At 44.1% G+C, this 70,976-nt stretch overlaps 3 protein-coding genes across 7 annotated transcripts in view; 1 reads left to right on the forward strand and 2 right to left on the reverse strand.

Moving 5' to 3' along the window:
- The window catches only part of Dzip1 (DAZ interacting zinc finger protein 1), a 53,321-nt gene extending 51,311 nt beyond the window's left edge, over window positions 1-2,010 (reverse strand). For 2 of the 5 annotated variants that reach the window (XM_055609817.1, XM_055609813.1), the window contains exons 1-3: window positions 1,710-2,009; window positions 1,001-1,094; window positions 480-678 (exon numbers count right to left, since the gene is read on the reverse strand). The gene's annotated coding sequence lies outside the window, so the exon portion shown is untranslated. Of the gene's footprint in view, window positions 1-479; window positions 679-1,000; window positions 1,095-1,709 lie in introns of all 5 variants that reach the window. The other 3 variants (XM_055609816.1, XM_055609814.1, XM_055609815.1) reach the window with 3 other exon arrangements.
- A 10,446-nt stretch (window positions 2,011-12,456) lies between these two features.
- On the forward strand, window positions 12,457-52,547 carry Dnajc3 (DnaJ heat shock protein family (Hsp40) member C3). The gene is made up of 12 exons (XM_055609651.1): window positions 12,457-12,651; window positions 24,859-24,969; window positions 27,170-27,294; window positions 29,913-29,987; window positions 40,963-41,115; window positions 43,107-43,288; window positions 43,679-43,798; window positions 45,099-45,204; window positions 45,411-45,531; window positions 49,049-49,181; window positions 51,023-51,171; window positions 52,372-52,547. The coding sequence occupies exons 1-12, from the start codon at window positions 12,570-12,572 to the stop codon at window positions 52,527-52,529; spliced, it is 1,515 nt and encodes a 504-aa protein (XP_055465626.1). The 5' UTR covers window positions 12,457-12,569; the 3' UTR covers window positions 52,530-52,547.
- Window positions 52,548-61,614: 9,067 nt separating this feature from the next.
- The window catches only part of Uggt2 (UDP-glucose glycoprotein glucosyltransferase 2), an 87,135-nt gene continuing 77,773 nt past the window's right edge, over window positions 61,615-70,976 (reverse strand). Inside the window, exons 35-39 of the mRNA XM_055609925.1 lie at window positions 70,961-70,976; window positions 69,742-69,856; window positions 66,778-66,894; window positions 64,737-64,863; window positions 61,615-62,235 (exon numbers count right to left, since the gene is read on the reverse strand). The exon at window positions 70,961-70,976 is cut by the window's right edge and continues 145 nt beyond it. Coding sequence (XP_055465900.1) covers window positions 62,213-62,235; window positions 64,737-64,863; window positions 66,778-66,894; window positions 69,742-69,856; window positions 70,961-70,976 — 398 coding nt within the window. The 3' untranslated portion in view covers window positions 61,615-62,212. The remainder of the gene's footprint in view (window positions 62,236-64,736; window positions 64,864-66,777; window positions 66,895-69,741; window positions 69,857-70,960) is intronic.

Raw genomic sequence — 70,976 nt, forward strand, 5'->3', positions numbered from 1 at the left:
CGGTTAGGTTCGGGGATTGGAAATACAGGTTCGTCTTTTCACTCTTTCCCACACTTTTGGGAAATGTGTACCTACAGAAGTTAATTGAGGGCATAAAGGCGGGAGATTTGAAAATCTGGGCTGGGAGTGCTGCATGTTGATTGTGGAATTAATTATACAGATAAATACATTTGCCAAATTTAACGGAATTGTTCTTTTAAAATTAAGGGTGTGTTTTGTATATTACACCACAGTAAGGCTAAACCTGTTACTTAGCCCTTCTAAATGTCTTACTTTTAACATACTTTCAAACGGGATTGTTCTTTCCCTGGGCGCTGGCAGCTTGACTTTGAATCTTGTTAAATGCAAACCATACAACTCGCCTGATATAAACAACAGTTTGTCACTCCAAAGGCATTTCTCAAAACGTTGAAGAAAAAAACAGATGGGAACTTCCACGTCCAGCTTTCTAAGAAGTTTCACCAACCTACAATATTTACCTTACAGATTTCTGTCGGCGCTGCATTCTTTAAAAAATTCTAGCAGCGACTTGCAGACCCCAGGCCTCTCATTGCAGGGGTCCTCTGGAGGCTGCCCGTGGTCACCTCCAAGATCAAGGAGCTGAGGAAAAGCCAGGCATTCCTCAATCCACCAGGGAGGCCCTGCTTGGACCAACCATCAGGAATTTTTTTTTCTTTCCTAACAACCAAATACGTGGACAGAAGAAAGAAAAATACAATTCACAGTAATTATCTGGAAGTAAAGCGCACCAGCTATTTCGAGCACTTTCCATGTAATGTAAACAAATCCACGAAAGTGTCCGGGAACTAAGACATGCACTTCCTGCTTCCCCGGGATGGCAGGAAGACAAACACCTTTTACTGCAGCCTCGCATAGAAGCCCTCAGGACATAAACGACTGTAAAGGCCGACTCTTCCGTGTGCCTGGTGCCTGACCTAGAACACATCTGTTGGACCCTGACCCTCGGCTTCCCCATCTGCTGAGGGGCTGGGATACCGACCTGGCAGGTTTGTGGGTTCTGGGCTCCATCCACCGGGCTGGCAGGTTCAGCGGGAACAGGAGGGGTGTGTAGCTCACCGCTGTATTTCCAGCACCTAGGGCAGCACCAGAAAGGAAGGAGCGTTCAGAGTGCACAGGAACTGAAAAATGCGGCTGAGTTATTGTTCCATTAAGCTAATGAATGACCCCAGGCCCGTAGCCCTCCTATTTTCTTTGCCTTTGGCCTGTTAAAGGAACGAACCCTTGATCTGTTCCAAAGGCCCGCTAGCTGAGTTGCACACCCAGCAAAGACGCGCACGGGTCCAAGGTATGGCCTTGGCCGTCGCCACAGGCGCCGAGGGCATCTGCCGTTAGCCATCCTTAACCCCTGGTCGAATCCCAGCCACAAGATGGCCGGAACAGGAAGGCAGGGGGCATACTTTCCTGTTCCCCTGTTCCCATCCCAGACTGTGTTCCCATCCCTGGGCAGCCTACTGTTCTGGGCACACCGCACTGTGCTGCAGGCCTGAGGAGCCCGAAAAGACAAAGGCTCCAGGAGCCGGGTCCTAGGAGGCAAAAGATGGTTGAAGGCAGCGGCGGATTCTGCAGCTTTGCGGATCTCTTAGCAAACAGGGAAGAAGGCCCGACTTGGCCTCGCCAACAGAGATGCGAGATGCTCTGTGCTGCTGAATCCCCGGGGGACGCCTGGAGCATCCTAGACCTCGGCTCACCCCAGCCGCGCGCTCCTGGGCGAAAGCCGGGCGCTGCAAGCCACGGGGCGACGCGGGGGACCCGGATCCCGGGATTGCTGCTGGCGCAGAGGCGGGGCTCGCGGAGGCCGAGGAGCGACCGAGCACGGAAAGGCAGGCCGGCTCCTTCTTCCAGGGTGCAAGATAAAGCGTGTCCCGTCTGGGCAAGTTGTGACGAGGCGGGTAGCCTGGCCTCGCTCCTCGTCCTCCCAGGCTCCAGGCCGTGGGTGGCTAAGGCTGCCCCACCCCCCTCCCGCCCCCTCCCCGTTACGATCTTCTGGTGGCCTCTTCTCCCCGCTACCCGGCTCCTCTGGCAGCTGGGCGGGACCACCCGCGCCTAGACCGCAGCACTAAAATGCGCTCCTCCAATCCGCAGCTGCTGCAGACACGTGATGCTACGCTGAGCTCTGTTGCTGGCTCCCCGTGCTAGCCCCGGGAAGACTTTTCAACAAGAATCCAGATTCCCTTCTACCGATAGTTTCCCTCTCTCTCAGCTCGCTGATTCCCCTGAAGGGCCGGTGTGAATTTTCTTCTTAGGAGAGATACAGTTTAGCTGCAGATATCTGCAGATGAAAGAGAGCTTCAAGAGGCTAAACATGGTTGTGCTCTAGAGCGGAGAAGCACAGTGCCCCATAAGAACACCATATCTAAGGGGATGGTATTCATTTGTGATGAGCATGTGTTACGAAACTGACAAGATTACAGAGTTGAGTGACAGCAGGAACTACGTTTTTAACACACTGGATTGAAGATCAAATTATGCCTGAAATCGGTCTTACACTTGGACTTTCAGTTAATTCATATACAATAAACAATTTTAGTCCAACTTGAGGAATTAAAAGCATTACAAATGTGGAAGATACTAGCACAAAATAACATGCTGGTTAACCACAGTCACTTGGGAATGTGGCAGCTCAGTTGAAAGGATTGCCCTTCAGATCCTCAGATCTCTGAGGTCTCTGCTTCTTTTCGGCCTCTTGGCATCTCTTCCTGTTGGATTGTGTTTGGACGTGTAAGCCATGTTGCTTTGGGCCACAGCAATTATCTCAGCAACAAGAACGTAACGTGAACGTAACTACACGTGGACGTATTAGTTTCGTCTGAGAATGAAACACTCCAGGTGGCAGGGAAGCTCTGTAAGCAGGAAGGTAAACCACCCAAAACTGCTCCAGGAAGTTCCTGAACCTGACCAGATCCACTAGGCTCCTCCCCATCACAGTAAGCAATGAAAGCTGAGCTACCTCCCAGACTAAGGGAAGCTGAGCTGCAAACTAGACAGAGACCAGACCAGCTGCCTGGGGGAAGCAGGAACCAGCAGCGCTTCCTGGAAGAAGTTTAGAGCAGAGTCGCTTGGAAGGACACTCTCCAACCTGAGTTAGTTCCGGGCAAGCTGTGCAGTGGGCTCCAGGTCCCCAGCTTTTGTGAGCTTCCACCCGTGCTGGGGTGGGCCTTGCTCCTACACGTAACCCCGCTAAAACTCATTGGTTCACAAAGTTGGATTCTGTGGCATCTACTCTTTGGTCCTGTTAGGGGATTCTGCTCTGTGTGAGCAGACAGGTATCTTGTCAGGGAAGGTTTTGTCACACAACACCAGGACAAATATCAATGATCATTTTTAAATGAAATGCCTAAATAAATTTATTAAAAGAGCACTTCAAAGGGATAACATATATAAAAGAAATATCCATAATGTTATTTATGAGAAACCTACTCTAGCTAGGCATGGTGGTTCACACCTTTAATCCCAGCACTCAGGATACTGAGGGCACAAGAGGATCTCTGTGAGTTAGAGGACTGCCTAGTCTACATAGTGAGTTCCAGGACAGCCAGGGCAGCATAGTGGGACTGTGTCTCAAAGAAAAACTCTGATTTAAATAAAAGATTACATACAGATTGACTGTCGCAGTGCTGCCACTCATCCTGGGTTAAGATGTATAAGAGATTCAGTGCTGCGTCTGGACCCCCAAGACCAAGTTCCCAGAACAAAAGAGATTTGCCCCAGATGGACAAAGGACAGGAAATAAGAGACAAAGAGAGAAGATAGCTGACTAAGGGGAAGGGGGAATGAACAAGGGAGAGGGTCAGGGACATTTGTCCCAGTGGCGTCGAAGGGCTGACTGGATAGAGAGCAGACAGTGTGGCCCATAGGCAAGTGGCAGTTTACAAAGGTAAAGGGGACCCCACCCCCGTATTAGGATGAGGTGTTTAATTTTAACTGAGCATGTTAATTAGGTGAGCCAGAGGGGCCTTTGATAGCTGGACCTTGGTAGTCAGCCTCAGGAAGAAGTGGCCAAATAAAGGACTAGACCTTGAGGGCCAGCTTTAGGAAGGTGATCCAACAGCTTTCAGCAAGGTGGAGGGGACAGGAAGAAGGATGGGGCCTGCCAGAGCCAGGTTTATCATGCTGCAGCTGGCTAGAGTCCCTTCAAGGTGTGGGGTTGCTTGGTTTTGAAAGGGAGTCCAGGCTGCACTCCAGGCTGACCTCAAACTCACTGGCAAGTGCCACCATCCAGGTTATGTGGTGCTGGGTGAACCAAGGCCTTGTGAACACTAGGCATGCACTGCACCAACTGAGCCATTTCCTGTGTTCTCGGAAGAAATCACAGGGAGGAAAGGGGGGGTGACACAACTGTTTTCCCCCTCTGGAGATTATGCTCCAGTGCAATGCATGCTGCTCACCACTCCCATGCCAGCAGACAACTGTCTGTGTTTGACAGTGCTAGACACTAGTGTTGGGCACTAGGGCCTGGTTTCTGTAGTAGCTGCCAGGAGGGTGTTGAGTATAACTGAACCCCGGAAAGGTTAAACAACCGACACCTTTGGCTGCTTTGCTCATGTGGGTTTTCAGGAAAGTCTCTCACGAATTAGAAGGACGCTGGTGGTTATCTAGTGACTGTAACCTTCTAAAGTAGTGACGTCAGGGAAGACAACGCTGTGGCACATCCGGACTTCCCTACTCCTGTCAAGTGGGGCTTAACTTATGGGGGACAGTGTTTCAAACTTTCATTTAAGAATCATTTAGTTTGTATCTTTGTGTGTGCATGGGTGTGTGTACACTCTCTGTGTGTGCATGCATGTTTGTATGCTTGTGTACATATGTGCATATTTGCATATGTGCGCATGCATGTGTGTGCATGTTTGTGTGTATGTGTATGTGATGTGCTTGTGTGTGTGTTAGTGCGTGTGTGGGCAAGTATGTGCCACAGCTGGTACACAGAGCTGATGGAGTCTGCCAGCAAACCAAAACAAGCTGAAAGGATCTGAAGTGGCCACAGGCGTGTGGACGTTATCCTCAGCCCTTTGGCGGCAGAGGAAAGTCTGCCGACTTTGCAATTGGGAACTAGTAATTCTCCTCTCAACCCCTAAGCCCAAGTGTTGCTATGACAACCAGAATACAAATCTAGCTTGGACAGGTAGAGTATTTGTAGTGGAAGTTTTAGATTCTTTAAAACCTCAGTTATGTTACGATGGTATGTTTTTGTTTTAATCCCAAGTGTAGGATATTGGGCCTTAGTTTTCCCACAGCTTATAGTTGCCTCCTGCGGCTCAGAGAGGGCTGTGGTCTTTGCCAGCTGGACACAGTTTAATTCTGAGGACTTGGAGAGGGTGTAAATACAAGAGTCCAGACAGAGAAGGTGAGGGCTGTGAGGAGATGGACGGAGGAGGAAGGAGCCTGCTGGTTCTTCCTGCTGCTGTTTGCCGTTTGCTGTTGCTGCACTGTTAGATATCCTGACGACCAACATTGTCCCAAAGAAGCCGACAATCCTAACCAGCCAGAACTAAGTCTAAAGAGACCTTCATCCCTTTCCCTTCTAACTCTAAGGACAGTGCTATTCTCAGAAGACAGGTTGTTAAAGGAAAACCTCAGTACAAAGCCTGGCTTACCTCCCTCCCAGTCACTGGTCAAGGCGGCCTAAGAGTCCTGTAAAACAATGCAGCTGCTGCCTTTGCTCCTGGCTGGCTCCCTTAACTAGGTGGTAAGACATTATGGCTGCAGACACCACATACATTCCTTTCGGGACGTGACAGATCAGTCTGGAACTGCCCAGGAACCGGTCTCCCCATGGCTACCTGTCACGGTGCTGGAAGGTGGTGTCCTGGCTGCTGGGGGAGAAAAGACCTCCATGGTCTAACCCAGATCTGGACCCAGAAAGTTCTACCACTGATCTGTCAGGACAGATGTGCCCACTGGCTGAAACTTGGGCAAGACTGTTTATTGGAGTGTCACGGCTAGATTCAGCTGGGGAGAGGGACCCTCAGCAGAAGCATCCCTGGATCAGATTGGCCTGAGGCCATGTCTGTGGTGTATTTTTCTTTTCTTGTCAAGACAGGATCTTGCTATGTAGCTCTGGCTATCCTGGATTCAACATAAGCAGGCTGGCCTCTAGGTCATAGAGATCTGCTGTGTGCCACTGTGCCTGTGAGGTATTTCCTAATTGCTGACTGGCGAGGTTGGCCCTCATGGCGTGTGCAGTGCCGTCCCTAGGGAGGCAGACTTAGGCTGCTTGTGAAGGTGCCTCAACCGGGTGGGGCAGCCTTTAACCCCAGCAGCACTTGGGAGGCAGATCTCTGGGAGGTTAAGGCCAGCCACGTCTTTCTTACACAGACAAACCCTGTCTTGAAGACAGCAAAACATACACACAAAAAAGAAAGATGGCTGAGAAAAGCAGTAAGCAACATTCCTCTGTGGGTTCTGCTTCAAGCTCTTGCTGAGTTTCTGCCTTGGTCTCCCTGATGATGGCTTAATCCCTGTAAGCCAGAGTGACCCCTTTCTTTCCCAAGTTGCTTTAGGTCAGATTTTTTTTTTTTTTTTTTTTTTTTTTTTTTTTTTTTTTTTTTTTTTTGAGACAGGGTTTTTCTGTGTGGCCTTGGCTGTCCTGGACTTGTTTCATAGACCAGGTTGGCCCTGAACTCACAGATCCTCCTACCTCTGCCTCCCCAAGTGTGGGGATCACAGGTGTGTGCCACTGTGCCCGGCTTTGGGTCAGAATGTTTTATCACAGCAATAGAAATGAAATTAGAGCATGGAGCAACTGATTATTCTCTTAACTGGATTTAAGGCCATTTTCCCAGGAAGGAATCCATGCCTGGTCCTTCTAACACAGGCCTAGGGAAGTCACAGGCCTCAGGAGAGAACCTATTGGTGTGTTTTACTAAATGGTCACTCCATGAAACTGACTTATAAATATTTATAATATATAACAAAAACATTACTTATAGATGTGTTGTTTTTTTTCACCTTGGTCAGAGAAGCTTATTTCAGGTGGTGGTGTTTGGTCAAAGATGCTGGCAATAAGGGACTGTGAATGCTGTACCAAGGACATCTATAACACGCATGCACGCACGCGGAGCAGGGAACACTGTGGAAGAAGGAGCAGAATGACTGTAAGAGCTGGAAGCCAGGAGGCTATGAAATGCTTTGGATGTGGCCTGGCTCTCACACACATGAACTTACAGCAGCTGTGAGGGGCTTGGCAGTGATGACTGGGGAGGTGAGAGCTAGTTTTCTTTGGGGTGGCCCAGCGATCACACAATGTCCACCCACATATGGGCAGTGTTAATTGGACTATGTGAGTTATGAAAAAAAAAAAGGCAGGAAGTTATGATGAAATTGTTGTGGGAACCCAGGCACAGGGGGTATTGGAGGGAGTCAGCGGACATGAGCAAGATACAGGGTTTCTCTGTGTAGCTCTGGCTATCCTGAGACTCTGTAGACCAGGCTGGCTTCAATCCACAGAAGACCCTGCTGGATTGAAAGGTATGCTCCACTACTGCCCGGTGGCAAAATTTTCAACAATTAAAATTAAAAAAAGTTTGGCTTAATCAAAAGGCAGAATTGGCCTCCAGTGACCTCTTGTGGCTACTGGCATGTAATTTTTGCTTCCCTTTACCCTCTTTCCCTTTTAAACATGTGATAAATGTTGACTTAGACTGAAAAAAGTGGTCAATACAGAGGTTGAATCATTGCTCTGGTTAGGATTATATAAATATCCCAAGGTCATTGAATATATATATGTATCTTCCTGAATATAGCTCTAGAGTTTCACCTTCCACAAAGATATGCATCTTCGACTTCTCAAGGATCCACTTAAAGTATTTTCACAATTAGACACACAGCCCTTTGATCACACCCACCCAGTTATCCTCTCTTATCCCTCTTCCACTCCTAATGAACCCTTTCTGCTTCCCATGTCTCCTTACTGCTTTCAGCCTGTTTGTGCCTAAGCCTCTGTGGGGGTGTGAGCAGTGGTAATTTACCCGTGGCTGCCCCACTGAGGAACATGGCCTCTCCTCCCTCGCAGTCATTAGCTTCCCTCGCCATGAGCCCCTCCGAGGATCAACTCCTAAAAAAGTTATATTTGTTCTCTGCCCCTAGGAACTCCTATTAGATAGATCATAGCCAGTGTCAAATGTACTATGAAGTCTACCGCAGAGATTTGTTCCTTTAACTCCCACCTCTCTCAGGATAACCTCATGGCTGTTTGGCACTTGAAGCGGTCCTCTCTAAGCAACAGTTTTACTGTGGGAAATGTCAACTTGCCACCATTGTGCCAATGTTAAGTGTAATTCTTCCAAGCGGCCTGCTTGCCCATTCACCCTGACACTTCTGCTCTGTGCCCTTCCATTCTCCCTGTTATTGTTTGCAGCCCTTGGTGAGAGGCTCCTTGTCGGTCACCAATCCCTGGTCTCCCTTTTCCCTCCTCCCCTCCTCCGCTCTACATTGTACTCATATTTGTGGGGCCATACTCTCCTTGGTTTTCCTTCTCCATCTGGATCAGTCTTGCCATTGCCAGCTGCCCTGATGTCCTGGGTGCCGCCCCCATTTCTGTCTGGTTCCCTTCATACTTTGTCTTTAGGTGGTGTCGCGCACTTACATGGACCCTCATTTTAAAACCCCTCTTCTCCACTCTCTTTCTCAATTCCAAATATAGAATCCAACCACACGCTTACTTTACATTTCTACTTGATGTTTACGAAGCATTTAAAATATAAGGTGGCTGTAAGTTAACTCTAATTTTGTCTTCCCTTACTGAAACCAGATGTTAGTAAATGATAATATGCAGCTGTCTGAACTACTGCAGGCATCATCCCTGATTTCCTTCAATGCTCTGATCCCATCTAAACTATTTGTTACCATCTTGTTCCAGGTACATTCTGCAGTTTAGCTTGCTTCTGTCACTCTCTGATGTTACATCCATCTTCTGTTCAGCTTAGTGCCATGACCTCCCCAATACATTGTTTAACCTCTACAATTTGTTTGTTGATAACAGTACAATAAAGTAAGTTCTTTGCTTAAAACTCTTTGGTGGCTTGTTTTCCATATAACAAGATTAAAACTACTCTAACAGCCTGAAAGGTCACTGACAAGATAGTCCCTGATTTAAGACGGTTTGGTTGAACTTTTTTTTTTTTTTATGGTGGTGGAAAATAGCACATCCCAAGTTTTGACTTTCTGCTTCAGTGTTACTTAGGCATATGATATTCTGTGACACTGGGCAACTTTCATTTGGCCTCATCAACATCTCATCCTCCTCAGCATACCGCCTTGCTGAGTTGTAGTGTTCAGTAGGTTTCATGTATTGATTGCATCATCCATTTCCAGTACTTTGAACTTACTATGGGCTTAACAGGATGTGACATCATCCTAGGTAGTGGCACATTTTTTGTACCTCACCGTCATGTTAGATCACTGTAGCTCAAGTTTATTATACTGAAACCCACTGACTGAAACATACTAAGACTTTCTCCATTCTAAAGCCTTTGTACTTTCTGTTTCCTCTGTCTGGCTCCTAAGGGGACTGTACGTACTTCTAAAGTCATGCTAACATTATGGTTTGAAAATGAAATGTCACCCACTGTGCTAGTAGTGCCATTTCGTGTTGGAGTGCCTCAGGTGCATAGGGCCTACCTGGCTAATGAAGGCTTTTGGGGCTGGGCCTCCAAAGGTACGGCCCAGCCTTGCTCCTGGACCTAACTCAACAAGCTCATTGCAGACAGTACTTCATAGGGTCCCAGTGGTGCAGGTGCCAAGCTTTTGCTGTTACCAAACACTGATACTCTGCACAACTGTGAACTAACCAACCCTTCCTTGTCAGGTCACAGCCACAACAGACATTTTTTTTTAAACATCATTTTTGTCAAAGGATACTTTGTGTATTGTAGCTCTGATGCTTCAGGATTGTTAGGTGGTTGCTTAAGAAATGTTTAGAGTCACTCAGCATTAAAGACCCTTGCTATTCTTAGCCTGTAACACGAGTATGTTTTAAAAATAACCTCTCTCGAGACTTAGGATTTTTGCAGTTCTTTTCCTTAAGGCCAGAATCACAGCAGTATCTAGGGGTAGGACACACTTTGTTTTCTCTTTCAAAATACTTCAACACTTTGTTGGATCCTTTGACCAAAGGGGCCTCACTTGTGTGTTGTCTTGAGGACACGGAATCACCTCCCACCTTTTCACTTTACCTTGTGAGGTATGTATGTCTGTGTGTATCTCAAAGAAATGTCCACAAAATCCTAAAGCTTCTTCATTATTTTGCTCCTGTTAGAAGAAAGAACACAATCTGTAGGACTCTACAGTTTACAGGAACTTCAGTTTACCTGCTTCATAAAACCTCAGACTGCAAGTTTCGGGATCATACTCAATTTACAAATGTGGATAATTTACATAGTAGCTCTGTTTCCTTGACTCTAAACATGTGCTGTTCACCACTGCCTTCCCCAAGGCTTACACAGGGCTCATCTCTTCCATCAACCATTTCCTTTACATTCTAGTTCTTTGGAATAGAAACTTTTTTTTTTTTTTTACTTTTCTTCGTTGTTTACATCTTTAGGAAATCACAAATTTGTTAGCTCTCAAATTTGGGACAAACGACTGAACTATTTAACATATCAAATTCAACCTACCCACTAGGTTCTCCCAGCATCCCACTCCCTTACCTAGTAGGAGCTATGGCTGTCCATAGCCATCTCTCTACCCAGAACCCTCCAGCCCAGGGGCTGGGCTGCCCTTCCTTTCCCCAGAGGCTCTTCTCTATATAATCCAGGGTTGGTTACCCTGCCCTCCTTTTTTTTTTAAGCTTTGCCCTCTTGGCTGCTGCACCTGGCTCCCCTCTCTGGAGTCTCCTCACATGGCTCAGGGTCATGCCCACTCTCCCAGACATCTCTGCCTCCACCTCTGTGCTCTCCCTTTTTTCTACATTAAACTTTCTCCTCCACCATGTGTAGGAGCAATCATTTCCTTCCTTCTTTTCTCATTCAAAATTCACCTTGTGAGTTATTCTAAAGCACGAAGTAACACTAAGGTATCAAAAGTACTGAACTGCAAAGCCACATTATTTAACTATGTGTGAAGCATTACATGTGTAGAAAGTGTTCAAAACAACATTTGTGATCAAAGCCTAACAACAATTTGAAGTCAATCTTGTTCAAGTTCTTATATCTTTGAATGAAACAGCCACTACGTGGGTAAAAAAAGGGAAAAGTTTATTCCAAACTGCCAAGCAGAGAGCAAAAACTGAAGACCGAGCAAGAAAACGGCTGTGGCTCTGTGTAGGGTGAGCTAAAGGCACTGGAGGCATTTCATGAACACAGCAATGTGTAACTGAACTAGGTCAGGTACGTACTAGCCCTGAAACTTGAAATTCTTCCGCAGCTAGCCATCGTATCACTAGCCATCGTATCACCAGCCCTCGCCCCAAACACCAGCAAAGATTCTTACCATTTCTTTGGAGAGACTAGGAAAGGACTTTAAGAATGCTGCCCCATCAGCCCTGAGACTTGGGAGAATGGCTCCTACATCCCTAACCAACCAGAGGTCCCCCAATTAGTTCCTTTTCCAAGGTCGGGCACCAGGCAAAAAGCCAGCATTCCCTCAGGGGCCTGAAGAGATTCCTACTTGGTAAGGAGTCATTCCCCTGTCCCTGGGAAAAGGGACACGTGGCTCTGCCATTAACTTAGGGCTGTGGTGTCTAATCTATTGGCATGTCAAGGTCCCTCCTCACAAGCCCCTAAGCCAGCTCACAGCCTCCCTTCCTCCCACGTACCCGTTTCCATACAACCCAGGAGACACCCGGCCCCCTGCCAATCCCTCCCCTCCCCCACACCCCTCCCCCAAACCCTGCCCCCACCAGCCAGTCCAGCGCACGCGCCTCTCTGCTTTCCCGAGAGCGGCCTTGGCAGTTTGGAATACACCTTTCACCCACGGGGCAGCTACGTGGGTTTCTTTACTTCGCCCATTTCATTCAAGAAGTCAATTTCAGACGTCTCCAACATCCCTGGAGACTTGGAGACCGGGTCTGGCCTTCCCAGCCCGGACGGCGGCCGCGCCTTAGGCTCCCAACAAACAGTACCGGGAAGAGCCGGGCTCGCGCCCAGGCGCGCTGGTGCCGGCCCAGCCCGCGAGGACGGCCCGCCAGGGTCCGGAGCCCGCGCATGCGGACTCGGCGCCGCGGCCCGGCCTCCCCAGCCGCTTCCTCCCGGGCCTCGGCGGCGGTTTGGAGCCCGCTGACAGCTCCACGACCTGCGGACGCAGCCTCGTCTTGAGCTTCCACGTTACCCTATCAGCGCCGGGGCGGGGCGTCCGCCTCCACAGCCAATCAGCGCCAACCACGACCCAGGCGAGCCGCGCCGCTCCGCGGCCAGGAGGGAGGCGATTGGGCGGCCGCGCTGGGGGCGTGGCGTCCCCCGGCCCCGCCCACAGCTGTTTTCCGCCGCCGGGCGCCCGCCGCCGCCGAGGCCAGAGTGACGGACTGAGCGGACGGAGGGCGCTTGGCTGCGGGCTGTGCGCCGCGCGGGCTGCTGGGCCGCGCACCTTCCTGCTGCTCGGCCTCGGCGCCCTCGGACATGGTGGCCCCCGGCTCGGTGGGCAGCCGGCTGGGCGCGGTGTTCCCGTTCCTGCTGGTCCTGGTGGACCTGCAGTACGAAGGTGAGTCCCGCCCTGCGCCCGGGCCGGGCTTCGGGCCGGGTCCCAGCCGGGAACGGCGCTCCGGGGCGCGAGGCTGGGCCCGAGCCGGGTCCGGCTGTGGGCGGCGGGGAGGCACGGCGCCGGGGGACACGGGCTCGCTGGTGCCGGAGGAGGCGGTAACGGCGGCCCGCACGGGACGGGTCCCGGCGGCCGGAGCGGGGTGCGGGCGGCCGGGGAAGCCGGGGCCGCTGAGGGCGGGTCCACAAGTCGGTCCGGATTTAGGCTGGTGCCGGAGAAGCCCTGCTGGGCTCCGAGTCCCAGCCCCTGAGTTCTGGGCTCTGGGTCTGTGGTTTTACCGTTCCCAGCATGGCGTCATTCAACTTTTCTTTCCTCTCGGGCTACTTTCTCTAGTCATCGGAAAAAAGGTCTCCGCAGAAAGATCGGGAGCGCTTACACTTCACCCTGGCCTCCAGACTGGAATGTTGGTTACTCTTAACAGAATAGCAAAAATAGAGGCCTGTCCCATCTTGGGTGTCAGAGCCGGGAGGAGTTAAAACATTGACGCCCCAGATGCCATTGAATAATGCTTACCAACTTGGTTACTGTGCTGAAGTGACATCTGTCGTGGGCACTGATGTGCTCATTTCCGTAAGTGGGGGGATAGTTGTCAAGGAAAAGAGTAAACAATTGGATATTCCATTGGGGGGATTGAGGAACTGAAATTGGGAATAGTTTATGGTGAAATCCCACCAAAGTGTATGTGGGTTTCTTGCTTTTTTAAAAGTCGTGCTCTTAGGTTCTTACATCTCCATTAAAGGTAGAACTTTTGTTTGTTCTGGCTTCCGGATGGCCAAAGGTTCTTTGAGCCTCAGATCAGAATTCGTGCTGTGATAATAACCTGGCGTTGAAGCCAGCCTCAAAGTGGGGGTTGGCATTTGAAGGCCTAGATTACTTTAATATGGGTTATACATTCTAATTCTCTCGCATTTTCTAATTCTTCCCATCTGGACTAATCATGCCTAGTGACCATTGAGTACTTATTTTGGGTTATAAGTTGTTTAGTTGGTATGTTCATTTTTCAGAAATAGAAGTGCTTATTTTTTGTTTGCTTTACCTTTTCCAGTAGCTTGTAGATCAGGCACATTCGAATTTCTGTTTTTTGTAGGATTCCTGAGACTTTTAGCACTCCTCTTCTTTCTCTGTTTCTGTGAGAAAACTTGAAGTTTTTCTGTCTGAAAAGCACTAATGGCACCCCTCAGGGGAAAGCCAGTGTTGCTCTTTTCCAGAGCATTGACTGTGTAAAATAGCAGGTGACGGAGAAGAAAAGAGCCTTTCTGTGAGCCATTTCTTATTCCACAGAGACACGAGATAGTGTCTGATTTACACATGGGAGGGGACTGGTGTTCCAGAGCTTAATGAAAAGTTATCTTGGGGCTGGAGAGATGGTTGGTGTGCTTGCCGGTCTTGCATTTCCAGTACCAGGTCAGGCTACTCACAGTTAGCTGGTATTCCAACCCTGGGAGTCCTCTTCTAGTTCCCCAAGCGCCGGGAATGTGGAGCCCAGTTCCACACTATAGGGAATGCAATGAAGAAGGCCTAACTTTCTTTCTGATTTAAACTAGGCTTTCCTGTTGTAATCCAGAGAAGGAAAACATGAACTGGAAGACTTACTCTCAACATTAACCCTTCTCAAAGGCCTTTATAAGAAATCTAGACATGAGAAATAGATTTTTTGAGTAGAAAGACAGTTTTAGGGACTGGAGAGATGGCTCAGAAGTTGAGTGGCTGGCTGCTTTCAGAGAGGACATGCCTTCAGCTCCCAGCTCCCAGAGAGCACATGCTCTCTCTCACACATAGAGCCACAGATAAAATGCAAACAAGTAAAAAGAGAACTTTAGTATTCACGTTAGCATTCTCAAATTGCAAATACGATCACTTCATTCTCCCTCTACTGGCTTATTTAGTGACCTGAGTATGAGTACAGAATGAAAAACATTTTGTGTTGTCATAGGTCTCTCTTTTTTTCTTGACATATATCACATCCCTGCTCTCACATAACTCTCCTGTGTCTTCTCGCTCCAAACCTTAAGTGTAGTGGCCTGCGTGCCTCCCTCAGCTGAGGTTTATGAACCCAGATCTAACTGTCCACAACCGGCCCACCCCCAGGGTCTCACTGTGGAGCCCTGGCTATCCAGAAACTCGCTCTGTAGACCAGGCTGGCCTCTGACTCAGAGATCCACCTGCCTCCGCTTTCCCGAGTGCTGGGATTAAACACCATGCTTGGCTAGGAACCCAATTTTTAAATTCCACCGACTTAAGCTCATTATACCATATGTTTGGGCCATCATGTGAAAAGACTTGAAAATCAGTGCAAACAAAAGTGTGATACATTTTATTTAAACTGGCAAGTTAAAAGTATATTTTACTGTGTTTAGTATTTTTTTTTGGTATTAGTTAAATATGAAGAGAAAATTTTTAATGAATGATTTTTAGGTAGTTTATATAAACAGATGTTCAGATAGCTTCCTAAAATCATTTTGAATTATTTAGCAAAGTAGATTATAAAGTTAGCAGTAGTGTCAAGGTTTCATTTTCCCATGTGAAGTTAACTGGTTAAGTTTAGTTCTTATTATCACAATCTTTTAACAGATTGGTTGGTTGATTGTGTGTGTGTGTGGGGGGGGGGTTGTTTGGAGACAGAGTTGCACTCTTTAGCCCAGGCTGGTCTGGATGAACTCTGGAATTGGGTATGTAGAGCAGGATGGGCTGGAAGCTCAGCTCTGCCTTCTGAGTGTGGGGTTAAGGGCTTGCCCACTGCACCTGCCACCTTTTGATTAGGAGGATTTAACTGTGCTTAGGTAGAGATAGCTCTTGGAGGTCATCACCTTTCAGAACTCAGTCATTTCTCAATCATTTAGTTTCATTCAACCTTAAATTTATTTTGCTTTCCGTATCTTTAGAGAATGGCTCTTTTAAAAATAGATAAATATGACGGTAAGTTTGTTGGTTGGAGTTTTGGAATATAAAAAAGATTTCTGTGTCAGCAAAGGTCATGCTCTATGGTGCTGTGGTAAGGGATATATGTGGTGAGGTGTAAAATTAATGAGCTCCCTAAGAGACCAGAACAGAGAACATAAGACGTGCGTAAGAACATAAGAACTATCCATTTTTTTAAATTATTTTCTTCAAGCTTAATAGGCCATCACCGCTGCTGCGTTAATCCAAATAAACATTCTTACATTTTTCTGCTCTGTATTCTTTGGCTTTCCCTACCTGGCAGATCCCCAAGTCCGTTAAATTCAGGCTTGGCCATCTTGTTTGTTGTACCTAAGAGAGAAACACAGGTGGAGGAGAACAACTCTTGTAACACAGTCTCTTGGGCTCACGCTCACCTGCACTGTTCTGCTAGTTCTTATGATTCTTCCGTAGGCTCTACTTGAAAAATCAGTTATTTAAAACCCTTTCTCTTATAGATGCAGTTTAAATTCTTCTTCTCTTACTCCCTTAACTTCCTCTCTTTTTTTTGTTTTTTGAGATCTGATTTGAGACATTAGCCTTGGCTGTCCTGGAATTTACTCTGTAGACCAGGCTGCCTCGAACTCATGGCCCTGGAAGTGCTGGGATTAAAGTCAGGGGCCACCACATAGATTGGTGACTGCCTCCTCCTTTTTCCTAACAGCAACAACAAACAGCAACAGAATGAGGGGAGGTGTTAAGGGGGGAGTTGGGCCTGTGCTAGCACAGATGTGGAGGCCAGAGGAAACTCTCAGGAGCTTGTTCTTTTCCTCTGACATGTGATATGGGCTCCAGGGATGGAGTTAGGTCCAGCAGGCGTGGTAGCAAAGTGCTTTACCCGCAGAGCCAGCCCGAAGGCCTCCTGTAACCTCACTCTTTACATGGTGTCTTTGTTGAGACTGAGCGCACCGCAGGGCCTCTTTCTAGTCTTTCTAGCTTGTCTGCTGCATCTCTGCCCATATTTCTACCCACTCTGAGTAGTTTTGCTTGATGAATAGTTTTGATTTTGAGAAGTGCTAGGTCACTTGGATAACCTGGTGTTGGTCTTTAAAAATAAAAGTTGTTCAGTCTGGTTATGAACTTGCTTTGTTTCCCAGGCAGGCTTCAAACTGTCCTGTCTTAGCATCTGTGCTGTTGCGATTGTAGGCACGTGAAAGGGTTTTCTTGTCCCTCACACTGAAGAAGGGCTGAGTGCTCTAGCTTCACGTGGCAAAAGGAGCAGTTTGCTCCCGCAGCTCTTTCATAAGGCACTAATACATCTCTGAAGGCACAGACTGATGACTAGTTACTTCGCAAATTCTGTAACACCAGGACAATGGACTAAGTGTTCACAAATGAATTTTGGGGATATTCAGAGCAAGTTGTTTGTCTCCTTTGTCATCACTTCCTTCCCCTCTAATGGATCACTCCCATCAGCACTCCAGCATACCTTTTGTACCTTCAGCTGTTTTCTGATGTTAATCCTTTGTCTGGGAAGCTACTGAGTTGTATTGTAGTACAGTCTCGTGGTAATAAAATTAAAAAAAAAATTATTTAAAAGATTTTATTTTCAGAGGCTGGAGAGATGGCTCAGCAGTTAAGAGCACTGGCTGCTCTTCCAAACTACCCAGGTTCAATTCCCAGCAGCCACATGGCAGCTTGCAACTATCTGTAACACCAATTCCAAGAGATCTGACACCTTCACAATAATGCACATAAAATAAAAATTAAATAAAAGATTTTATTTTATGTGTATGGATGTTTTGCCTACATATATGTCTTTGCCCCGTGTGCATGTCCTGTACCCAAAGAGGTCAGAAGAGGAGTTGGAGGCCCTGGAGCTGGCGTTAGTGATGGTTGTAAATCACAATGTGGGTGCTGGGAACCAAACCTCGGTCTTCTGCCAGAGCAACAAGTGATCAAGAGCCAGTGCGCTTCTCCCCTGAGCCATTTCTCTAGCTCTAGCTACATAGTTTTAAGGAGTGATGGGTAGCTTTAGTTCTATTATTTGTCTTACGTATTGTTTAAATGTTTATGTAGTGGACTCTTACTTGCTTTCACCATTTTGTTTCACTCCAGTCTTCCCTCCTGAGGTGTGTATTAGCTTCTTCACCTCTAAATGTTGGATTTGGTTTTTCTTATGCCATAATCTTCAGTGAATGACATGATTGATCTATCTTTTTTCCTACTCTTCCTGTTTTCATTGTTGACCCATGATTGATAGGTGTCTAGGAGAAAGCTGTTTAGTGCTGATTTGGAAATTGCATGATATTTGGTTCAAGCCTTATCTCTTAGAAAATAACAGTCACACAGTGTGTAGCCGTGCAGTAAAAATTGTGGCTCAAAACAGCGTTTAGATGTTGCCCGACAGCCAGCAATGTACAAGTTCCCCTCTTCTTAGACACTAGTGCCCTTATGAATCATTTATGAGCAGTATGACTTGATAATTGTATGTGTTCTGACTTTGTTCTTTTGAAGACTAATAATATATTCAAGGAGGAAGGCAAATAATGAAATTCATGTAATAAATATTGAGTGCTCAGCATAGGCAATATACCGAACTATGTGAAGTAAGGGGAAAACCATGATAGTTTCGCCCTCAGACTTGCTTTTCTGGGGTGCTGGGCTAAGGGCGGGATCCTCTGTGAAAAGCAGCATGTTGGGATAGTGCTCCCACAAGCAAGTGTGCACTTTGAGAGTGGGGATGCACAGTAGGGCAGCAGTTAGAGGGCTCCCCGCTCTCTCCAGTAGGTAGCAGAGGTGCCCACAGGAAGGAGCAGCATCTGTGGGCAGGTCTGTTCTGTCTGTTTGCTTGTTTCTTTTTACCCTGTGGTATTGAGAACCTCTCACTGTTCCCCCCAAGCTACATCCCTAGAAGGACAGAATCTTGATGAGAGTAAGATTTTTCTAGGTGGGCAGCTGGGAAAGGCTGTCATATGACACAGTGGATGTAGAAGCGTGAGGCTGGTTACATGGTTCATCCAGGGAAGCACAACCAATTCCTTTTGCTGTAAGAGTAAAAAGTAGATAGTGGAGGAGGTATGGATGGTTATGATGAGCCTGGATCAACATCAGGGAACACCGTTCTGAAGTGTGCCATTTGCTTTAAACTTGGAAGAATTTGGAGTGATTATCCAGCAATATGCAAATATTGCAGGAGTTTTGGAAAGGAGGTGTTTGAAAAAGATTGTTTTGGATGCAGCATGCGTTCAGGATTAGGGAGAAGGTAAGATAGGAGTTGGGAACAAACCTCTGCTGAGTAAAAGAGATCTCCACTTCCCAACTTTTAGACTGTGGCATGCTCTGTTACAGAAATGTGATCGAGTACACACATCCTCTCAGAGGATGGGTCATGGGAATTTTTATGGAGAGAGCATATTAAATTACATAACCAAATAGACATTTGATTGGATAAAATTACAATGACCAAAGCTTAATTCTGAAGGGATGGAGAAATGCAAAATGTCTCTTTCACATAAGACTAGACCTGTTCAGGGTGGTATGGGCCATAAACTAAATGCTGCTTTCAATCCAGAAAGCAAGAGAAATTTAACTTGAAGAATATCTTGATATTTAGGGAGAATGTGTGGTATAACGTGACATAGACGTTCAGAGAACATTACAAATGGATTCTTGGCTCCCACTGGACCTAAGAATCAACTGCAATGTTGAAATACTGCTACATGAGAAGCAGATCATAAATTGTGTGGAAAGTAAAGGTGGAGTTTGGAAATGGATTGTCATTGTGAATCTTTGGGCAGAACTGACACTTTTTTTGAGCCTCAGTTTTTTTAGTAGTAAAAATATGAAAGATGTTTACATCTCGGAGTTGGGAAAATTAAATGAACTAAATACACAGAGGTACCTAGTACGCTGTAGGTTTTAATTTTCTTCCCTCCCTCCCTCCCTGACTCACTTACTCACTTGGTTTTTCTGTGTAGCATTGGCCTTGTAGACCAGGCTGGCCTCAAATGCACAGAAATCTGCCTGCTTCTGCCTCCCTGAATGCTGGGATTACAGGTGTGCACCACCATTCCTGGCTAGGTTTTTAATTCTTGTGTTACTTGTTTCCCTCTTGGTCATTACTATGGATAGATCAGGAAGCCATTTCCCCTTGTTTTCAGAGACAGGCTCTTGATATAGTCCACGCTGGCCTTAAACTCATGGCAATCGCCCTGGTTCAACCATCCAAGGGCTGGGGTTGTAAGTATGCACCACTCTGCCTGGTTTCATTTTCCTAGTGGTTTATCTTATACTTTTAACTTCTACTTCCTTACTTGAGGAATTGAGAATATTGATTTGGTTGTATCTCTGAGAAGGTGTAACAGGAATTGTTTGAAATCTTCATGCCTAGGCTCCTGTAACTGATGACACCAGGATACTGATCTTCATGGCCCTAAATTGTCCTCACTGCCCGTGTCAGTGTTGCAGTTTGGAACTGAAGGCCGCATTGTTCTCTAGCTCAGTCCCAGTGCTTTTGGTCTTATTGGATGCCTGTTCATTTTCCAGCATCCACCACAGCTTCTGTACACAGCATTCTCTCGTGTTAATGATGTGTAACTTTTGACTTTGATGTGGGAAGTACAAATGCTTATAAGTATAATTTATATTAGAAATTACCTTTTGAAGATCAAAATCTAGACGTAAAGACTAGGCTAGGGGATGGCTTGGTGGTACAATGCCTAGTATGTGTGAGGTCCAAGTGTGATCCCCAGGACTATACAGCAAAGACAAACTGGTACCCTGCTGGTAATTACAGTATAAGCACAATGATATATATATATTGTACAATAGATAAGATAATAGGCTAATTACATTACAAACTATACTTCAACAGTGTTTCATGACTTTTAAACAATTACTTGTTATTTTTATTGGTGTGTGTTTGAGTGTGGTTGTGCATGTGCCGTGGTACAACTTGTGGGAGTCGGTTTTCTTTTTCCTGGGTTCAAACATGACAGTTGGTGGCAAGTACCTTTTATTCAAGTAAGCCATCTCAGCAAATATTTATAGCTAGTAATTATTTTAAATAAAACATAATCCTTAGTTTACTTTGCTAATTTTAAAATAAATAGCATATTAACATACTTTTCTGGAAAAAGTGGTCAGTAAAGCAAGATGTATTATCTTTAGAAAGTAGAGATGAAATAATATACATAATGTATCCAACATACTGTCCTTAGTTCACATGCCCGTAGTTCTATTCGTATCCGACTCCAGTTCGTCTTCCACACTGTAGTCTTGAAAATACAAATGAGACCATCAGCTTCTTGCTGAAGCCAATCCTGGGCTACCTCTGTCACATAACAATCTGAATTTCGTTCTGTAGCTTGCAGTTTGAGGTATCCTGTACGTGTCCTCTGTCCTTCCCCTACTTTCTTACTGTCTGTAACCTTATATAGTTTCCCTGAAGTTGAGTTTGGCCCCACCAGTCTTATTGCACTGGTTTTGTTGTCTGGATATGGTTTTGGCATGTGTCATTTAGCATTACTCTCCACCCCGTGTTGCTTTCGTTTTAACTCAGACATTATTGACTCAGGGAGGCCTTATTTGATTATCTATATTAATTACTCCTTTCCTCAGGCATTTTGTCACCTAGCATCAGATTGGCACTTACAAAATTATCTTGTTTATTTCTTGTTCTCCGTGTGTCCTTGCTGCTAGAGCTGAGTTTAAATGGGTGTTGCAACCTTTTGAATCTGCAAGATTATTAATTATATTGATTTTAAACAATTTCAAAAATAAATGTGCTACGAATTTTGCTTTGTTTTCTTTTTAGTGTTAGACTGTGTAAGAATTGGCTTTGCGGACTTGTTTGCATTTCAGAAGTATGGAGTACTGAATTTGGAAAGGCGATTGCCTGCCTGTGGTCCTTTCTGTTTTGTCAGAGTTTGGAGCACTCACAGTACTTGGAGTCTGTCTATGGCACGATTCAGAGAGTGTGCTTGAATGTTGTTTCTCAAAAGCCCACTAAGCTAAGGTTTCCTGGGCCTGCCAGAATGTAAAATTCTGAAATCCCTTACGCTAGGCAACTGTGTACATACGACTGTCATATGCCGCCTCTGCCCCTCCACCCTGGGTTTTGCTCACTACATAATGCCTTCTTTAGTTTTTGATATTTGTGGTTTCATATGCTGTAGCCATCTGCATCATGTTCAAATTAAAATCAAATTAGATTTCTAGTCAAGTTGTTAATGAGTATACCCAACACTTAATAGTGCTATAAGAAACATTTTTGACCCTATATAAGCAGCTATGTTGCCATTCTATCAGAAGATTCACCCTACTTTGGGAGTTTGTGAAGGTCAAGTAGGGAGAACAAAGATGGATGTTCCAACTCTTTTTACACAGATAAGCTGTATGGGATTGATTGTATGCTGTAGATAACCAGGAGAGAAGACGAAAGACGCTTTTTTAAACAGTGGGAAGAGCTTTCTTAGACAAGGAAGGGGGAGCTGCTTCAAGTAAGTTCTTGAGAAGGACCTGGGGTTCAAGACTCAATTTGAACTGGATCCACACACATGTTCCCACTACAGAGACTAGGATCCAGTTATTCGTTAATCTGTGCCCCATTGTTCACAGGAGAAGCTTGGTGAGACTTGATGGGACATTGGACTCACCTGTAATTTGAATGTTGCAATCCTTACAATTTCATGGCTGATTTTAGCTAGACCAGCTTTGTGACTACTGAGGTGGGGGTGGGGGGATTATTTTAGCGTTGTTATGGAAACTCCCAGATTGACTTTAGCTGAGAATTAGTCCAGGGCTTGACATTCTTTTCTAAATGCTTTAGTGTATTGGAAAGAATCCACCTCTTATCACAGTCCTTGTTTTCATCATTTCTGCCATTGTGGTCAAGTGTAGGAGGGACTCGGCCTTCTAAGGTGTGTCTCAGTGTATTGTTACAGTCAGCCAGAAATGGTAGTGTAACCAATTGTAGTGCTTGCATTGATTACTTGAGTTTCATTTCTCGCTGCAAGTAACTCGGCCCTCCACTCAGGGTCAACGTCTGAGCAAAATCTCAGGATGTCTTTTTGTGTGTCTGGCCTGGAACATTTCCAGTACCAGTTTAACAGTTTGTGCTCTTTCAGGAAACTCCACACACAGCAGTTTTGAAAGGAGGGGGTTGCTGAGGAGATGGCTCAGTTGGTAACATGTTTGATGTCTTGAGTTTAATGCCTAGCACCTAGGTGGAAAAAAGTGAGGTTGTCAGGGTGGCGTGCACTTGATTCTGCACCGGGGTGCTGAGGCGGATAGTTCTCTGGGGTTTGCAGGCCAGCCAGCCAAGCTTCAGGTTCAGTGAGAGACCCTGTCTTAAACACTCAGGCGAAGAGAAAATGAGGAAGATTGATGTTGCCCTGGTTCCCCACACGTGGTACAAATGCATACACACGCACACAGATACATACACATACATCAAAAAATTTAAAGGGTGAGTTGACTACAGTCTTTTTACAAAGTAGTGTGTCAGTAAGTAAAGCTGTGCGAAGAATCCTGAAGTATGGTCTAGGACTGAGGTAGCTCCCGAGGCTACCCCGGAAGAGAGGCCTCTCCTCAGGACCAGGGCTCAGATTTCATTCGATTTCATTCGTTGAGCTGTTGTTGCAGCTCAGGTTCGCTCAGGGGTAGACAGTGAGACTGGTCTGGAGTGATGGGAGGAGGGAGCAGCCATGTCAGGCACATGTTGCAGGTCAACTGGTCTGCATGCACGTGTGGACAGTGCTGTGAGCCGTGGAGTCGGGATGTGTGTCCTTGTTGGGAAGTGGCTCCTGGCTGAGGCTGCCTGCGGACTGCTGAGGGGCTGGGCAGGGCAGGGCAGGGCACCACGTACTCACTTGCAGCAGAAGCGGGTACAGCGGGGATGGACGCACCAGGAAGCAGAGCCAGGAGCTACCCTGCCTGCAGTCTCCTCTACCTCCCTTTCCTAACCAAACAGCACTGTCCTCACTGGGAAAGAGAAATGCCTGACTTCTCTAGTGTGTGCTGGCAGGGCAACTGCTGAAGGAGGCTGCAGAGTAGGGACACGTGTGTAGATGACTGGCCCACTTCTTCAGACTGTTCTACTTGAGATGTCCGAGGGGCTCCATTTTTCCAGAGCAGGCATGCAAGGCGTTCTGTTCTTTGGTTTCGTACTGCTTTATTCTGTGGCTCTGCTGTAGGTCTCTTTGCCATTTCCAGACACCATGGACCTAAGGCCTTTGCCCTGCTGGTTCTTCTTGGAAAGCCCCCTTCCCATGTCTGACAGCTTTCTTACTAAGTTTTGCTCAGATGTCAGCTTTTCAAGGAAGGCTGCCCTGGGACCATTTGTTTCCCTCTAAAAGTGGCCTCTCACTGTTGACACTCTCACGTGATTGACTGCACAGAAATCGGACCCTGATAGTCGATGTCATTTACTGTTTATCATGCCTGTCTCCCTCTGTCATGTCTGTCCTGGGAGGCGGGCGTCCTCTGCAGATAGCTAGCACAGTGCCTGGTGTGCCTAAGGTACTCAGTAAGGACCTGAAGAGCACAGCAGATTCATTAAGGTGAGGTTTGGGTCCAGCAAGGCAGTTCTTTCTATTTTTTAATGTGGTGTGTGTCTGTGTTCATGTGTGTGCATGAGCATGTGTGCGGGTGCGCGTACATATGTAGTCTGTGTCTGTGTGTACTCTGCTTATGTGTCTATGTGCATATATGTATATGTGTGTTCATGTGCATGTAGTTAATGGTAACCGGAGGCAAATGTCAGGTGGCCTCCTTAGCCACGCCTCGGTTTTTATTTCCAGAGCCTGGGTCTCACTGAGTCCAGAGCCTTCAAGCTGGTGTGCTAGCTAGCCAGCTTGCCCCGAGGATCCCTTTTCTGCCATGCCCTCCTGGCATTTTCGTGGTTGCTGGTGATCCATGCTCTGGTGCTCAGGCTTGCGCCACAAGCACCTTGTGAGCTGAGCCCGCTGCCTAGCCTTAACAAAGCAGTGCTCCCTAACTGTTGAGAACAGCGTCACCAGTCCTGCAGGCTGTGCTCTCTTACTCTTCAGACTGCTTTTAGTCTTTGGGGTGGTTAAACTGAATATGGGTATATTTTAGGGGCTTTTTATATGCTATCAAATGAAACAGTGTGTTTTACTTTCTGTCATTTTCAGATTCGGTGACTTTATTTCAGGAGACGGCTGAGCTAGAGAAGTGTTATCTTTTCATTTATTAGGGTCACGTCTCGGTTCATGGAAAGTTAGCTTACTGTTCTATTTTACTTTTTAGGCGCCGAATGTGGAGTAAATGCAGATGTGGAGAAACATCTTGAACTGGGAAAGAAGTTACTTGCAGCTGGACAGCTGGCTGACGCGTTATCTCAGTTTCATGCTGCCGTAGGTTGGTATCATAATGCCAACCACTCAGTTGCTGTCTTCTGAGATCTAGACAGAACTTCTACTTTGTATAACACTTCAAGCATTATTATATGTTAAATAAACCATTAAATATATTTTCAGGATTCCAGGTAAACTAGATTAATAAGCACAACACATGAATGTGTATGTATTTAACAGAAGAGGTAACTGAGAAGGCTCAGTGGTTAGAGCATGGATTGCTCCTTCGCAGGACCCGAGTATAACTCCCCGCACCCATGTCTGTGGGCTTAAGACCCCTGTAACTCCCGCTGAGAAAATCGGCTGCGTTTGGCCTCAAGCACCTGCACTCATGCCCGACCCGCAGGACTTCAACGGGGCCCTAAAGTAGGAGAATGGAAGGGGTGGGGGAGGCGAGGAACAAGAGACACAGGAATGAAGCCAAGCCTGTCTGTCTGACCAAGGCCTCCTTTATTAGAAATTTTGACCCGACTTACATAGGGAGAAGGCAGGAAAGGGGGAAGGTCAATTAACTGCTGCAGGAGATAAGAAGAGCGCTTTCATGGGTTAACTATTGTACCTGCAAGATACCATAGGAGGTTTTCTTAAGATATCTCACGGATGCTCTAAAACTAACAAACAGATGTCCTCACAATCCATCACCCATGATTTAGGGTCTAGATAACTCTTTCACTACATAGCTTTAGGTCTCCACTAAATGACCTTTGCTCACTACTTGCTTTTGGCTTCAGTAAATACTTTTGTCTCCACTCAATAGCTTTGGCTTCGGTAGATAGCTTTGTCTCCACTAAATAGCTTTGGCTCACTATTTAACTTTGGCTTCAGTAGATTGCTTTGGCTCCCGGCACACTCACAGCACATACCTCCACCAAGACACACATGCACACGCTAGCGTGCACACAGACACACACACACAACAGCCTTGCCTTGCATGTAGTTTAAGAAGGAGCCTCTTAGCCGGGTGTGGTGGCACGGGCCTTTAATCCCAGCATTCAGGAGGCAGGGCCGGTGACTCTCTGTGAGTCTAGCCTGGTCTACAAAGTGAGTCCAGGACAGCTAGGGATACACAAGAGAAACCCCGCCTCAAAATAAATAAATAAATAAATACATACATACATACATACATACATACATACATACATACATACATACACCAAACCAAACCAAACCAACAACAAAAAGAAGGAGCCTCTTGTTCCTTGTTGTAAATGCTAGGCTTCCACTTTGCCTTAGGAGTGACAACATGACAGGCTTTAAATGGGCTTTGGGGATATGAACTCAGGTCCTCATATTTGTGTGGCAGATGGCTTACCCACTGAACCATCCCACCCTGCCATAATTGCTATTTTTAAGATGAAATGAAAGTAAGGTGCCATGCAAGTGACCCCATATCTCTAAGCAAGGTGACTTCATTTCTGTGTTGAACCTTTGTCAGTTGATGCTCAGAGTGTAGGTAGAAGAAAAGTGTTTCAACCTCTGTGCTTACCCAACACACAATACTTTTTTACTTCTGTCTATACAAGTGTGTGGAGACTTCTTTCCTCCTAAAGGATCTCTTTGGCTATGAGTTACGGTCATGTTATTCAGCTAAGGGCCGACACTGTATGCTTGGAGTTGACAGGCTAACTCCATAGGTTTTTGAGGAAAACTTGCCCACTTTAGATGTCAGTCTGCACTCCTAGGTCTGCAGGAATAAGTCAGCGTCCCAAGAGCCCCTTCTTAAGTTCAGTTAGCTTGCTAGAGTGGCTCTGGGAATGCAGAGAAGCATCTTTTCTGGTTTTGGATAGTGGACATTACAGGGGATGCAGAGACTCATCCAGAGAGAGGAGGAGCATAGGGCAAGGCGAAGGGAAAGGACCTGGAGCTTTGTTGTTCTTCCGGGTGTGCCACCCTCAGGAATTGCTGAACCAAGCACAGTGTCACTCGCCTGTATCCCAAACTCTTAATTTCATTGCCATCATTCTTACTTTATGTTTATTTGCTTTTTAGAGAGAGTCCAAGCAGTATTGGCGTGACTTGAATTTGCTCTGTAGACCAGGCTGTCTTATGCCTGAGCCTGCCTCCGCCTCCCAAATGCTAGGATTACAGTTGTACACTACTGTGCCCGTTTATCATTCTTAATACAATTGTGAACTTGAGTTTTCTCAGACTATTCTGTCAAAAGTAAATTGCAGGGAGCTGATATTTATTATTTTAATGTTTAGATGGCGACCCTGACAACTATGTTGCATACTATCGGAGAGCTACTGTCTTCTTAGCCATGGGAAAGTCCAAAGCAGCATTGCCCGATTTAACGAGGGTGATTGAACTGAAGATGGATTTCACTGCAGTAAGTGTACCTCAGCTTGCTCACTGGGGAGCATAAGGGAACTGTTAGCAGGTCACCTGTTTCCTGGAGTGAGTATTTGCACCTTCGTCATTACTAGAGAATACTAAAGCTGTTGTGTGTGGAGTGGCAAACAAGCGAAGTTCAAACTCTTCATGTGGCACATAAGTATCTAGAGCCAGTTAGGAGGTAAAGGCAGGAGAGTCCCTTGAGACCAGGGTCTTGAGACCTGCTTGAGTTCTATAGCCAGGTTCTGTCTCAGCAAAACTCACTAAGTTCTCGGTGTTAGCAGTCTGTATGCAGTCTGGGTGTGGTGGCACACGCCTTTAGCCTCTTAAGCCCCAGTGTATGGGAGGCACAGGCATGCACATTTCTGTGAGTTCTGGGACAGTCAGGGCTATCTAGAGAGCCCTTGTCCCAACAAAAGAAAGGTCTGTATGGAAGAGCAACAGAGGGTATACTAGGTGATTTTTAGGAAGACTCTTACCAGTGCTCTGTCTGCACGTACACATGCACACCAGAAGAGGCCACTTAGGTGCCCTTTATAGATGGCTGTGAGCCACCGTGTGGGTGCTTGGAGTTGAACTCAGGACCTCTGGAAGAGCAGCCAGTCCTCACCAGCGAAGCCATCTCAGCAGCCCTACTAGGTGATTCTTTTCAGAAGCTTTACAATATGAAGTTTGTGGTTTGGAAAGACAAGTCTGTGAAGGATGGAATAGAGGCTCGATGTGAGCAGGACCCAAGTGGCCGAAATAATAGGGTGTTGTCTGGCCGATGGCAGTTTGATTTAAGGAGAGGCAGGAAGAGTAACAGAGTGGCTTGGGTAAGGGTAAGGGGTGTTCTGGTGGGTTCCAAGTGCAGTTAGCAGGTTCTCCCAGGCATCAACCAACAAGCGACGGGTTCAGAAGCCTACAGCCTCCTGTCCTGAAGGCTGGCAGGTCACTGTTAGGGCCCTCACAGGTCATGTGAGGGCTCCTTGGTGGTGCGTTATTTATATCAGTATGGCGACACAGCTCACATAAATAACCTAAGAGACAAAGATTCATTTTAACTCATGGTTTCAGAGATCTCAGTATCCAGCACACAGTCCTTGGCTCCATAACTGTGGCCTGTGATGGCAGGGAGCACCATGGCACTGGGAGAAAATAGAAGAGGAAGTTGCTTGCTTTATGGTAAACAGGGAACAGAGCATAATAAACAGGAAGCAGAGAAGAATGTATAGTAGCCAGAAGATATGGCTCCTGAGAATATCTCCTCTGTGTCTGTTTCCTTCAGCTAGGCCCCACTTCCTAAAGTTCTCCCCATTTCCCAAAACAGCAGCACCAGCTGAGGATCACATAGCCAACATAAGAACTTGTGTGGAATCTTTTTCCTTTTTAAAGATTTATTTGTTTATTTTTATTATTTATACAGCATTCTGCCTGCATGTGTACCTTCAGGCCAGAAGAGGGCACCAGATCTCTTTATAGGTGGTTAAGATCCACCATGTGGTTGCTGGGAATTGAATTCAGGACCTTTTGAAGAAAGTCAGTGCTCTTAACCTCTGAGCCATCTCTCCAGTCCCTTTGTGGAATATTTCATCAGTGGAATACATACCTGGTCCAGTCAAATGGCCCCCAAATTAATTTTATGACCATTATTTATAATTTGTTACATTCCCAAAACGGATCTGAGCTGACTAGCCATGTAATGCATGCCTGATTTGAAATACTGCTATAATTATTTTAAGATAGAATTCTCAACTCTTATTTTTGTTGACTTTATTGCTTGGCAGAGCTGAGTACAACCTTCTACAAAGGTTAAGAAACCCATTTTCTTAGCATTGTGATAAGTCATTAGCTGCTGAAATGTCATTTTTATGTGTATTGGTGTAATTTAATAGAAGATCAGGGAAGTTTTATGTTCTGTGAAGTAATACACAGATTTAAGCGGGATGTCAGTGTGGTCTCTGGTTCTTTGAGAAGAGCTGCTCGTTGGAGAGCTGAGGTGATATGTGTTGGAGAGGAGGACTATCGGTAAGCAGGAGACACCCTTCTTAGAGGAGACACCCTCCTTAGAGTAAACGTTTATGTTGAGGGGTTGTTTCAGGGGTGTTGACAGTCTGCACAATTTTCAGTGGAAAAGCGCTAGTATGATGTCAGAAAGTATTTTTAAAATTAGGATACAGAGCCTGGAATGTAGCTTGAAGGTAGAAGCCTTGTATCCCTTCATGAGTCTGTTTTTATTACCCAGCATATTAGAAAAAATGTATATAATTCATGTACCATCATTTCACATTTTGAATTATCAGTGGTTCCTTGTATACTTTTAGGTTGTGCAATGATTGCTATCATTTATTTCTAGGGCATTCTTACCTCTCTGAAAAGAATCTTGTATCTTAAACACACAAAAGAACTCCCCAAATAAAACCTTGCTGGTGGGTTGAACAAAACATATTTTTAGAGGAAACATACTTTGATAAAATTATGTTCATTTTCTAGCTATAGGCATTAGTCTCACTGCTAAGTCAAGTGAACACTAGAAAAATGAGTATTAGTAACTTGGTCACACTGTTTGTTCTTCACACTTAAAGAACATTTAGAAGCCACGGTGCTCAGGACAGCCCCTCTTTTTCCTTCTAGGCACGATTACAGAGAGGTCACTTACTACTTAAGCAAGGAAGACTTGATGAAGCGGAAGACGATTTTAAGAAAGTGGTAAGTACCTGCCTCCAAGAAGAAATAGATATACAGAATGTATTTTTCTTTGTAATATGCTGTTTAACAGTACTTTCTTTATAGCTAAAAAAGAAAAACTTAGGTATATAGGAAGCATAGTTCCTAAATTAATATTAAATGACTGGCATTAAAGAATCATTAGCAGTTGGAAGATAAAATGCACACAGTTGATATGAAGTCCTCATTCAGTTGTAGGCTCACTCACTTTAACTCATGTAGGCTAACTACATGAGAATCTAGAAAGGCCAGCTGAAACAGAATTTCTAGCCTCTAAGTTGGGGCTTCTTGTACATTTTTCCCCTTGTGACTCTCATTCCATAGCTTGTTCCATAACCCTGGGTAGATGGGTATTTGTGTCATTTTACCATTTATTCACGAGGAAGGCAGATTGTATACTAATGATCTCTGTGCTGGTTTTTGCATAAAATGAAATCTTGGGTCTGAGAAGACAGTTCATATGGATAAGGTGCTTACTGTCGTAGTATGAGGCCCTAGCACTCTGTGAATATCTTACCAGGTGACAGACACTGTGCTCTGTGATCTCAGTGCTGCAGCAAGGCGGGGGTGGGGGGGTGGGGCTGAGAATGCCTGTTCAGAGCTTGCTGGTCAGCTTCTCTACCTAACATGTAGTCTCTAGCTCCAGCCAGCTTTTCTGTAAATGGCATGGCTTCATTCTCTGTAACAGTACTGCTCCATTGTATGTGCACACCATTAATCTTTTAATGTGTTCATCTGCTGATGAGCATCCGTGCCGACTGTATCTTGGCCTCTGTGAATATTGTCCAGTAGACACGGGTATTGCAGGCATCTCTTGTCCTCACGTATATACTCAGGTGGGATAGCTGATCATGCGTAGGTCTACTTTTAGCTTTTGGAAGACCTCCATGCTATTTTTCACAGTGGCTATGCTAATTTGCATTCTTTTTTTTAAAATTTTTTTATTAATTACACTTTATTCATTTTGTATCCCCCCATAAGCCCCTTCCTCCTCCCCTCCCGATCCCACCATCCCTCCCCTTTCTGCATGCATGCCCCTCCCCACGTCCACTGATAGGGGAGGTTCTCCTCTCCTTTCTGATCTTAGTCTATCAGTTCTCATCAAAAGTGGCTGCATTGTCCTCTTCTGTGGCCTGGTAGGGCTGCTCCCCCCTCAGGGGGAGGTGATCAACGAGCAGGCCAATCAGATTATGTCAGAGGCAGTCCCTCTTCCCATTGCTAGGTAACCCACTTGGACACTGACCTGCCATGGGCTACATCTGTGCAGGGGCTCTAGGTTATCTCCATGAATAGTCCTTGGTTGGAGTATGAGTCTCTGGGAAGTTCCCTGTGTTCAAATTTTCTTGTTCTGTTGCTCTCCTTGTGGAGTTCCTGTCCTCTCCAGCTCTTACTATTTCCCACTTCTTACATAAAATTCCACTCACTCTGCCCATCAGTTGGCCATCAGGCTCAGCATCTGCTTTGATAGTCTGCAGGGCAGAGGCTTTCAGAGGTCCTCTGTGGTAGGTCCCTAGTTTGTTTCCTGTTTTCTTCTTCTGGCTTTCAGAGGCCCTCTGTAGCAGGTTTCTAGGTTGTTTCCTGTTTTCTTCTTCTTCTGATGTCTATCCTCTTTGCCTTTCAGGTGGGGATTGAACATTTTAGTTAGGGTCCTCTCTCTTGCTTGGTTTCTTTAGATGCATAGAGATGCATAGATTTTAGTGGGTTTGTCCTATGTTGTATGTCTATATGAGTGAGTATATACCGTGTGTGTCTTTTTGCTTCTGGGACAACTCACTCAGGATGATCCTTTCCAGGTCCCACCATTTACCTGCAAATTTCATGATTTCCTTATTTTTCATTGCTGAGTAATATTCCATTGTATAGATGTACCACAGTTTCTGCATCCATTCTTCAGTTGAGGGGCATTTGGGCTGTTTCCAGCTTCTGGCTATTACAAATAAAGCTGCTACAAACATGGTTGAGCAAATGTCCTTTTTGTGTACTTTAGCCTTTTGGGTATATGCCTAGGAGTGGTATGGCTGGATCTTGAGGAAGGGCTATTCCTAGTTGTCTGAGAAAGCGCCAGATTGATTTCCAGAGTGGTTGTACAAGTTTACATTCCCACCAGCAGTGGAGAAGTGTTCCCCTTTCTCCACAACCTCTCCGGCATGTGTTGTCACTTGAGTTTTTTATCTTGGCCATTCTGATGGGTGTAAGGTGAAATCTCTGGGTTTTTTTGATTTGCATTTCCCTAATGGCTAATGAGGTTGAGCATTTCTTTAAGTGCTTCTCTGCCATTTGATATTCCTCTACAGAGAGTTCTCTGTTTAGCTCTGTTCCCCATTTTTTAAGTGGATTACTTGGTTTGCTGCTTTTCAGCTTCTTTAGTTCTTTATATATACTGGATATGAGTCCTCTGTCAGATAAAGGGTTGGTGAAGATTCTTTCCCAATCTGTAGGCAGTCGCTTTGTTTTGATGACTGTGTCCTTTTACAGAAGCTTTTCAATTTCATGAGGTCCCATTTATTGATGGTTGCTCTTAGAGCCTGTGCTGTTGGTGTTCTGTTCAGGAAGTTTTCTCCTGTACCAATGAGTTCTAGGGTATTCCCCACTTTTTTTTCTAGCCGATTTAATGTGTCTGGTTTTATGTTGAGGTCTTTGATCCACTTGGACTTCAGTTTTGTGCAGGGTGATAAGTATGGATCTATTTTCATTTTTCTACATGTAGACATCCAGTTGGACCAGCACCATTTGTTGAAGATGCTATCTTTTTTCCATTGTATGGTTTTGGCATCTTTGTCAAAAATCAGGCGTCCATAAGTGTGTGGGTTTATTTCTGGGTCTTCTGTTCGGTTCCATTGATTCACCATTCTGTTTCTATGCCAGTACCATGCAGTTTTTATAACTGTTGCTCTATAGTACAGTTTGAAATCAGGGATGGAGATACCTCCAGAAGATCTTTTATTGTAGAGGATTGTTTTAGAAATTCTCAGTTGCTTGTTATTCCATACGAAGTTGAGAATTTTTCTTTCCAGGTCTGTAAAGAATTGTGTTGGCAATTTGATGGGAATTGTATTAAATCTGTAGATTGCTTTTGGTAAGATGGCCATTTTTATTATGTTAATTCTGCCAAGCCATGAGCATGGGAGATCTTTCTATCTTCTCATATCTTCTTCTAATTCTTTTTTCAGAGACGTGAAATTTTTTTCATACAAGTCTTTGACTTGCTTGGTTAGGGTTACACCAAGGTACTTTATGTCATTTGTGGCTATTTTGAAGGGTGTTGTTTCTCTAATTTCTTTCTCAGCTCTTTTGTCTTTTGTATACAAGAGTGCTACTGATTTTTTTTTGAGTTAATTTTGTATCCGGCCACTTTGCTGAAGGTGTTTATCAGCTGTAGGAGTTCCCTGGTAGAGTTTTTGGGGTCACTCATGTATACTATCATATCATCTGCAAATAGTGATACTTTGACTTCTTCCTTTCCAATTTGTATCCCCTTGATCTCCTTCAACTGTCTTATTGCTCTAGCAAGGACTTCCAGCACTATGTTGAAGAGATATGGAGAGAGTGGGCAGCCTTGTCTTGTCCCTGATTTCAGTGGGATTGATTTAAGTTTCTCTCCGTTCAGTTTGATGTTGGCTATAGGCTTGCTGTATATCGCCTTTACTATGTTTAGATATGTGCCTTGTATCCCTGATCTCTCCAATACTTTAAACATGAATGGATGTTGGATTTTGTCAAATGCTTTTTCAGCATCTAGGGAGATTATCATGTGGTTTTTTTCTTTCAGTTTGTTAATATGGTGGATCACATTGATGGATTTCCGTATATTGAACCACCCCTGCATACCTGGGATGAAGCCTACTTGGTCATAGTGTATAATATCTTTGATGTGTTCTTGTATTCGGTTTGCAAGTATTTTGTTAAGTATTTTTGCATCAATGTTCATAAGGGAGATTGGCCTGAAATTCTCTTTCTTTGTTGAGTCTTTGTGAGGTTTAGGTACCAAAGTGACTGTGGCTTCATAGAATGAGTTTGGTAATGTTCCTTCTGTTTCTATTTTGTGGAATAGTTTGAAGAGAATTGGAGTTAGCTCTTCTTTGAAGGTCTGGTAGAATTCTGAGCTGAAGCCATCTGGTCCTGGGCTTTTTTTGGATGGGAGACTTTTGATAACTGCTTCTATTTCTTTAGGGGATATAGGACTATTTAATTGATTTACCTGGTCCTGATTCAGCTTTGGTAAGTCAAATCGATCAAGAAAATTGTCCATTTCATTTAGATTTTCAAATTTTGTAGCATATAGACTTTTGAAGTAAGTCCTAATGATTGTTTGGATTTTCTCAGTGTCTGTAGTTATGTCCCCCTTTTCATTTCTGATTTTGTTGATTTGGGTGGTGTCTCTCTGCCTTTTAGTTAGCTTGGCTAAGGGTTTGTCGATCTTGTTGATTTTCTCAAAGAACCAGCTCTTGGTTTCATTGATTCTTTGAATTGTTTTATTTGTTTCTAATTGATTGATTTCAGTCCTGAGTTTGATTATTTCCAGCCGTCTACTCCTTTTTGGTGTGTCTGCTTCTTCTTTTTCTAGGGTTTTTAAGTGGGCCATTAAGTTGCTTGAATGAGCTGTCTCGAATTTCTTCTTGAAGGCACTTAGTGCTATGGACTTTCCTCTTAGCACTGCTTTCATTGTGTCCCACAAGTTAGGGTATATTGTGTCTTCATTTTCATTGAGTTCTAGAAAGGCTTTAATTTCTTTCTTTATTTCTTCCCTGACCCAGCTGTCATTTAGTAACAAGTTGTTCAGTTTCCATGTGTGTGTAGGCTTTTTGCTATTTCTGTTGTTGTTGAAGTTCAGCTTTATTCCATGGTGATCAGACAAGATACAAGGGATTATTTCAATCTTCTTGTATCTGTTGAGGCTTGCTTTGTGACCAACTATATGGTCTATTTTGGAGAAGGTTCCATGAGGTGCTGAGAAGAAGGTAAATTCTTTTGTGTTTGGGGGTAAAGTTCTGTAAATGTCTGTGAGGTCAATTTGATTCATGACCTCTGTCAGGGATATTGTTTCTTTGTTTAATTTCTGGTTTGTTGACCTGTCCTTTGTTGAGAGTGGGGTGTTGAAGTCTCCCACTATTAATGTGTGGGGATCTATATGTGGTTTAAATTTTATCAATGTTTCTTTTACAAATGTGGGTGCTCTTGCATTTGGGGCATAGATATTCAGGATTGTGATGTCTTCCTGGTGGGATTTTCCTTTGATGAGTATGAAGTGTCCTTCCCCATTTCTTTTTATTTATTTTGGTTGAAAGTCTATTTTATCAGATATTAGAATGGCTACTCCTGCTTGTTTCTTGGGTCCATTTGCTTGGAAAGTCGTCTTCCAACCTTTTACCCTCAGGTAATGTCTGTCTTTGTGTCTTAGGTGTGTTTCTTGTATGCAACAGATTGCTGGGTTTTGTTTACGTATCCATTCTGTTAATCTGTGTCTTTTTATTGGAGAGTTGAGTCCATTGATGTTGAGAGAGATTAATGACCAGTGGCTGTTAGATCTTTTGATTTTGATGTTGGCTGTGGTCATAAGGTTGTGTGCTTGGTTGCTTTTTGTTTTACTCTAGTAAGGTTAATTATTTCCTGTGTTTTCTTGACAGAAACTAATTTTCTTGGGTTGTATTTTCCCTTCCAGTGTCTTTTGTAATGCTGGATTTGTGTGTCGGTATTGTTGAAATTTGTTTTTGTTATTGAATATCTTGTTTTCTCTGTCTATGAGGACTGAGAGTTTTGCAGGGTATAGTAGCCTGGGCTGACACCTCTGTTCTCTTAGGGTCTGCATGATATCTGTCCAGGCCCTTCTGGCTTTCATAGTCTCTGTTGAAAAGTCAGGTGTGATTCTAATGGGTTTGCCATTATATCTTACTTGGCCTTTTCCCCTTGCAGCTTTTAGTATTTTTTCTTTGTTCTGTATACTTACTGTTTTGATTATTATGTGGTGGGAGGATTTTCTTTTCTGGTCAGATTTGTTAGGTGTTCTGTAGGCCTCATGTATTCTTATTGGCTTCTCCTTTAACTTGGGGAAATTTTCTTCAATGATTTTGTTGAAAATATTTTCTGGGCCTTGGAGAAGGGAGTCTTCTTTTTCCTCTATACTTGTTATTCTTAGGTTTTGTCTTTTCATATTGTCTTGGATTTCTTGGACGGTCTGTGTCAGGAATTTTTTGGATTTAACATTTTCTTTGACAGATACATCGATTTCTTCCATTGTATCTTCTACACCTGAGATTCTTTCTTCCATCTCTTGTAGTCTGTTGGTTATACTTACCTCTGTAGTTCCTGTTTTCTTCCCTAAATTCTTCCTCTCCATTATTTCCTCCATTTGTGTTTTCTTTAATTTTTCCAGTTCTATCTTCAGGTCTTGAGTTGTTTTGTTTACTTCCTTCACCTGTCTGATTGTATTTTCCTCTTTTTCTTTTAGTTCCTTCAACTCTGTTTCTTTTATTTCTTTCAGTGATTTAATTATTTCTTCTCTGAAGGCCGCAAACTCTTTGGCTGTATTTCTTCACGGATGGCCATAATCTGCTTGTCTTTAACTTCCTCCATTTCTTTACGGATAGCCATGATCTGTTTGGTTTTATCTTCCTCTAATTCTTTACGTATTTTATTTGTTTCCTCTATTATCATCTTCATCAGCATAGATGTAAGGTCATCTTGATTTTCTATTATGCTGCGTTGTCCAGGGTTGTTCGCCCCTGGATGGCTGGGTTCTGGAGATGACCTATTGCTCTGTCTTTTGTTGGTTGAGCTTTTATGCTGACCTCTACCCACTGGGCTGTTTTAGGTGTTGGCTCTTAGTTTCTGTGCTTCCTGGAGTCCTGAGGTAGGGAGAATCCCCTTGGCCGGAAGATGATTTTTCCTGAAGGAGTCCTCCTCTGCTTTTTGGTTATGGTCACTGTATGGCCAGTGTTTCTCAGGAATTGCCACTGTTCACCTCAGGTGTATAGACCTGAGTAGTAGCTGTGGTCTTTGTTAGGCAGGGGAGGATCTCCTCTTACCCATAAAATTTCTCAAGACAGCTGCCCCACTGCTGGGTTATAAATTTAGTGAGCTGCTGCTGTTGTTACAGTTTTCCAGGTACAGTCCTCTTGAAGAACCTGCTGATTCCCTAGCTGTGGGGTTTTCTCCCAACAGGGAAACTCAGTCTGTTATCCTGGGGCGCACAGTTCTGTCCGGGAAAGTGAGAGGAGCGCCCATCAAGTCTCTGGGCCAGAGTCTGATTGCTCTGCTCTGGGCCTGGAGAATGTGCACCTAGGTTGAGTTGGCGCCTGGGGGCGCAGCTCTGGTCTGGAGGCTGGGTGCCTCACTCTGGACCAGAAGCTGTGTGTCCCTGTCTGGGATGGCGGCTGCAGGCACTGCTCTGGTCCGGACTCTGTGGGTGCAGCCCTCTTGAAGGACCAGGGATTCCCACAGTTTTGTCAGTCTAGCTAGGGATAACTGGTTGATCCTTTGCACAGTATCTGAGGGCTGCTATAATGGCTCTCTGGTTTTTGTAGGTCTGAGGATGCAGCTGTGTGCCCCAGTTCCCTAGGGGAACTCAATAATGGTGGCTGAGCACAGTGCTCCTGCCTGCATTAGGAAGCTAGAGCCTAGAATCTGAATCCAGAAAGTCTTTTGGTGCTGGGTGTCCTGAGCGTTAAACCTGATGACCCCCCCCCGCTGGGGGTTTCCTCCTGCCAGAGACACCCAGTCTTTGCTTTGGGGACTGCTGTTCTGTCTGGGGTGGCGAGTAGAACCCACAGGCACAGAAGCCCGCCTGTGGCTCTGCCTTTCCTGTCTTTGGGAGTCTGGGCATCTGCCTAAACTGGATAATTTTCCCGAGACCTTTTCAGGGTGGGGGTGTCGGCTGAGTGCTCTGAGATCAGACCAGCCGTTTCCCTCCCTGTGGGTTTGCACCTGACAGTGAAAGTCAGTCTGTGGTGCCCTGGTGTCCTGGGGCCCACAGTTCTACCTGAGGCGGCGAATCAGGCGCGCAGGCAGGGCTTTGTACAGGCGCCTGGGTCCCTGGCTCTGGCTCCGGCCTGGCTCCTGGGGCGCCCGTGGAACCCGACTCTTTTCCAGGGGATGTCTGGGTGACCTAAGGTTGGTCCCAATCGTTTCCTTCTCCGTGGGTTTATCTCTCGACTGGAAAATCCAGTCTGTGATGTTCTGGGCCCACAGTTCAGTCTGGGACAGTGACCAGATCATGCTGGTGTGTAGCTCTGGGCTGGCGACCAAGTGCCTGGTGGAACCAGGATCTCTTCCGCGGTTTAGCCGAGTGAGTTAAAGCTGATTGAATCCCCCACCGTGGGGTATCCTCTCACCTGTGAAACACAATCACTTGTGTTTTATGGCCGCGAGTTCTGATTGCTGGTCACTGTGCCAATCCTGCTGTGCTCCTGCTCAGAATGAGTCCTCCTGGCGCCGCCATCTTGCCCTGCCTCTCACTAATTTGCATTCTTATCAACAATGTGTAAGGAAAACCTACATTTTGATTGTGGTAAAAATTAGATGTTTGGTAAATAACTGTCAATTGCAATTTAATTTTAAAATATGGTAAGTTTTTTTTTTTTTTTTTAAATAAAAGCAGTAGTGGAATACACACACATACTCATCTAAGGGAAGGGACTCAAGCTTATGTCTATTATGATGAACATAACACTGGGCCTCCCAGGACTGAGCTACCATAGACACTTAAGTTGTTTCTGTGGCTTGGCTGCTGTAAATAGCGCTGCTGGACATTCTGGTGTAGGTGACTTTACAAAGAAGATTACTCAGTCATATAGTGGTATTTTTAACTGTTTTCAAAACCTACATACTGTTTCTCAACATTGCTACAACAGTGGACATTTCTGCCAGTAGGGTTTCTTTTCTCTGTGCACCAGACACCCCCCTTCCCATGGTTTAGCTACCACATGGGGTGACTTTAAAAGAGTGGCTTATTTTGGCTGTACTTTCAGAAGTTTGAATCCATGGTCATTTGGGCCCTTGTTCTTGCCTCTGTTGCAAGGCAATCTCTCAGGAGGACAGCATGTCTACTTCAGGGTCAGGAAGCAGCTGGTGTCTTCCTGCCTTGAAGTAACAGGCCCTTTCTTCTCAAGATCGCTAGTCCTTTCCAGCAGCATCAAGCTGGGGATTAACCAGAAGCCCCTTTAGGGGTTGGGCCTTTGTGTAGGGGGCATGAGCGGTGCAGATGAACAAGCACTGGAGAAGCCAGGAATGTTAGCCGTGCAGCATTGTGTCCTTAATGGAGGAAGTGATGCTGTTTCACACCACCACTCAGCTGGCGAGTTTGCTGTCTGTAGAGCCTGACCTCACCCGAATCACCCAGGATGCTTATTCCAGACGCTCTCTCCCTAGACCTTTCTGGTTAGCTTTTAGTCAGTAGATCCCATCCTCGGGAGATGTCACATACTTTACAGCCTGCTGACCTCTGTGCCAATCTCAGTCAGACCAAACCAGATCCTAGAGCCTCCTAAGCTGTAGAGCCCATTTTCATAGGGGAGGCCACACCTACTTTGCAAAAGAGTCAGTATAGTCATGCCTTAAGCTTTATTCACATGGGATTGGGATAATTGTTACCAAGAACCCTTTATCCAAAATTACACTCAAATATGTCTAAATAAATTGCCTGGTGTCAGATTCTAGAAATTTGAACCAGCACGAACTAAGTCAGGCTGTAGTCGTTTCCCTGTGGGCTCTGCTGCTTGCAGGGGCTCCCCTCCCCCACACCTTTGGGGGAACATTCTAGGTCCCAAGCAGTGCAGCCGTCTTTCTGAGAAGAGATGTGGAGTGTGTTTTTGGGTACCTGCCTGCGATTTCTTCATTTTCAAGTCCTTTGCCTGTTTTTCTTGCAGGTGTTCTTGTTTTTGAGTTCTGTAAGTTATCGATATTAACTTGTGTGTTTATCCCTTACCCGATAATAGTTTATAACTTCTCCACAACATGTCAATTGCCTTTTTACTTTTACTTTGTGTCTGCATCACCTAAAAGCTTAGATTATGCAGATAAATACATGAAATTCTATTACATTATAATCTTATTTTTACCTCAAAGGGGTCAAATTTAGGTACTTTAATTGCCGTAAATTAACTTTAGAAGAACATGTCCACATTTTAAAGCTGGCTGATGTGTAATTCTAGGGGAGATGACTTTTCACCTCATTGTGGATTTAGTTGTTTCCAGTGCTGGGGATTGAACATAGCGTCACACATTTGGAGGCAAAAATTGTGTCATGACAGCTCCTCCCATTCTGAACACAGAATCACAGGACAGTCACAGAAGTGTTAGGGGTGTGGGTCAGTGGCAGAGGAAGTGCTTAGCCTGCATGAGGCCCTGGGTTCAGTCCCAGCACAGAAGGGAACTTGCACTCACTGGCCATACCCAGATGCATGCTGCTGCTTCTCCTTGGTGAGGAAATACACACAGCATGTACAAGAGCGATTAAGTCAGGGTTTCGGTACGTAACCCCGGGTTTAGACTTTATTGGGAAGTACCCATGATGGCCCACCGGGTAACGCCACATGTGTCAAGCCCAGTTAAGTTCAATCCCTGGAGCCCACATGCAGGAAGGCAAGCGGAGACTGCTGTGGTTTGCACTTGCGCCGTGACACGCAGGCCGTGCCACACAGCATGCATACATAAATAACCTTACAGGCCAACTAGTCACAAAATACGTCACTGAGACATGGCAAAACTTGCATCCGTGCTACTCCTGCTTGTTACCTGCTGCTGTATAGGGAGTAATTGATGGTTAGCCACTGCACTGTCTCTGGTTCTAGGTAGAGGTTTGCGCACGGTGTGATGCGCAGGGTCTGTGCCATGGTGTTTGGGAAGAGCAGATCTTTGAGTATGTTACAGGTACTGGATTTAAGAGAATAAACTTTATGATCTTTGAGTATGTTACAGGTACTGGATTTAAGAGAATAAACTTTATTTTGTTGTTTTGCTGTAGCTCAAATCTAATCCAAATGAACATGAAGAGAAGGAGGCCCAGTCTCAGCTTGTGAAATCTGATGAGATGCAGCGATTACGTTCTCAAGCACTCGATGCTTTTGAAAGTGCCGATTACCCTGCTGCTATAACCTTCCTTGATAAGATTTTAGAGGTGAGTGCAGCTGACGGGTCTGGAGCTGCCTTTCAGAGTAAGGCATGTGTGAGACACTTGGACATGTTCATGTCCTACCAAAGCCAAGACAGGACACAGACTGAGCCTTGGGCTTTTAAAGATTGGTCATGGGAATTTGTAAGTTTTTTAGTAAATGTTGGTATGCTGTAAAGTGTGAATTACATTTCATTGCTTTTTGAGACATGATCTCTCTCAGGATAGCTCTGGCTGACCCCAAACACTATGTAGACCAGGCTGGCCTTGAACTCACACAGCTCTGCCTGCCAATGTCTCCCAGGTGCTGGGATTAAAGTCGTGCACCACCCTGCCTGGCCAGGAATTACATATTTTTACTCACTGCTTGTTACACTTTTTTTTTTTTTTTTGAGAATACTATGCTAGATAATGGTGAAAGACAAGTTACTTAGAAAGAAAAGAAAGATGGTGTTTGGAAACAAAAAGAAACGCTTATAGTGAGAGTCTTCTAGAGAGAAGGCAGACAGTGCTATGACAGGGAGGACGGTTCTGACAGGAAGCACTGAGTTTAGCGCTGCCTTCCTCAGAAGGGTTTAATGGCAGATGAGTCAGAAAAGCCTGAATGGGAATGATGAATACAGTTACCATTTCCACAGCTCTTTGACTCAGTATTGGCGATAAACATGTGATATGTGGAAAATAGGCATTCATTTGAGAATTAAGAAATTACGTGTGTGTATGAATGTGTGATGGAGATCGTGGCGTGTGCTTGTGTGTACTGTGCTGTTCTCGTGGAGACCAGAGATTAGTCTTGTGAGTTACTTCTCCTCTGTGTGGGTTCTGTGGGTCACACTCGAGTCACCAGTCTTGTGTGCCAGCGTCTGCACATACTAAAACATCTTGCATCTTGCCCGCCTTATTTGATTATTTTATGGAGGAGAAGTGATAGTGCATGGAGTTCTTGCTGTACTAAACCATCTTATTGATAGAAATATAAAACTATCATTTTCACTGGAAGGCTGTCCATTTGGGCCTATCCCATTGTCAGAATAGGTACTACTGGTTTTTGGTTTTCATATATATAAAGCTGACATGTTTGAAGCTCTGAGGAAAACAACGTACAGGCCCTGTGTATGGTGAGCTTGGGGTATCTGTTTGGAAGAATCTACTGTGTTTAGTGAGTATAATGGACTTTTCATAAAACAGGAATGGTGAAGTCTTAACTTCCATGTTATTTTCCCTTTTTAAAAATGAGGATTTAACAAGGAAGCAAGGATGTAGCAGTTTACATCCTTAATTTGATAATTAATGCAGTTTAAGTATTTTGCTAATTGAGAACATAGGTTTTGTTCTGGGGGTGTAGCTCAGTTGGTAGAGCTTTTGATCAGTACTCACACAGCCCCGAGCTGGACGCCTGGATTAACTGAGCATGAGGGGCATAGGGTATTGGAGACCAACTTAGTATGCACGATATCCTGTCTCAAAACACAAGACAAAGCAAGAATTACAAAAACAACAGATTTTCTTAATTATATAAATTAAAATTGTTGAGCATTGCATAATATCTTCAGATGTCTGAATGGGAATAACCATATGGCTTTTTTCTTTCCGTCTTACTCTTTTCTTTTCTTTTTTCTTTTCTTTCTCTCTTTTTCTTCCTCTCTCTCTTTCTTCTTTTGAGAAAGGGTTTCATTGTGCATCAAGCTTGCCTGAACCCAATGTGCAAATGCTATGCTTATATTTAGGGTTTTAAAATTCTGTAATCTGGGAATGAAGGAAATAAAAAGCCCTATTGCTGCAATATATCTCCTCTCTCAGAATTTAAGACACACTGAAGAAATTATCACATTCTATTTGTCACACTTAAGTGTATCAGGATTTTAAACACCATTTATAAAACAATGACTTTAATCACACTAACAGAGGGTTTTTATGTTTGTGGATTAAAGTGTGGGATGCAAGAGTCAATGTGCATACCTTATGTGTCTTAAAGTCTAGTTCTTTTGTTTCTCAAGGTTTGTGTTTGGGATGCAGAATTGCGTGAACTGCGAGCTGAGTGCTTCATAAAGGAAGGGGAGCCTAGGAAGGCGATCAGTGACTTAAAGGCTGCTTCAAAGCTGAAGAGTGACAACACAGAGGCGTTTTTCAAAATCAGCACACTCTACTACCAACTTGGAGACCACGAGCTGTCCCTCAGGTCAGTCCCTGTGACATCCACATTTGTCTTTTTTTTTTTTTTTTAAAAGATTTAGTTATTTATTATTTATACAATATTCTGCCTGCATACCAGCAGAGAACACCAGATCTTTTAGGTTATCACTAGATAACCTAGGTTATCCCTAAGGTGTTAGATAAATTCTACAGCTTCTTTTCATGAAATAGTCTTATTAACATAAGTGTTTAATATATAACTCTAGGCCATTTGAATTACCGTGTCTGAGACAATGTGCATAGTAAATTATGAACTTCTCATTGTTCCAAACATAAATACTTTAATGAATTTCTCTACTTAATACAGAGAAGTAGTCAGTGATTATTTTGACTTGGAATATTTCTTTTTTTTTTTTTTTTTAAATTACATGAACAGTGAAGTTCGCGAATGCCTGAAACTTGACCAGGACCACAAAAGGTGTTTTGCGCACTACAAGCAAGTAAAGAAACTTAATAAGCTGATTGAGTCAGCTGAGGAGCTGATCAGAGATGGCAGGTAAGAGCCTCTCCTTATCTGCCTGGTTAGGATCTGGATGGCCCTGAGCTTAGCAGCGCTGCGAGGGTTACAGTCACTGTTGACACAGACACAGAGTAATAGTAACTGGACAGTGTCCACCTAACTACAGAGCTGTGCGCTGGCTCGGAGTCTCTCGTTTTGAGTGTCAGGCACTGCACTGTGTACTGCGAGTGCAGAAATGTGACTACACCTTTTAGGTTATGTGGAGGCTGATTGAAGTGCTTGAGTGGATCTTGATGGGCTAAGCAAAGCAGAGCCCTCAATCCAGTCTGCAGTAGTGAAGACCAGGATTAAAAGAAAAACTCTTGGAGAGCGGGGAGAAGTTCTCATGTTAAAGTAGGAGCTGCTTGAAGCAGTGGGTGTGTCTGTGAACACGGCAGTGTGGGCGTTGGAGGCTGGGGCGGCGGGTTCCTCACAGTGCTGCCCACGGTAGACTCTGCCCTCCCCGCTGGTGAGACCTTTGTAGCTGTCACGAGACTGCCTCGCCTAGTTGACTTCACTGTCCTACAAACTGTACTGTCTTGGAGTACTGTAACGCATAATCAAGATGCTGATTAATTCTGTCACCGTGTGAGCACCTCTTGGGTGTACGGCTTCTTTTACAGCCAATCACTTCCCTGTCCCAGCCTTCCTTAGATCTGAGCAACGACTAATAGAGTCTTTGTTTCTGTGGTTTTGCCTTTTCAAGAGCATTAAAGAAATGGGGAAAGGGGAAAAGGGATGGGGGAGAAGGAAAGAATACTCAAGTTAGTTTATTGATAGTAAGTTTATTGGGCTTACAGGGACATGGATGACCCAAAAGCAGCTCTCACCTCGGCATGGATGATGAGGTGCTAGGAGCTAGAGTCCTTTCATTTAACTTTCAACCCATTATACTCCCCAGCCACATGCTGTGCATTGTTTTTATTGTATTTTTGTGTGCATGTCCTGGAGAGGACACATGGGCTTTCTCCACTGTCTGAGTCTTAGGGCTTAATCTCAGGTCATCAGTCTTGTTGACAAGGGTCTTAGCTGCTCAGTCATCTGGTCATCCATTCCTCCAACCGCATGCTTTAAATTGATACAAGAAGCTGGCCATCCACCCCCAACCACATGCTTTAAAGACGCCTGCCTCTGGATTGAGCACTTACTCTGCATTAAGATTAGATGAATTCTATTTGAAGGCAGGTGTTGTGCTTGCTCCATTGTACTAATTAAGCAATACGTAGCGAAAGGAGAGGGTGCTATGTACAGCTTTGCAGATAGTTTTGTTGTTAATGCCTGGTTGCTTATTTCATAGATACACAGATGCAACCAGCAAATATGAGTCTGTCATGAAAACTGAGCCCAATGTTGCTGAGTATACAGTCCGCGCAAAAGAAAGGATCTGTCACTGCTTCTCTAAGGTAACACTTTCTTGTGAACACTTAACATGGACTACCTCATCACTGTAAGCGCACACCCTCCCTGAGCATGCTCTCTGGCCCACGGTGCTTGTTTTCATTCATTCTTTTGGTACTCAGGATTTAACTTGGGAATCTGTGATGAGAGGTAAGCCCTTTCCGCTGAGGTGCACCTCCAGCCATAGTTTCTTTTCTCGCCTTACTCTTAGGATGAGAAGCCTGTGGAAGCCATTAGAATATGCTCTGAGGTTTTACAGCTGGAACCTGACAATGTGAACGCACTGAAAGACCGAGCAGAGGCCTATTTAATAGAGGAAATGTACGATGAAGGTAAATTCTAAAGGGATCTGATGTGCACTATCTAAAGGTTAAATTGTATGAAACCAGCACATACTCGGTTGCATTTTATGTTGAACAGATTCTTCTGCAAATGGCTAAGAATTTGGAAAGTTAGTAGTTACTTTTTCCTTAGTGGTCACAACAGGTGTAGCACTGAGTAAAGAGTTCTGTTGAAAGCAGTTCAGTGGAACATGAAAGTAAAAAGTTGCGTTTTCTTGTAGTCAGTTCAATTAGGAGAGATGAACCTCAGAATAGAAAATTTGTTATAGATTTCCTGTCATCCAGAGGTAATCGTTGTTCATATGTTTTTTCCAGACGTGTCCATGTGCCTATGACTACTTTAAGCATATAAGTGCACAGTATGTATAATACATGTATACATAACCCATGCATAGACATTGTCTAACAGAACAATCCTGTGACCTCCTGACTTTAGCAGCGTTAGGATAGGTGCTGACTGGACTTGAAATTGACCTAGGAGAACTTCCTTGTAGAAGTTGTGAGGATCTTGAACAGGCAGCGCGAGAGCATGCACAGTACTATGTTCGCTGAAAGGTGGAGCTCATTCCATGTGATGTCCTTGTCACACTTTTATAGTATTCTTTGAACATTTAAATAGCGATGTTTGCAAATTCTTAAATTTATTTGGCAATTTCACATGGCTTTTAATCAGAATTATCCCCCATTCTCTCCCACTCTGTCTAGAACTCTTCCCAACACATTGCCCTCCTTCTGTCATTTTAATTTTAATTTTGTAATAGTACACTGACTTTAAGGTTGCTTGTCTGAGCATGTTTATGGGTGTGTGGCTACAGACCTGAAAAAAGAATGACTCCCTTTCTTCCAGAAGCCATTAACTGTCTATAGCGCCTCAGCTAGGGGGAGAGGAGTGCCTTGGGAGCCTTTCCTGGAATGCTGGCTGGCTTGATTCTGTAGGTTACCAGGCTGCTGTTGAGTTGGCGAGTCTATGTCATTTTCAGGAGATAGAGTCTATAGTATTCCTCTCAGCCTCTGGCTCCTACATTCTCTCCTCTGTCCCTTACGTGTAGTGTTTCTCAGGCCTTGGAGGTGGTGATAATAGATACCAGTTTTAAGGCTGAGTGCTTAACAGTCACTTACTTTCATTTTCAATTAATTATGAATCTGCATCAACTGCTGAGCACTATAAAAAGAAGCATCTTTGACCAAGGATAAAAATATCATTAATCTATGGGTATAAAGTTTAGAAGGCAGTTCGGTAAACATGTTCATTTTAGCAAAACAATCCTGACCATTTGCTTGCCTATGGGTCCACCTTGGGGTTCTTTGCTAGGCCTACAGCCTCCCTCGTTACAGGCTTTGGACCAGATTGATGCTGCCAGGCAGGAATCTCCCCTGTGAAGCGGAGCAGTTGTTACCCGTCACATCCGTGCCACTGTTGCACCAGTGAGCACACCTCGCCTAGCGGGTGAGAACTGTCGGGTGCAGAGCCCAGTGCTGGACTCGGAGGAGCTACTGTAGGAATCATTTTAGGTTCTTGCTACTTCCTGCTTGTAGTGCTGTGAATGTAGGAAACAACCAATAATTCTGCACTTTTATAATGAGAAAAATATGCATACTGTAACTTAATAAATGGGTATGATTAAAAAGACCTGGCAGTTGGGGAGGGTGAGATGCCCAGTAGGTAGAGGGGCCTGCCGCCAAGCCTGCCGATTTGAGTTCAGTGTGGGACTCGGTGTGGTGCATGTAGAGAACCAACTACTGCAAGCTGTTCTGTGGCCTCCCCTGTGCTGCACCGTGGCCTCCCCAGGTCTCGGTTTAAAGGTAATAAAAACTTTAAATTTAAGAATGAAAATGTGACTTGGGGAGGCAGAGGCAGGTGGACCTCTGTGAGTTCGAGGCCATCCTGGTCTACAAAGAGTGTCCAGGACAACTAAGGATACACAAAAACCCTGTCTCGAAAAACAAACAACAACAAAAACAGGTAGAAAAGAAAATATGAGTTGGGCAGTGGTGTTGCACACCTTTAATCCCAGCATACTTATACTTGGGAAGCAGAGGCAGGAGGATCTTTGTGAGTTCAAGACCAGCCTTGTCTACAGAGTGAGTTCCAGCACAGCCAGGGCTACACAGAAACCCTGTCTTGAAAAGTCAAAAACAAAACCAGAATGTCAATGTGTTTTAAATTAAGAGTTTATATGAATACCAAATTTGTGTATCTTGAAACATTTTCTCTCATATTCCTTCAGAGTGTTTCCTTCCAAGGCTGGGGCAGTAAGTGCTATAAATATTAGTTGTAAATATTAGTTGTATCACAAATAGCCTCATTGCTATTTGTGATAGTTTTATGAACTAAGTTGGAAAAAATTCCCTGTAGGATGAATCACAATAATAGTCTTACTACCATAAGGGTATGGACGAGCCTGCTAGGTTAGTTGCTCACATTGAACTTGTCTGTTGATGGTATTGGCTCATTTTCAAAGTAGAACAGATAGTTAAACTTTGTTGTGCTTGTCATTTTATCCTTTGCTCAAGGTTAAGATTAAGAAATGTCAACCAAAGACATTTTCTTTTCTACAGTATTTTTTTCATAAACAATAGAATTTGGTCTCAACAAATTGTCTTTTTAGGCAATGTGTGTCAAGCCTTCCTGACTAACCCCAAACTTGGTAGGACATGTTGGACTTAGCCTGTAGTTGCACTTAGGGTCTAAGATGTACTCCACTGAGGGAGAAAAGTGCCAAGGACCAACTTGGTTCTGGAGGAAATAAGACTGAATATTGTTTTTCTATAATTGACACAAGTCAAGTTTAGTTCTACAACTGGGCCTCATCAGAGACCCAGTGCCCAGGGCTGTCATTGAATGCTACTTTCTAGTCACTGTTCACTCATAGCTAGATTGAGACTCTCAGGCCACACGAGCCTGTTACCAAGGAGTATTGGAATGTTCCTGAAATCCAGCATCCCAAACTTAGTCATGAATAATCTCATCAGCCAGACAGTCAAAGGATGAATCTCAGCCCTGGTACATTGATTCTTTTGGCTTATTAGATACCCAGATACTCTAAAATAAAACATGTATTGTAGATTTCTTCCAGACCTTTAATACTAGGTCTTTCTGTATTTTGATTTTGGTTGACACTGCTATCATGTTGCAGTACCGAGCTCCCTTTGTACCTTTTACTTTTTCCAGACTATCAACCATATGTATTAATGCTGATTCTCTTTTCCAATGTTTTGCCTTGTTTGCTCTGCACTCATTTAGGTCCTAGCGGTGGCAGGATTGCTCTGTGTGATATTAAAATACTTTGAAGGAGGTGTGGGAAATAACGTGGTAGTGTAGACAAACAAACCAAACACAATGGGAATTAGTGTGAACAGAGTTATGAAGTGGATACCATTTAGGCTCCTAGGAGCGACAGTGAGCTCAAGAGCTGGCAATGAGGACTTAGTACCAAGTTGCTAAAATATATAAAGGCACTGAACCCTAATTCTCCCTAATAGCATTTTCCTAAACATATTTTGACAGCCATTCAGGATTATGAAGCTGCTCAGGAACACAACGAAAATGATCAGCAGATTCGGGAAGGTTTAGAGAAAGCCCAGCGGTTACTGAAACAGTCACAGAAACGAGATTATTATAAAATCTTGGGAGTGAAAAGGTGAACTATTGACGTTTGCATGCTCTATTTAAACAACTGCTTTAAAGCTAATATAGCTCATTTTGTCTTAACCTGGTTCGCTTCACGTATTCATTATTTCTGACATATAATACTCTAATAACCTTTAACATCATAAACTGTATCGGTATGTTATAGGCAAATTTCTTTTATAAAAACCAGCAGTGCACTAATAAAGAGGAGTTGGTGGTGAAGTTTGTGGCATAAATAGGTCCTAGTCCTAGACTTTTTGGGAAAGCTTAAGAAGTAGAGGAGAAAACAAGTAACAGGACAGGAGCCTACCACAGAGGGCCTCTGAAAGACTCTACCCAGAGGTGTATCAAAGCAGATGCTGAGACTCGTAACCAAACCTTTGGCAGAGTGCAGGGAATCATAAGAAAGAAGGGGGAGTTAATATGACCTGGAGAGGACAGGAGCTCCATTAGGACCAAATATATCTGGGCACAGGGGTCTTTTATGAGACTGTTTCTCCAACCAAGGACCATGTATGGGTATAACCTAGAACCTCTGTTCGGATGTAGCTCATGGTAGCTTGGTATCCAAGTGGGTTCCCTAGTAAGGGGAACAGGAACTATTTCTGACATGAACTCAATGGCTGGCTCTTTGAAACCCCCCCCCCCACCCCCGAGGGAGGAGCAGTCCTGCTAGGCCACAGAGGAGAACTTTGCAGCCAGCCAGTCCTGAAGATACCTGATAAGGTAGGGTCAGATGAAAGGGGAAGTCCTCCCCTATCAGCGGACTTGGAAAGGGGCAGGGAAGAGATGAGGGAGAGAGGGTGGGATTGGGAGGGAATGAGGAAGCAGGATAGAGCTGGGATGCAAAGTTAATAAACTGTAACTAATATTAAAAAAATAAAAATAAAAAAAAAAAGTAGAGTTGAACTTCATGTTAGTTGGAGTAGGAGGGAAAAAGAGAGCCCTCCCCTGGACCTGAAGTAAGTTGTAATGTTATAAAGACCCATCTTTCCAGGCTGGAGAGGCTCTGAGGTTAATAATAGCACATGCTCTTTGAAGACAACCCAGCTTCAGCTGTCGGCACACACTCGAAGGCTCACAACTATTTCCAACCCCAGTTCTGACCTTGTGTTCTGGCTTCTGTTGTTGCACACACGGTAGTCACTCAAGCAGGCAAACACCCATGCGGACTGGCTTCTCTGACCAAGCAGACGGCCAGCCTTTGCCCCAGAGTTTAGAGCTTTGTTCTTACTAGTATTACGTAAGCTCAGCCCAAAGTAAGGGGTTCAAAAGAGATTCTGTGAATGTGTGTGCGCTTTATTTTGATTGACTGTTTGACAAGAGTCTCCATGTATAGCCTTGGCTGGCCTGAAATCACTATGTAGCCCTAGCTGGCCTTAAACTCACAGAGATTCACCTGCCTCTCCTCTAGAGTGCTGCTGGGATTAAAGGTTTACACCACCAAACCTGAACGCCCAGAAAAAACTAAGTCATGGTAGTGTGGAAATTCAGAAAGGGACAGCTGTAAAGACTGAACTGTACCCTGAGATGCTTCGGGAGGAAGCCTGGGGCGTTGGTGGGCTTGCCGTGTGTGCACCAGTCCCTAGGTCAGCCCTCAGGACTTGCCCCCACCACCTCTGTGGCCCAAAAGGAAGGAACAACAAAGCTGCCTGTCCAGAACAGTAAAGTCTTGGGCTTACAGCGCTTGTTTGCAGGGTTGTGATTAAACCTCAGGCCTTATGCATGTGAGGCAAGCCCTCTACCACTGAGTTCTCACAGAGGACTACCAGTACAGTGCTTCTGAGTTTTTATGAAAGTTGGTTGGAACCTTTCTAACTGAGATTGCTAATAATTTCCCCTGTTCTTCAGAAATGCCAAAAAACAAGAAATCATTAAAGCATACCGAAAATTAGCACTTCAGTGGCATCCAGATAATTTCCAGAATGAAGAAGAAAAGAAAAAAGCGGAGAAAAAGTTCATTGACATAGCAGCTGCTAAAGAAGTCCTCTCGGACCCAGGTACCTTCTGCTCCTGTGATGGTGCAGTGAGTGACTAGTCAGGGCTTTATGCCTTTTCCCATCTCAAGCAGGGCATGGGGGGAAAAGTGGGTTTGCTGGAGGGCTGTGGGTGGCTGGCAGTCCTGTGGTGTCACCAGTCTCTTCCCACCTGAGTTTGGGGACCCTCAGGTAAATGGTGGAATGCAAAGAATATTGAATGTGAAATACTTCCCACTGGGACAACTTCCTGTCATCTTTTCGTCTTGTTTCATATGATCAGCAATCACATGAAAGAACAATACCAGGCATGACACATATAGCTCCTAGACCCCTGCTAGCTTCCTAGCTCAGTGATGGATGACTCCTTGTACCAAATTCCCTAATGTCTCAGGAGCCTGGTAAGGAAACCAGTATGTCAAGCCAGTTTACAAAAAAATGAGAGGAGAGTAGATCACCAGCTAGGCCTGTTGTGCCCTGTGGAGGTTAGCAGCAAGCTTGCTCTAAGTCATGTGAACAGATTTACTGGTTGATCTGTATGTAAATCTTGGCAGGAGAGTGAGGAGACAGGCTAAGAATTCATGCAGACTGCTTTTCTGTGGCTTCCCAGATATGTGGGGATGCACATTCTAATCTGAGCTAGAAAGGCTCAACAAGGAGGAAAGCAAGTCTTGCCCCTAGAGCAGCTCTTTTGGCATCCATTTATAGCACAGAACTGAAACAGTCCTTTGTCCCAAGTAATGTGTACTCTAGTAGGGACGCAGGTGCACTCACTAATGCATACGACAGGCCCAGTTCACCCTCACTGAGTGCAAAGTGCGTGCACTATCCCTCAGGTGTAATGTGATGTTTGGGCTAGAGTCAGGGGACTTGAGGGACTTGAGGGTGTTAAGAAAGTCCTCCCTTCCCCCCAGCCTTGAGAACTCCTCATTTTATCCTTCATGTTGTCTGCATTACGTTTGGGAGGAAAGTGAGCCTTATGAGTGTTGTGTTTCACTTGTGCCAACCAGCTCCACAGAGCTCCTTTGGTACTTTGTGGAGGAGGACTCATGAGATTCTCACTTAATTTGGGGGTGGTGGTGAGAGTAACAACAAGTAAAGAGCATGACTTCGGGGGTTCTCTTTGCAATTGTCTTCTTCAGGATGGGAATGGGAAAGTATGGATTTGAGTATCAAAGCCTGTAGGTTAATATGTGTGTCTTTATTTGCTGGTTTCTTTTCTAGAAATGAGAAAGAAGTTTGATGATGGGGAAGATCCTCTTGATGCAGAGAGTCAACAAGGAGGTGGTGGAAACCCCTTCCATAGAAGCTGGAACTCATGGCAAGGGTTCAATCCCTTCAGCTCAGGCGGACCATTTAGATTTAAATTCCACTTCAATTAAACCAGCTATTTTACTGCTCCTCTTCTTTATTATTATTACTTTTAACGTTAAAAACAAACTTTGTTTGGGATTCTAATGGAAACGAAACAGGAACAAATCTTTTAGTTTGTCCATGACCAAAGAGTTATTTTAAGAAACAAAGCTGTTTTCATTGTAGACTTAAGGTTGATGGGCTTGCCAGGGCAGGAAGCAAGGAATTCTATTTCTGATGAAGCAGCCTACACTCACCTTGTGACTTGTGGGAGAAGTGGTCTGAGGTGTTTACCCCGTGGAGGTGTTCAAGTAGCATGACACATCTGTAGCCGCAGAGCAGACGGCCCAGCCGTGCAGTAACCACCAGGTGCTGCGCTCTTCAGATGTTTGTGCCCCACTCTTCTGAAGGGAAGGCAACAATCGAGCTTTATTTTCTGGGGGAATTATGCTGAGATTTTGGTCATTCCAGTCACTTGCAACTGTTTATTTGTGTACCAGTGTCATCGCGGCTATCACTGCAGGAGGGGTAAAGACCAACTTTTAGGAACCTTACCATCAGGTGTTATGTCCAGGTATAGACTACTGGCTGAAGGATTTTTGTTCTGTGTCTACAGGACCATACCAACTTAACTTGAAAATAATTGTAAAAACTTAAGGACCCTCCTTTAAATGCTAAACTAAGCAGAATAAGTTAAAATATATGAAAGAGGCTTAGTGCTATTTTAGATAATACTGTTGAAGGTCAATTTGAAATACTTTTTTAACAAGGAAAGTTCCAAGTTGTTTGGTAGAAATTTCCTGTCACAAAATTGGCTTAGAAATGAAGAGTTGCTCTGTCAACAGGCAAACAGAATATTATGATTCCTACTTGCAAGCAGTGCAGTGAGACAGCGTCTCTTTCTCTTAACGTTTAGTCCAGCTGTCTGGTTCTATTGTTGGCTGTTTTTTGGACTAGATGTTCCAGGTTTCTTTCTGCTTAGAAGAAAGTGTAGGCTTGCAAATCTGTTCAACTCTGGCTGTGTCCATGGTAGCATTTCACTCAGTAAGATGGAACTTTCTCCTCAGAGAGCCCTTCCCTCTTCTGTTTAAGCAGGTACTTCTTTAAGAAATGTACTGTTCAGTATTTTGTATACTGAATCTTTTTTTGCCCATTAAAATCAAGAACATTGAGTATTTATGGAACTACTGATGCTGCGTTGAAAACCTAAAAGAATTACTTTGGTAAGAATTATTACTTCTATTCTACAAATATTTTTTTAAACATTGTGAGATATTTTAGGCATAAAGATCTAATATATTGTTTTTGTGAAATTAAACATTTTAGTTAATTGGGGAGTCATGACTATAGCAGCCAAGCACAAATCATTTCCTTAACCTATGGTCATATCCTTGAACATATACAGAAAAAGATTTTTTTAAATGGAAGAACATAAATCACATAGTTTAGTTGGGCAAAACATTTAAGTGCTATTTGCCTCTACTTAGGAACCTATTTTCTTACCAATAAACTTAACAATGCATTTCAAAATAGCTTTCAGCTTTTATTTTGCTTCAGTGTCTCAAAATTCACGTCAGGCAAGACAAACATATCCTAGCACTAGAGAAGCAGGTGGCTCCCTATGAGTTTGAGGCTAGCCTGGTTTCCATAGAGAGTTCCAGGCCAGGCCCCTACCACAATATTGAAGAAACTTAAGCCAGTATGAAACATTGGATGGAAACGATTTAGTCATCTTATGTTAACTACTTACAATTGTTTTTCAGTCTGACTCCTTTTGTGGATGATGTTACTGACAGTTGTGAACTAGAGTGATGGCACTTGTGTGCTTTCCAAAGTGCATTTTTCACCAGCAGAACAAAGGAAGCATCCAGTTGCTTTTCTTCTCATTTACAGTGGATCGACCGTTGCCAGGAGCGTGGAGCCAGAGGAATTTTGACTTGGTTGAAGGTTGGGCTGCACGGACAAGTGCCTCCTAATTTCTCAGAGAATTTTTCCCCTTCCTACTTTTAACAACCAGAGTAACTGAGGATTAGACTTCCTCATTGCAAACTTTGGTGCCAAAGGCAGATGTCGGAGAAGGAGAAGGTAGCTCTCTTGTGTTGATTAGTGACCTAAGGTGACCTCTAAGTTCCAGCTTAGAGGCTGTCAGCAGTCTTCTATCCCAGAGGAGTAAAACGTCAGAAGAGCGTTCCCTCGACCTGCCTACATGGTGTGTCATACAGTGCACATTACTGAAAAAGCATTCTCCCCTTTTCTTTCTTTTTGTTTGTTCATTTTTGCAGGGCTACTTCCACATTCCAGTTTGTTTTTAGGAACTGCAGGTGACCTTTTTTGTAGTTGTGGGGAAATGGGATTGAAGCTCTCCTTGGCTCTCTGTTCTGTTCCTAGTCTTTCCTTCCTTTGTGGTGAGCTTCCTAAGTGGAGTGCTATTGGGCTGTCAGTGTTCATCACTCAGAAGGAAGGGGAAACAACTGCTTCCGGGGGTCACTTCTTTTACTTCTCAGTTCTGCAAGTTTACTCTCTTACTATGAATAGAAGACGACTTGAAAAAAAAAAAATCTCAGTACTTTATTAATGTGAATTGGATATCACATCTTAACTTAAAAATATCCTTAGTCAGTGTTAAAAGTCTGTTTTTAAATAGCAGACTAGTCATTGGAGTTCTGGTAATGAGTGGAATTTAAAATTTTTAGTTTTTTTTTTTTTTTTAATGTAAGCAGCACGGTGGTTCATGTCTGTAATCCCATAATGTGGGGCTGCATAGGAGGTCACTGTGAGACTTTGAGGCTCCACTTCAAAAGTACCTAAGTCCCACACACCCACATCAAAGTAAGTGTGAGAGAGAATTATCGATAGCTAAGTAGAAAAATGTCAGTAGTCACCATTATTTATTCCTGGAAGACGATGACAAATCCACACATAAACCCTTTAAACTGGTCAGGAGCTAGCATTTACCATGAAGGCAGAAGGTAAGATGTACTAGTTAGAAATCACTCACAGGCCTTTGTGGGTGCTGACAGATACAGGGCACTGGGGACGTTTCAGTAAGTATTGGTAAAGATGGTTTTCTTGAATGTACTTGACTTTCCTGTAGTGATACAGGAAGGTGAAGGCAAATAATAATTGTTAATAGCTAATCTTTTTCCAGATCATAGCATTCCTTCTCTGTTAGTGGCAGAATTTATTCTGTAATGATTTCACGTGATGTTAAGAGGGGAGAATTTTTTAAACAGATGATCTCATTTGCTGAATGATTTAAGAGTAAAATTAGCCACTGCGTGGCTCTGTGTAGTGACGACAGGTCTTAGTGCCCTTGTCTGTGGATGAAACGCTCACCTGTGCGAAGGGATGCGGGGCACGGGGAGGTAAAATTAGAGATGTTGACAAATTATTACTCTTCCGTTTACATTTGTTTTAAATGGGACAAGCCTAACTCAGTCTATCTCAAGTTAGTGTTTTAATAAAAAAGGAACTAAAATTATTTCAACTGGGGCTCACACATGTCTATGAATATGGGCAACATTTTTATGCCCGTGTATTTTCACATTTAATAAAAATATTTATGGTCATATCCACTACTTTCTTGCTTCTGATTCATGTTTAACCTTTGAGATAAAAGTTTTAAGTCCATCGTAGAAGTTTGTTTCCAACTTTATTTTACACAAATCAGTGACTGACTGAGCTGACAAAGGTTTCCCTTTATGTGAGCTCACAGGGGAGGGCAGAGCACAACACGTAGGTGTGTTTAAAATCTCAGGCCACCAAGTCCGAGGAAAACGGGACTGAAGAGAGTGGGTTACTCCTCCACTTTAACGCTGAAGTCTAACAAGCGGCCTTGTCTGAATTCTGCTCATTTCTCTGTGTTACCCCTAGCACACTCAGTTAAATTTCCAGCAACAACAACAAAGGCAGCTTTCTATTTCAGTTATATATTTTGTATTGAAGGAAAATAAAATACTTAGATTTATACATTACTTTTACAGAAAGATTAGACACTTTCCAAGTCCTTAGTGGTAATCTTGATAACCATGACAACAGAAAGGCCAGCCTCCTCCTGAAGATGTCGGCAGGCAGAAGGATCCCAGTGCTGCCTGAGAGTGGGAGGCAAGGACACCGTCGTTCTTTCTCAGAGCCTCTGGCTTGCCCTTAGCAGACACAGCTCCTGTTACCAATCACCTCAGTTTAGGTCTTTAAAAGTGTATAGTCATCTTAAGGCCGGCAGCTTATACCCCAGGAACTCTATAGACCCCGGACCTTTACCTTCCCCCTTTTGAGCACTCCTTCCTTGGTGCATGACACACAGTCATAACATACACCCTTAATACTTTTGTCCAGTTTCTGCCATGGCCTTGAAAAAACAAAAACCAAAGGAGTTTGGACATTACTCTTCCTATTGGAAAATTTCCGTTTTCTCACTTTTCTTCAGTTTCTCACTCTTTTAAAAGCCTGCGTCTGCTCCCTTAAGAGTGAATTACAGCCTCAAGCCACTTCCCAGGTTGGTCTTTGATGGCTGAGTATCTGGCATCTTTAGTTATCTTTTAAGTTATGAAAGGTCTGCTTTCAAATTCTCCATTGCCTCATTTCCTTTGAGCCTCACTTTCCCAGCTGCTTAAAATTTCAACCAACTGGCTCTTGGGCAGTCATTTAAATCCTTTAAAGTAGTGGTCAAGACAATGGCTAGGGCACCACCAGAAAGTTTTCCATTGTAAGCACTGGCTGGCTCATCAGTACCTTTGAGTCCATCTTTGTGATGTGTCAGAGGTTTTTGTTTGTTTTGCATTTGTTTGGGTTTTTTTTTTTTTAATTTTTTTTTACACTTTATTCACTTTGTATCCCCCCATAAGCCCCTCCCTCCTCCTCCTCTCCCGATCCCACCCTCCCTCCCCCTTCTTCACGCATGCCCCTCCCCAAGTCCACTGATAGGATCAGTTCTCATCAGGACTGGCTGCATTGTCCTCCTCTGTGGCCTGGTAAAACTTCTCCCCCCCTCAGGGGGAGGTGATCAAAGAGCAGGCCAATCAGATTATGTCAGAGACAGTCCCTCTTCCCATTACTAGGTAACCCACTTAGACATTAAACTGCCATGGATTACATCTGCGCAGGGGTTCTAGGTTATCTCCGTGCCTGGTACTTGGTTGGAGTATGGGTCTCTGGGAAGACCCCTGTGTTCAAATTTTTGTTTGGGTTTTTTGAGACAATTTCTGTATATCAGCATGGCCTATTCTGGAACTCATTCTGTAGTCCAGGCTGGCCTGGAACTCAGAAATCTGCCTGCCTCTGCCTCCCAAGTGTTAGGATTAAGGCATATGCCACCACCTGCCAGGCCTGAGGAATTAGTATTTTAATTATTAGCCTAGGTAAATGTATCACTTTTTTTTTTTTTTTTTAAGAGGGGAGAAAGTGAAAAACTCAGTTACAAAACTGAGTAAGGTGTTTTTTTATTTGTTTTGTTTTCCCCTGAGATGAAACACAATGATTAAGCAAGTTGGGGAGGAAAAGGTTTATTTGGCTTATACTTCTACTGAGGGAAGCCAGGGCAGGAACTTGGAGGCAGGCGCTGATGCAGAGGCCATGGAGGAGTGCTACTTACTGGCTTGCTCCTCATGACTTGCTCAGCCTGCTGTCTTACAGACCCCAGGACCATCAGCCCAGGGATGGCTCCACCCACCATGGGTTGGACCATTCCCCATCAGTCACTAATTGAGAAACTGCTTTACAGGCCGGCCTACAGCCAATGTTAATGGAAGCATTTTCTTAACTGAGGTTCCCTCCTCTCACTTTAGTGTTGAGATAAAACTAGCCAGTGCTATTGGCTCCTTGTCCATTTGACACCATATTACTTTAAAGCCGTAGCCTTTCCTTCCTTATTCACCCCCAAGGTCACACATTAATATAAACATCACAACATAAAACACTTTACAGACTTAAAAAGTCCCACAATCTTACATATTGAAACACTTTAAAAATTCAGTCTCTTCTTTTAAAAAAAATCCAGTCTTAAAAATCATAAGCCTTTCAACTGTAGGCTTCCATACAGATTTTACACATACCACACACACATTTTATTTCAAGAGGGAAGAACCAGGGCACAGTCAGGTCAAAGTAAACCCACACTTCAACTGTATAAATAACTCAATGCCTAATATCTGGGGCTCACTCACAAGCTTCTGGGCTCCGGGTCGCTTCCCTGGCTTTGCTCTCTGCAGCACACACAGCTTGGCTTCTAGGCTCAGGCTGACTCCACGGCACAGCTGCTGCTGTAGGTGTTTGTCCCATAGTACCGGTGTCTCCAAAATGCTGGGGCCTTCTGCAACAGCCTCTCCTGGGCCCTCTTCATGGTGCCGAGCCTTAACTTTTCTGCATGACCCCCTCAATCCTGAGACCTCAGCTATGCTACCGAGCCTATCCTTTCACCAGTGGCCTATCCTGGCCTCTCACGGTGCCAAGCCTTGGCTGCCCTTACCACCACTTGATATTTTCAAAACAGCAACACCTGAGAGATGCACACATTACCAAGTTTGCCCGCTAACACATTGTACAACCTATAGAATACCACGTGTGCCGACACTGGAGACACTTCCTGGATGATCACCTCAGTGATGCTAGTCTTTTCTCAAGTACAGCTGATTCTCTGGCCCCAGCAGACCAGCATTTATTGTCTGAGGAAAGCAAGGATTTAACTCTAGGGGTTCTGGTCTCTTGCTAACCTCAGCCAATTCTTTAGCTCCAGCTGCTCGGACCCACAGACTTTCACACAGATGGCCCGGTTATCTTTGCTTCCCTCTAAACTTCACAAGCCGGGCTCCACCATTTGCACTGACCAATGTTCTTATCCTCCAAGCTCCTACAGAGCAGCCCACTGATCTCTCGAGCCCGGAGTCCCAAAGGCCTTCCACAGTCTTCACTAAGACAATATGGTCAAGTCTGTCACAGCATTAACCCACTCCTAGTGCCAATTTCTGTTCTAGTGAGGGTGGTTTTCCTTGCTGTGAGGAAACACCACGACCAAAGCAAGTTGTGGAAGAAAGTGTTCATTTGACCTACACTTTCACGTCACTGTTCATTGAGGGAAGTCAGGACAGGAACTCAGGCAGGGCTGGAGCCTGAAGGCAGGAGCTGATGCAGAGGCCATGGAGGAGGCTGCCGTCTTGTTCCTCATGGCTTTTTCAGTCAGCTTTCTTAACAGAAGCAGGGACGACCAGCCCAGGGGTGGTGATGCCATGCACAATTGGCCAGTCCTACCACCTATCGATGACTAAGAAAATTATCTGTCGGCTTGCCTACAGCCTCATGGCAGCATTTTCTCAGTTGAGGCTCCCTCCTCTCAGATGACTCAAGATTTTGTCAAGTTGACATAGACCTATACAGTACAGGCCTTGCAAAGAAATTCATAATTAAAAAAGAAAATCTAGATTTTCCAGTATTTACTCTTCTAGAAATGAGACATGCATGTTTAGTCTTTCAAGTCACAAGATGATAGCAGGGAGCTATCTAATCTCATTTTATTTTCAAGACTGTTTCTCTGTTGTAGACCTACCTCTCTGACTCCTGAGTGCTGGGGTTAGAGATGTGCACCACCACCAGGCTTCACATCTGACATTTTAAGGCAGAAATTAATTACAATATAACTTGAATGTCTTAAGTAATAAAAATAGTGAGCCAAGAGGGAAAGGAAGGTATTCTCTTGATTGGAATGAGTAGAGGAGAAGAACTGCCAGAAGAAGGGTACTGTTCGGGTTTGGATCTAAGGGTCCACATTCTGAAAGGCTTAGTTACCAGCTTTCCTTGGTGCTACTGTGAAGTAATGGTCGGAACCTTTTAAGAGATCAAACCCAGTTAAAAAAGTTAAGTTCTTGGTGGTAGGCCCTGTTGGGCGTGGAGAGCCCAGCCCTATCCCCTCCACCTCTGGCTACCAGCAGCCAGGAGCTGGACACGCCTTCTCCCCAGTGTGCTCCCTTCATGAACTGTGCTCTCAAGAGCCCAAAGCAACATGGGAAAGCGACCACGAACTGAAATCCCGAGGGAAAATAAGGCTTTCTTCCATAAGGTTGTATTTTGGATATTTCGTCTTGGCAACAGAAAGCTGAGGAACATGGGTATTTTTCAGATTCTCTATAGTCTATGCTATCAGATAGAGCAGGATTATAATCCAATTATGAAGATTTAAAAGGAATCAAGGCACAGATAGCTATGTCTCAGTACGGAACTTGTAGGCAAACCTGTCCCAAGATGAGCCAGCCCGTCTCTCAATGTAGAGGGTTCCACATTACCCTGGAGGTTTCCAAGATAACTCATCTGACAGAATGTGGAAGGGGTGACTGGATCACTAATCAGACACTAAGCTCAAGCAAATGTTTCTCAAGAGGAATCTGGAGAGCGTTTTAAACAGGAATTCCAGTGGTTACATCAGACCTCCCAGAGGTGACCAACCTTCTCCTCTTGGCCACAGTGCTGCAGCTACATATGTGCATGGCCTCATTCATAACCATCCTGGGATGTACTCAGCCCATGGCACACATGCAGCCAAGGGGCCAAGGTTGTACATCAGATCACATGTGGGTGGGGTTATGTTCTAGTCCCAAGATGCTATGAATACAGAGTATCTGAATAGTTTAAAAATATTTACTGCCTTTGGGATACCTTACTCAGGATGATCGTTTCTAGGTCCCACCATTTGCCTGCAAATTTCATGATTTCCTTGTTTTTAATTGCCGAGTAGTATTCCATCATGTAAAAGTACCACAATTTCTGCAAGTGGGTACCCTAACAAGGGGAACAGGGACTGTTTCTGACATGAACTTGATGGCGGGCTCTTTGACATTCCTCACCCCCCCTCCCCAACTCCCCCAGGGAGAAGCAGCCTTGCTAGGCCACAGAGGAGGACTTTGCAGCCAGTCCTGAAGACACCTGATAAACCAGTATCAGATGGAAGGGGAGGAGGTTCTCCCTTATCAGTGGACTTGGAAAGGGGCAGGGAGGAGATGAGGGTGGGAGGGTGGGATAGGGAGGGAAAGAGGGAGTGGGATACAGCATGGATACAAAGTTAACAAACTGTAACTAATATTAAAAAAATAAAAATAAAAATAAATTCCTATTCTTATTTGTGTACTGAATGAAACACAGCAGGGAAAAATCTTTTACTTAGCTTTTACAGAGGTTTACAGTTTCTATCCTTTACTGTGTTTCTATAAGAGTATTCAGTCCTTTTAAAAACACATGTATGGCTAATGCATATCAAACACTTAGAACATTGTAAATACAGCACAAAAATAAAACCTATTATTTGAGATTAATGATTCCAGTGCAATATGACTTCCATTTAAAAGTGATAGTTAAAGAATAAAATGAGCTTGTTTTTAATAATTCAGAGAAAGCCATGAGTCCTTTTTCTTGAAATTTCACAAGTTTCTGAAAATTTAAATGCATTTTTTGAGTAAGGAAATATGGATGTACTTAAAGCTGGAATACTAAAACGAGGACATCTAACAACATCAAACTACCTGGTAACAACAACAACATCTTAAGCAACCAGAAATAATATATCTATCATAGAAATTAAGTTTATTTTCAAACTTCACATGTATTTTAAATAAAGTTCATAAAAAGTTAACCTTACGTCAGTAATTTGAATGAAATGGCCTACTAGTCTTAGCAGTTCCACAAATTCCCAGCAGGTGGCAGGTTTTCATATTTTATCTTCTGGCAACCAGTGCTAGAGTTCATCATGAACTGAAGCTGCAGGGAAAGGAAAGATAATTTAGAAATCTCAAAATACGAAATTAGCCTAAAATATCACCAAAGAATGAGATATATAAAAAGCTCAAGTTTGGACAGAGGATCTTGCTTATTAATTTACTCTCTATATGTTGTCATTCAGGGTAGATAGCTTTTTGTACTATCATAAATATGTCTTTTAAACCACCTATAAAATGTGAATGTGCATAAGTCTATGAGGATAAACGTGTATATATAGGCAATTAGCATTCTGTGAAATAAACATTAAACTACCATAAACAAATACAGGTTAAAGCCCCATGTGACTGAAGAGAAATGACACAGACAGAGGTCTTGAAGAATGCAGATTGGTTATGCAACAGACACAAGGTGTCTGCCAATCCCATGATGGAAGAATGAAGGAGGAGGATCTATGTGGTCTTCTAATAACACAGGAGGACAGAGCTTTGAGACTCACACTAAGTCCCGTAAAATGTGAGCTCGAGTTCAGCAAAGACTACAGACAAAGTGGTTTCTTAGCGTCCATATTACTAAGCTGCAACATACTCTAGCTGGCTTAAGAGAACTCAGAATGCAAAGTGATATTTTATAGGCAGAAGGTAAAATACGAATGAAACATAGTCTGTACTTCAATTTGAGATGCCATATTATCATTAAATTCCATTTCCAAGATGATAAATACCGGAGAATAGTAATGGGATGAGGAAAATAGGCACAAGATGCTATTGGAACGGAGTTATTAATGACTATCTTGATCTAGAAATAAAAACCTATGCTGATATATGAACATCAGTCACGAGCACCCAGGCAAGCTGCTGAGCTGGCTTTCCTGGCGGAGGACTTGGGCAGGCTACCACAGAGAAGCTCAGCAGAAGCCAGCCAGGGAGGCAATGCGTGCAGGGTTATCTGTGCTAAACTTAGGCCCATCTGTTAAACAACAATTCCTCCACACTGCAGGCAGAAATTGAGGGGCTTCTACTTATTCCAAAATAAAAAGTGCAACTCTAACTAGGTGTGGAGGCGTACGCCTTTATTCCTAACACTCAGGAGGCAGAGGCAGTAGTAGCTCTGTGTGTTTGAAGCTAGCCTAGTCTACAGAGAGAGTTCCAGGACAGCCAGAGTTAAAAACAAACAAACAAACAAACAAACAAACAAACAGAAGGTGGATTTTTTTCTATGTCAAAGATTTTAATGCCAACATCTTGGGTTTTTGTTAAGCAGTCCTTAAATTTCAAAACTTGAGCTTTGGAATTTTTTCACTTTGTATCCCAGCTGTAGCCCTCTCCCTCATCTCCTCCCAGTCCCACCCTCTCTCCCTCTTCTCCTCCCATGCTCCTAACCTAGTCCATTGATAGGGGAGGTCCTCCTCCCCTTCCATCTGACCCTAGCCTATCAGGTCTCATCAGGACTGGCAGCATTGTCTTCCTCTGTGGCCTGGCAAGGCTGTCCCCACCCTCTCAGGGAGAGGTGATCAAAGAGCCAGTCACTGAGTTCATGTCAGAGACAGTTCCTGTTCCCCTTACTAGGAAACCCACTTGGATACTGAGCTGCCGTGGACTACATTTGTGCAGGGGTTTTAGATTATCTCCATGCACAGTCTTTGGTTAGAGTATCAGTCTCTGAAAAGACCCCTGGGCCCAGACTTTTTGGTTCTGTTGTTCTCCTTGTGGAACTCCAGTCCCTTCCAGGTTTTTCTATCTCTCCCCCTTCTTTCATAAGATTCCCTGCACTCTGCCCAAAGTTTGACTATGTGTTTTAGCATCTGCTTGTATACCCTGATTTTTATATTTTTAAATAATATTTTATTTTTGAGAAATCCAAAGAATCATTAGATCATACTTTAAAACACATACTACAAAAAATTGAAAAATATAAAAGGAATGAAATTTTCTCAGTAGATACCACTTGCCAAAGTTAAATCAAAATCAGATAAATAATTTAAATAAACCTACAAACCCTAATGAAATAGAAGCAGTCATTAAAAGTCTCCCAACCAAAAAAAGTCCAGGGTCAGATTCTATTAGACTTTCTAGGAAGAGTAATGCCAATATTCCTCTACTTATTCCACAAAATAGTAACAGAAAGGAAATTGCCAAATTCATTTTATGAGGCCACAGTCAGCCTGATACCCAAAGCATACAAAGAGTCAACAAAGAAAGAGAATTACAGACCAAATCTCCCTTATGAACATAAAAACACTCAACAACATACTTACAAACCGAATCCAAGATTTCATCAAAAAAATCACCCACCATCATCAATATCCCAGATATTCAGGGATGGCTTAGCATATGAAAATCTATCAATGTAATTCACCATATAAACAAACAGAAAAAAAAATGCAATCACTTCATTAGATGCCAAAAAAGCCTTTGAAAAAATCTATTTTCACCCACTCCTGTCAAAAGTCTTGGAGAGACCAGGGATGCAAGGTGCATACCTTAGCCTGAGCTCATTTACACAACACAGGGCCCATGTGTCACTACAGGACGATCACTTACCTGCACTTTTTTTCTTGTTTTCAAGATGGCCTAAGAATTTTCGTATTTCTGTATCATATTTGACCCATTCTGGAACAATCCTTGCAGCAGCTTCTAGCTTGGGTTCTTTTGTTTTGGGATTATTGCACTAAAATCCAAACAAAATCTGTTAGTAAAACAGAAAAAACAACAACAGAGACCACACTCTAGGAAAGACGAAGGAGCTCCCTGAGAGCCTTCATGTGGGTGTGAGCCTTCAGCAGATGTGAGGTGACGCGATTATGGAACGCATGGCCGCACCCTCTACTGGGTGCCCAGACATTCACAGGATTGGAGGACACTGGGGCTGTCCCGCACCCCCGTTCCTTCAGAGTCAAAAGCATCGGAAACAAAGGACTGGAATAACACAAATTTAATACTGATCACAAGTCTGAGACCTGGGCATACCAGGAAGCTTTCTGACCAAGAGCAAAGATGAACCCTCCTGTGGTAGGCACCACATCCCTGGAGCCTACCTCTCACCTTCACAGAACATAGGTCTCAATTTGTCTACCAAGCATAAAAAAGAATAGAAAATATGCTCAGTATGTAGCCTGGGGCAATAGTTCTCTTTCCAGTGTCCATCTGGGCTTAATGAAGACTACTACTCCGCTTTGCAGTGCAATAAACCTAGCCCTTCTATACACTACACTGTTTGTCTTGTCTGAGTTCTTATACGCGAGTGTTAGCCATAGAGCATAGGATAACCATACTACAACTCACAGACCCAAAGAAGATAAACAACAAGGAGGGCCCAAGGGATGCTTAAATCTCACTCAGAAGGGGACATAGAACAGACACTGGAAGCAGTTGAGAGAGGGGCCCGAGTACAGGAGGGAGCGCAGAGAGAAACGAGGGTGGAGATGCGACCTGGGCAGAGTGGTGGAAGGAGAGGGCCTGCAGAGAGAAAAGAAACTGTGAGTGGGGTCTTCTCTGGGACAAGCTGGAGACCTACGACAGGGCAGGTTTTTGGGAGGACATGGGGGTGACTCTAGCTGAGAATCCCAGTAGCAGGGATTGAGGGAATGCCCAACCAATGCCAGGCCCAACCTGAGAGCCACTACAGACAGCCAACCCTTGCCACTATTAAGAATACTCTGCTATGCCTGCAGACAAGAGTCAAGCATGGCTGTCTTCTGAGAGGCTCTACCCAGCAGCAGATACTGAGACTTGGCCAAACGTTGGGTGGAACACAGGGAGACTTAATGGAAGAATGGGGAAAAGATAGAAGGGGAGGGACAGGAGTGCCACAAGACAAACAGGGCCAACTAACTAGGGCCCAGAAGGGCTTGCAGAGACTGAAGCATCAACCAAGGACCAGACATGGACTGGACTGGGGCCCCTCCACAGATGTAGCTGATGGACAGCTGGGTCTTCATGTGGGTTCCCGAGCAAGGGGAAGGTGTTGTCTCTGACATGGATCTGTTTCTGATCATTTTCCCCTGGCAGGGCTGCCTCGCCAGGCCACAGGGGACGAGGATGCACTAAGTGCTGATGTGACTTGATGTGCTGGGGTGGGTTGGTAGTAGGGGGTAAAGAAGGGGATACCGAGGGAAGAGGGAGGGTGGATGGGACCTGAAGGAGAGGAGGGAGGGTGCATGATAGGGACAAAAATCTATCAATAAATAAACAAAACAAACCCCAAATTACACAAATAAATAAAAAACAGAGTCAGAACACAACAACAACAACAAAAAGGAAATCTTTTCTATGCTATTAGCCTGAATTTTTCTCCTTCTATGTCCATGATTCATAGATGTGATCTTTTCACAGTTCCCCCTAGGTCTCATATATTCCATCTGTACTTTTCTTTTGAATTTATCTTTGCCATGGGTTGTCCTTATATTTTTCTCGTGACAAATCAGCAAACCTGAGGGTAGTCTTGGGGACCTCTGAACACAGCTTTTCACTAATTCATAAAAGACCAAACAGAAGAAGTGACATAACAATATATGTGTGCAGACATATTTAAATTTGAACATTTAGTATATGCTTATATGCAAATGAGAACACAGACACTCACCAGATCAATTGTTTTGGCTCTTTTTTTAGAGTCATCATCACACCAGGTTTCACACCACAGCCAGTCTTGAGGAAGAGACTTAATGGCAACTTGGTAAATCATGTTGTTGGGAAGATCCTACAGAAAAAAAAAAGTTAATATACTAGAGACTGCATGAAGTTGTCATTTAGACTTTAAATATATGATAAAAGTTCAACCAGTCTGGGGCATCTCCATATGGTGGGCTTGCTACACTAATCTTACCTGATGATTTGTGTCGTATTACATATGAACACATGACTGGCATCAAGAACGGCTAGGGAGGTCTGAAACCATCACTCTATCTACCCACAGTGCGTGGCCTCATTCTCTCTGCTTCCCTTGAACAGCAGAACCAGGATCAAGTGCTCACATGGATCTGCCCTTTCCACTTATTTTTGTTTTTTACATTTAAAAAATATTTACTTATGGGTGCTTTGTCTATATGTATGTAAGTACACTGCATATGTGCTCAGTGCTTGTTGGGGCCAGAAGAGAATACCAGAGCCCTGGACCTCGAGTTGCAGGCAGCTGCAGGCCACTACAGTACGTTCTGGGAACCGAACTCAGGTCGTCTAGGTGAGAAGTGTATGCTCTCGACCTCTGAGGCACTTCTCCAGCACCTGCGTGGTTATTTATGTTGAACATCAGCATGTTCCCCAATTCTCAAGCAATTTCCCATCTTTTAGTTGGGAAAGATGTTACAAGACCAATTTCAGTTTTCTCCATATTCAAGGCTTCCTACACAAGGACGGCTGGCCCATGGCTTCAGGCGTATTTGAAAAAAAGGCCTAGTAGTTAAAGGCAGAGACTTACAGAGACTTAGTGTATGCCCCTGAAACACCCATTTATACTCCAGTCACAGAGCCCTCCATAGAAATGGAGCTTTCGAAGCATGCTACCTAAGTCTCTGAGGAGATGAAGCTATTTTGCTTTAGATGTGCTATATATCCATAAGATTCATAACTTTAGGGTTCCACTCTCACAGTCCTCCTAACTCTCTTGTAAAAGCCCTAGTGAAGTGTAAGAAAACAAGAAAAGGGAACAAAAATATGCAGACTGAAAAGAAGGGATAAAGCTACTGTTGCTCGCAAGTGAGAGGCTGTTTATACAGAAAACGCTATAAGCCAATGAGAAACGCCCGGACCAACGCAAAGCTTGGCATTATGTCCTTTGGAGGAAAACGAGTACAACCAAGATGATCACATTCAACAAATCAAGCCAGTCTCAGAAAGACAAGTACCATATGTCTTCTCTCATAGGGAATTTTTAGATTTTGTATAGATACATAAAATCATGTATATATAAAACAAAAAAGACAGTGAGTAGACACTCTCTTTTCAGTGAGTATACACACTAAGGATAGAATACACACTAAAGATAGTGTGTATACTATTTATACACAATGGAGTCATAAAGAAAAAATGAAATCCTGCCATTTGCAGCAAAAGTTAGGTGGCAAATACCATGTCAAGTGAGATAAGGTGTAATTAGAAGATGCCTTTTCTTATATGTAGGAATTAAAGAAATATGAATCCGAAAGTACAATAGTGACTACTGGAGATTGGGAAGGGAAAAAAGATGGAAAAACATGAGGTGAAAAGAAGGGCAGTTGGGTTCAATCAGTCATGCAGGGTGCATACATTGCTGAAAATATCACACTGAATGCCATTAATGTAAACAATTAATGTGTTAATAAAAGTACTGGTTAAAGTAACAAAACAAAAAATATACAGTAGCCTGCGACTTCATTTTTGGTGGTCTTCCCTCTTTCTCTGACTTTTCTCATACCCTAGTGATAAGGCCGTCTGGCAGAAACTGACGCTTGCCCACAGCCCGCAGCCCGCAGCCCGCAGCCCACAGCCAGTAGCTGGTCCTGAGAGGTTCAGCAGAGCACCCAGCTATGACTGGTCAGGTTCCTGACCCACAGAACCAGCCTTTATTGTAGCTACGAGGTTTTACAGTAAGTGCTATGTAGCAATAGATAGCCAATCCAAGATTGTTCCTGGGTTTTGCCTGTTGAGAATAAAGCTGTGAATATTCAGGTACAAGACTATGGGGAACATGTTCATAAAAGTAGGTGTGCATTTAGCCTCAAAAGAAGTAATTCAAATTCTTATGCTCTCAAACACAAATGCCCACTTTCACCATTAGGAATAGCAGCATGAGAAATTTTGGGGGAGCTTCTATATGAAACCCATTCAAATTCTGCTTTCATAGAAACAAATAGTTATCCATTTTACACTGAAAACGCCAACCTTCACTAGGCGTTCTGATCCCTCTCTATCATTTTTCTATTTTTATTTCTTCTCCAAAAATTAATCACACAATATATGTATACATAGACACACACATATTGTAACTAAAATGACAGCACGGTGACCTCAGGGAGGCTTTGATGTTTTCTGTGGGTCCAGGTCTTAGGAGAATATGCGGCTTCCACCACCCACCAGCCGAATGAGTGTGAGCAGTTTAGTAAGTAGAATTAGTAAGGATTTGGGCTGCTCTGTCTTTCTTATTATGTGTCTAAATTATTGTAAATAACTTGGGACAAGGATGAATAATGTAGTGGGATGTGAGGGAAAGGCGCTTGTCGGGGGTCTTCGGGGACACTGCACACAGAGCTCTGTTGAAGATCAGCACACAGAAGGGATGATGGGAGAGTGTGGCATTCTTGCATGTGGAAGAACCCTGTGTCATGATGAACATTAGGTAAGGTGACTGAACGAGAGAAGAAAGGATAGGTTTGAGAACGGAAAAGTAAGAATACTGCAGAATAAAACCATTCTAAGCTTGAAATAAAAAATATGCCTGACTAGAGGTGTTTGCAGAAAGGGCAGAAGTTTGAAAAAAAGTGGCAAAGAAAACTGTTTATCTGAAGGATCCTGAAACAGTTTATACACCATGTACATTTATTCATTAAGATTTGTCAGAAGATGCACTGACCTGATCCAGGTTTGAAAGACTGTTTGGATCTTGGCTGAGAGCTTGGTACTGGCCGCGGAGCCGGTCCCCTGCTGAGATTCTCCGGAACTTCTTGAGGTCCACGACATACAAGGCACTGAAAAAGGACACTCTTCACCGTCTGTGTTGCTACGTGGCTCGCCCCAGAGGCTGTTTACAGCAATGCTGTGCTGGGTAGTTTTGTTGTCAACTCCATACAAGCTGGAGTCACTGGGTAAGAGGGAGCCAACTGGGAAAATACCTCCATCACAGTGGCCTGTGAGCAAGTCTGTAGGCTATTTTCTTATTAATGATTGCTACGGGAAGGCCTAGACCTCTGTGCACGGTGCTCTAACTGGGCAGCTGGTTTTGGAGTGGGCTACAGTGATCGAGCCAGGAAGCAGTGTTGCTGTACTGGCCTCTGCTTCAGTCCATGTCTCCAGTTCCTCTGCTGAGCTCCTGCCCACTTCTCTTTATGATGGACTGTAAGCAGCAGAATGGAACAAACCTTAAGTAGCTTAAGTGCGTGGCACATGGGTGTATAACATGCATCAGCGAAATGAAGAGGAATGGCTTGAGTAAGAGCAAGTACATTGGGCTGCGCTGTCTTTTAAATTGTCGGAAATATTTTGGGGCAAAGTGAATAACTTAATGGAACGTGAGGGAACAGAATGCGAGCTTTTGGTCATGGTGCTTATTACAGCAACAGAAAGCAAACTAGGACAGACTCCTGAGGACCTAACAAATATTTACTTTCATAAATCTGAGTCCAGTGTTCTGGTATTTTTGCAGAGCTTGAGGTTTGCTATAACTATGGCAAGACCTATATATTTTAGAGTCATCTCAAATGTTTTCAAGTGTTCATGAAACTCAGAGCCCTAAAAACAAGTAACTGTCAGAAGGCAGTGTCTGCACTTTGTCAATGACAAACAGAAGCTTTTACTAACAGAGCTGCGCAGGCAGGAGCACACTCCGAGCTCTATCATGGCCTTTAACCCTTGGGTCAATTAATTGCTAGGCAAGGAAAGCCTGAGCAGGTCACCTGAATGCTGACTGCCTTAGTTTCCACAGCTTTCAAGTAGACAGGACAGGATGGTGAGACTGTGAGAAAACTCTTAGAGGTTCATGCACAACAGGGACTTTCACAGACAGCACACAATCAGTGACAGCGGGATGAACACAGTAGCCAGCCAGGACACAGTAAGAACATGAGCCGTCAGACCTGATATGGTATTTTC

Source organism: Psammomys obesus, unplaced genomic scaffold (assembly GCF_907164565.1).
Source record: "Psammomys obesus unplaced genomic scaffold, mPsaObe1.curated_primary_1811, whole genome shotgun sequence".
Classification (NCBI taxonomy): Eukaryota; Metazoa; Chordata; class Mammalia; order Rodentia; family Muridae; genus Psammomys; species Psammomys obesus.

What these genes read in the sequence shown, in the direction of transcription:
- Dnajc3 (XM_055609651.1), top strand. Translation starts at nt 12,570, where the DNA reads ATGGTGGCCCCCGGCTCGGTGGGCAGCCGGCTGGGCGCGGTGTTCCCG. An exon ending in AGAGGAAATGTACGATGAAG is followed by an intron (nt 45,532 to 49,048) that starts GTAAATTCTAAA and finishes ATATTTTGACAG; the next exon opens with CCATTCAGGATTATGAAGCT. An exon ending in AAAATCTTGGGAGTGAAAAG is followed by an intron (nt 49,182 to 51,022) that starts GTGAACTATTGA and finishes CCTGTTCTTCAG; the next exon opens with AAATGCCAAAAAACAAGAAA.